Raw genomic sequence first — 72,089 nt, 5'->3', positions numbered from 1 at the left:
TGATAAATACACAGGAAATGAGATATGATGTAACAAAGTTGAGAACAGGCCTTGAGCAGAAATTAGGGCCTCTTTACTTTTTAACTCTTCTTTCTTAATATAGTTTGTATGCCAGGACTCACTCTGAATTGCCTCAAAAATGGTATCTTTATTCATAGGAGATCTACGACTGTTTGCATCCTTAATGTTTGGCAAGGATCTCAACCAATGGTGTTTAAAGTTCTCTGAAAAAAAAAAAAATACCTGACTGTGTAAAAGAAAAACTGAAAGCCTGTGTATCCACCCTAGATATTAGCTCTGTCAGTAGCCCCTGGCAGTACTTCTGTATCGGGAAGTGACTTGCTTTACCTGTGAGGGTTTGAAATACTCCAGGGAAAAGCATATGCCAGCTTCTGTCTAGTCTCACAAGAACTTCTTCACCTGGTAACAGACCTAACTTTTGAAACACAGCCTAATGATTGATTGATTGATTGACTGATTTAAATTCAAGTTAGTTAACATACAGTGTAGTATTGGTTTCAGGAGTGGAACCCAGTGATTCATCATTTCCATATGACACCCAGTGCTCATCCCAAGTGCCGTCCTTAATGCCCATCACCCATTTAGCCCATCCCCCCACCCATCGCCCCTCCAGCAACCCTCACTTTGTTCTCTGTATTTAAGAGTCTCTTATGGTTTGCCTGAATGGTGTAGTCCCAATTTCTATCCTGCTTCTTTTCCCTTTGGTTATTCTTTTCCCCTAATTCATTTTATATCAAACTCATATTCTGGTTTCTTATTCTATATGGTATTTACTCTCCAGGTCTAATTTTCTTGCTAGAATTTCTTTTTAGGTAACTTAAAATGTTGCCTTTTCTCAACTAAAAATATACTTTTTATTATTTTTATTTTTTTTAAGTTTATTTCTTTTGAGAGACAGCACACACAGGCAGGGGAAGGGGCAGAGAAAGAGGGAGAGGGAGAATCCCAAGCAGTCTCCACACTGTCAGTGCTGAGCCCAGTGTGGAGCTCAAACCCACAAACCATGAGATCATGACCTGAGCTGGGGACTTAACTGAGTGAGCCACCCAGATGCCCCCAAAATATACTTTTTAAAACTCAGAAATAATATTACTATATACCTTCTCAGAACCTTGTTGCTCACTATTTCATGAACGTTGAAGACAGCACCATTGTAAATTATAAAAAATATTTTTTAGCTATAAAATTACAAGAAATATTTCAAATAGGATTTTATTTTATAATAAGTCCAGAAAGAGTCAAAGAGGTTCCAGATTGCTATCAAAGGACATGATTCTTGGGGGGGGGGGGGAATGCATGGGGTTTTATGACCAGGGGTAGAAGCATGGTACACTTGTATCCATATTCCTTTAGCCAGTACCCAATCACATTGCCTTCTTTTACATCTCATTGGTCTCATTCGTCACATGATCACTTCTACATGCAAGAGAGTCCAGAAAACACTCTTTCAGTAAGGAAGAATGGGAATTTGTTAGGTAACTAGCAATATCTACCACAGGGATACAATGTTGAATAATGCATGGTATCAGCCTTTCATGTGTTTATATTACAATATGGGAGATATGCTACATCATGAGTGATAGAGCATTTCCGTAAAGTAACATGGGAATTCATAATAGAGCAGCTAACTCTTCTTAGAGGACTTGGAGAAGGCTTCACAGAGAATACAACACTTAAATTATATACTAAAGAAAGATTCAGAGTGTAGAATATGGTTGGAAGGGTAAGATGATGTCATTATAATTGGACTTAGGTTCTCGGCAAAAGAATTAAGTATTGGCATATCACCAGAAATTTTTCAGCAAGAGGGTGATGTGGCTTTATCACAGAGCACTGGTGCTACGTGTGAACTATAACCTTGCAGCTTCCAAGACCCAGGAGAGTCACATATTCTTCAATTATGGGAAAAGAGTGATGCAGAAAGAGGAAGAGAGGGGTATAGGGCAGGGATGCTGAGACCTGTCTCACCTCTAAGATCTCTGATAATGAGAGTCCATTTGGTTTCTCCTCCAAGTCTTAAGCTGCGTTCATTTAGCATTGGATGAAACAGTTCTTGGGACAGAGCTTCTGATGCTCCCCAGATCACCCACTGGGCTTTGACAATTAAAGTTCAAGAATAAGTCCTTTTGGGCACCTGGGTGGCTCAGTTGGTTACGCATCTGACTTAGGCTCAGGTCATGACCTTGTGGTTTGTGAGTTCAAGCCCCACATCAGGCTCTGTGCTGACAGCTCAGAGCCTGCCTGCTTTGGACTGTGTTTCCTTCTCTCCCTGCACCACTTTCTCAAAATAAATAAACATTAAAAAAAATTAAGAATAAGTCATTTCCTACAAGCAAAGTGAACCTCCCCAAAACTTTCACCCATTTTTGTTTTATTCTCAATGGTTAATCTTTTTGAAGGTCATGGTCATGGTATTTTTTGGAAATATAAAAATAGCTATAAACCTTCCCTCAAAAAAGTATGCATATATACAAAACTCACATGTAGGTTGTTCCATGGATCTCCAGTTAAGAACCCTTGACCTACAGCAACTTAAAGGTGTACTTACACTTCTATATTATAGCCCCTCTAACACTTGAATGCAGCTTTTATATCCTTTTCATTTATTTGTCAAATGTTGATAAAGCCTTTACTAGTTTCAAATCCTGTTCTAAGCACTTTTAATTCATTTAATGTTCAGAGAAACACTATAAAGTAGGCATTATTATTTGTCCCCTTTTACAGACGGCAAAACTACAGCAACTTAACCTGCTAAAGCTTGGACAGCTACTAACCAGAACAACCAAGATTTGCGAGTACCCTGTCTGGTTCCTGAGACTATGCTGTTAGCACTATGATGCCTGTTGATGTTTAGCTGGGAAAAGAGAAATCTAATTTCTTTTACTATATTTACATTTCCTAACTTCTAGACCCCTCAGTCTTCTCTAGGCAATGTAATTTGACAATCAATGTCCCTTTAAAATGTGCTGCCCAGTTCCAGACGCTATAAATGTACTGGTATAGCATCATACTGGGTCAGCTTTTTTTGACAGCCACAAAGGGGTCATTCATACTGGGGAAGGACAGGATGAAAGAGGAGGCCTATGGGTCTTCCTCAGCTTCACACTGTTCTGGGTCCTCCTGAGCAAGGGTTAGGAATAGCTTTGGGATGGATATATCTGTAAGACTTTATTATACAATATCCCAGGCAAAGTCATGCATGGATTCTTTTCCTTTCAGAATGAAACCTATCCCAGGCTCCAAGTAATCATCCCCAAGAGAATTAAGTAGTCCCTAATTAAGAACAATACTACTAAATCCTAGCCTGAACCACAAAATAGCCACACTTGAGGAATCCACACCTCTAAATAAAGAAGGACCGCTAATCTATGCTGACACCTTTAGCTTGATTTTATTTTATTAGAAGGATTTTAAAACGGTTATTATCTCCTGGTTTACATAATCCTACACTTCCCTTAAGGCAACATGAACTGAGATTCATAGCTTGAATTTACAATCCTCTGCAGCTGGCAGTGCTGGGACTCAAATTCAAGACCACAGAATGTCACTAGTAGATACATATTTGGAAAGTTGGGGGTTGGTGGGAGTTGCTGGGATGTGATCCATCAAATTGTCTGAGGTGAGGTGTTTGGGAATTTGTACTACAAGCAAATCTAAACTTCAACTAATTTGACTTAAAGGTTCCATGACCTCTCTTAAGTGGGAGACTCCCTTGCTCCAGCATACTTACCCTCTATCTTTGTCTGGTGCTAATAATTTAGCCAGCGACAAGCTATGCTTAAAGATCAACTTTTTTCTGCTACAAACATGACTTCAGTCCAAGTATTTAAGCACCTGAACTCAAGTGAGGATAATAAATGTCAGAGGAATATTTATAGCTTGGTATATGGAGACTTTCCAGGTCCCTGTTCTGCAATAACACAGATCCATCTGCTAAGAGCATTAGAGTTGTGTGTTGTTGCTTTTTTTCTTCTTTTTTTTTCCAAGATGATAGGTTCTGAAAATAGAAAAACTGTAGTATGCAAAGACCAACATTGACTTTAACCCTTTGCTACTCAAATAATTACTAAATTAGGACTTAATTACCAAGGGCAAAGTTTCCCTACAATCCCTGGCTATTGGATGAGAGCCCAGAAGGAATATTATCTCAGTCTTATATAAGCCCCTGTCATCATTGCCCTGATAGATCTGCCGGAGGATTTACTATATAGTTGTCAGACTTTAGGGACCTGGGGTTAGTCCACTCCCTAATCTATCGTTGGGATTATGATTGTTTTTACTGCTATATCATAAACATAGTTACCACCGGTACTATCATAAGTTAATGTATTTCTATTGTAAGGTCTGAGAAAGAGTACTTGTAAAAATCCACAAAGAAAAATATGCATTTGTACCAAGAAGTTATTTAATTTCCTTTCTATGATTGGCAAGGGCAAGAAGAACCTCTTTGGTCTTTTCCATCTGTGTGTCCCAACCTAGATGCTCAGAGTCAATGAGTTGCTAAGTGAGAAATTCTATGCATTTGTTGAGATTAATACAAGAGTACAAAAGCAACACAATGAAGCGGAAGAATGATACAATATCTCTTCTGTGACTAAAGAATGAATATTCTCTGCAACACAAAAGCACAGAAGACAGTACTTTGGTATGTCAGGAAGTTTGCCTCATGTTACATCTGGGCTTGTTTTGAAATGGTATGCAAATTAAATTTTGCACAATGTATTTTCCTTTACAGCACAGTTTCCAGTTCATTTCGTTTCTAGGTCATCAATTGACACTGACTTCCCTCTTTAAATTTGTTTATTTTTTAAAAGATGCTAACTGCAGACAGTTGAGTTAACCATATTCCTCAGGCTATGGCATATTATTATTTTGGTCTGCGCAAGGCACCCCTCTTAGCTATTTATTAAGTTATCCCTTTGTCATTCCCATTCTGTAGTCCCGTATCTTGCTCTCACCCTATGATCAGCTCCCCTCATAAGCTTGTTTTTAAATCTTTTCTTCATACACAGCCTCAAAAATGGAAGTGGTTGCTGTATACATGACATTTAATGTAAACTGCTAGTGCTGTGCTACAGATACTAACTTTCTTACTTTTTTTCCACTCAGCAATATATTTTTAAGATAAAGCCTTCCTGCTATACATCCATCCAGTTTGCACTTTCTGGTTTCTGCAAATATTCCATCATATATATTCACCTTGTGTTAATACTCCCCCAGGGTTGAAAAACAGATTGCTATCATCTTCCTGCTACCACAAATAATACTATGATAAACTGTGCTTTAAGCTTCTATTTGTTCTGTGCTCAATAATGAAAGCCTTTAAACAAATATTCAAGTGCAATGATAGATTCCCTAAGAAAATATGCAGACTTTTATTGCAAATTAGGTTACACGGCTATTTCCCTTATTATGCAAATAATTATCCTTAATATGTTTGTGGTATAAGTTTTCTGTCTGGACTTACATACATTTGACTTACATAAATATAAAACATATAAATGGAACAATCTGGACATTCTTCCAGCTCAGTGGCTTCATGCTTTGTTCCCTTATGTATACACTGTTTCAAGTAATCAGCTTTCTTCCTTGAGATATTGTATCCCAAGCCAATAGATATGATTGCTCAGAAGTCCTGACATTGGCCTTACATTTTCAATTTTTTTTAACTTATTACTTTTTAGATATTCTTACTTAAGTAAAAATGGTATAGGACACTATATAAGTTTCAGGTGTACAACATTATAATTTAACATCTGTAGGCACTACAAAGTGATCACCACTAAAAGACTAATTACCATCCATCATCATACAGTTGACCCCATTCACCCAATTCACCCACCCTCTCACCCCTTGCCTTGTTGTAACCACCTATCTGTTCTCTATGAGTTTTTGTTTTGTTTTACTTTTTACTTAGGCATACGACTGAAATCATATGATATTTGTCTTTTCTCCACATTATTTCAGACTTATTTCACTATGCATAATACCCTCAAGGTTCAACCACATTGTCACAAATGGCAAAAGTTCATTCTTTTTCATGGCTAAATAGTATTCCTTTTTAACCACATCTCCTTTAACCATTCATCCAACACACTTGTAGGTGTTTTCCATTTCTTATCTATTGTAGATAGTGCTGCAATGGAAACAGAGATTGAGAAATCTTCAACTTCTTTCATCAGTGTCTTAGAATTTTCAGTGTATTGGTCATTCACCTTCTTGGTTAAATTTATTACAGGTATTTTATTCTTTTTGATGCAATTACAGATGGGATATTTTCTTAACTTATCTTTATTATAACTCATTATGTGTGTATATATATGCCACAGATTCCTATATGCTGATTTTGTATCCTGCTACTTTACTGAATTCACTATTTAGTTCTAACTTTCTTTTAGTGGAGTCCTTTGGGTTTTCTCAATATAGTATCATTCTATCTGCAAATAGTGAGTTTTACTTCTTCCTTTCACATTTTGATGCTTTTTCTCCTTTTCCTTGCCTAACTGCCATGGCAAGGACATGTCAAATAAAATACTACGTTAACTAAATGTGGTGAGAGAGTACATCCTTATCTTGTTCCTGATCTTGGAGAAAAAGCTGAATGGAGGAAAACCTTTCAGCTTTTCACTATTGAGTATGGCACTAACTGTGGGTTTGTCATACATGGCCTTTATTAGGTTTAGGTACATTCACTCTGTACTCACTTTGTTGAGAGTCTTTTTCATAAATGGATATTGAATTTTGTCAAATGCTTTTTCTGCATATTGAGATGATCATATGATTTTTACCCTTTGCTTTGTTAATGGGGTGTACCATGTTGATTCATTTGCAGATGTTGAACCATCCTTGCATTCCTGACATAAATTCCACATGCTCATTGTATAAGATCCTCTTAATTCATTACTGAATTTGACTTGCTAATATTTTGTTGAGAATTTCTCCGCCATGCTCATCAATGATATCGGCCTATAATTTTCTTTTTGTGATGTTCCTCTCTGGTTTTGTAACAGAATGATGCTGACTTCGTAAAATAAGTTTAGAAGTGTTTCCTTCCTCTTCAATTTTTTGGAAGGGTTTGAGAAAGATAGATATTAAGCCTTTTTTGAACATTTAGAATTCATCAGTGAAGCCATCTGATCCAGGACTTCTGTTTGTTGAGAGGTTTTTGATGACTGATTCAATCTCCTTCCTAGTAGTTAATTGGTCTGTTCTGATTTTCTCATTCTTCATACTTAGAAGGTTGTATGTTTCTAGAAATGTATCCATTTCTTCCAGGATGTCTAATTTTTTGACATATGATTTTTCATAATAGTCTCCTATGATCCTTTGTATTTCTGAGGTGTCAGTTCTCTTCTTTTTTTTTTTTTTTAAATGTTTTTATTTATTTTTGCGACAGAGAGAGACAGACCATGAGCAGGGGAGGGGCAGAGAGAGAGGGAGACACAGAATCGGAAGCAGGCTCTAGGCTCTGAGCTGTCAGCACAGAGCCCAATGTGGGGCTCGAACCCGCAGACTGTGAGATCATGACCTGAGCTGAAGTCGGACGCTTAACCGACTCAGCCACCCAGGCGCCCCAGTTCTCTTCTTTTTCACTTCCGATTACAGCCCTCTTTCCTTTTCTTGGTTTAGTCTACCAAAGCTTTATGAATTTTATCTTTTCTAAAAAACAGCTCTTACTTTTTCACTGTTCTCCATTTTTCTAGTCCTCTTATTTCTACTCTGATGTGTATTATTTCTTTCCTTCTACTGACTTGGGGCTTCAGTTGTTCTTTTTCTAGCTCCTTTACATGTAAAGTTGGATCGCTTTTTTGAGATTTTTCTTATTTCTGGACATAAGCCTGTATTGCTATGATCTTCTCTCTCAAAATGGTGTTTGCCGCATCCCAAAGTTTTTTGGTATGTCATATTTCTGTTTTCATTTGTCTCTAGGTATTTTTTTTAGTTTATTCTTTGATTTCCTTGATGACCCAGAGGTTGTTCAGGAGCATATTGTTTAATCTCCACATTTCTGTTTTTTCCCAGTTTTCATCTTGTAATTGTTCTAGGTTCATACTATTGTGGTCAGAAAAGATACTTGATATGATCTCAATATTCTTGAATTTATTGAGACTTGTTTTGTGGCCTAACATGTGGTCTATCCTTGAGAATGTTCCACGCACTCAAGAAGAAAGTATATTCTGTTGTTTTTGGATTAAATAATCTGTATATACTTATTAAGTTCATTGGGTCTAGTGTGTCATTTAAGACCAATGTTTCTTCATCGATTTTCCATTTATTTTTTTTAATGTTTTTATTTTTGAGACAGAGAGAGACAGAGCATGAGCAAGGGAGGGGCAGAGAGAGAGGGAGACACAGAATCTGAACCAGGCTCCAGGCTCTGAGCTGTAAGCACAGAGCCCAACGTGGGGTTCAAACTCACAGAGTGTGAGATCATGACCTGAGCTGAAGTCGGATGCTTAACCGACTGAGCCACCCAGGCGTCCCATTAATTTTCCATTTAGATGATCTGTCCATTGATATAAGTGACCTGTTCAAGTTCCCTACTACTACTCTACTACTATCCACTTCTCTTTATAAATCCATTAGTATTTGCTTTATATATCTTTGTGTTTCTATGCTGGGTGCATATATAAATGGTATACCTTGCTTGGTTGACTTCTTTATCATTACCTAATAGTCTTTTGTGTCTATTATTATAGACTTTGTTTAAAGTCTATTTTGTGTGCTACAAGCACAGCTACATAGCTTTTTGCTTCCATTTACATAGAATATATCTCTCCATCCCTTCACTTTCACTCTGTGTTCTTACATATAAAGTGAGTCTTTTTAGAAATAGCACATAATTTTTTTTTTAATCTGTTCACTCAGTCTATGTCTTCTGATTGGAAAGTCTGGTCCACTTACATTTAAAGCAACTATTGATAGGTCTGTATTTTTGCCAATTTGTTGGTTGTTTTCTTTTTCATAGTTCTGCTCTATTCCTTTCATCATCTCTCTTGTCTCTTATGGCTTATGATTTTCTTTACTGTTATGTTTAGATTCCTTTGATTTTTTGTGTGTTTACTCTAAGCTTTTGTTTAATGGTTACACATATAATTTCCCATGTATATAAATGTTTTGAGTTAACAGAAACTTAATCCTGAATATATTCTAAAGCCTTATACATCTCTATCCCCATTTTATTTTTTTATTTAAAAAAATTTTTTAATGCTTATTTGTTTTTTTACAAAGACAGAGCATGAATGGAGGAGGAGCAGAGATGGAGACACAGAATCTGAAGCAGGCCTCCAGGCTCCAAGCTGTCAGCACAGAGCCGGATGTGGGGCTGGAATCCATGAACTATGAAATCATGACCTGAACTGAAGTCAGATGCTTAACTGACTGAGCCACCCAGGCACACCTCCCCATTTTATTTTTGATGCCGTGTTTTACATCTCTTTATTTTATGCATCCTTAAACTAATTATTACAATTTTAGTTAATTTTACTATTTTTGTTTTTTAGTCTCCATACGTGCTTGTAAGTGATTAATCCACTACTTTTATTATACATTTATCTCTAGCAGTGAGATTTTTATTTCATATGTTTCTTGCTCTTAATTAGTGCCACTTCTTCTCAGTTTAGAAAAGTCCCTTAACATTTCTTATAAGGTCAGAATAGTGGTGATGAATTTCCTTAGCCTTTGCTTATCTGGAACAGATAAGCAAACTGTTAAACTCCCCTTCAATTATGAATTATAACCACATCAAGCAGAGAATTCTTGGAAGTTTTTTCCTTTCAGCACTTTGAATATGTCATGCCACTCATAGCTTGCAAAGTTTCTGCTGAACAATACACTGGTAACCTCATGGGTTTCCCTTGTATGTAACAGTTTTGTTTTGCTGCTTTTAAGATTCTCTTTAAATTTTATCCTTTTAATTGTAACATGTCTTGATGTAGATCTCTTCAGGGTCATTTTATTTGGAACTCCTTGGACTTCTTGGACCTCTATGTCTGTTTCCTTCCCCAGATAAGGGAAGTTTTTGACCATTTTATTTTATTTCTTAAAATAAGTTTTCTGGCCCTTTCTCTCTCTTCTCCTTCTGGGACCCATATTATACAAATATTATTCCACTTAATGTTATCCCAAAGGTCTGTTATCCTCATTTATAAAAATTATTTGTTCTTTTTGCTATTGTATGTGAGTTCTATTGTTTTCTCTTCTACATCATTGATAAAATCTTTGGCCTTAAAAACTCTACTGCTGAACACCCCTAGAGCATTTTTCACGTAGATTTTATATTCTTCAGCTCTGTAACTTCTGTTTGAAAGCTTCTAATATTTTCTCTTTGTTGAGGGTTTTTTTCTTTTTTAGTTTCAAGTTTTTATTCAAATTCCAGTTACATACTGGAACCTTAGTTTCAAGAGAATTTAGTTATTCATCACTTACATATAACACCCATTGCCCATCCCAACAAGTGCCCTCCTTAATACCCATCACCCACTTAACCCATTCCCCTGCCCACCTCCCCTCCATCAACCCTCAATTTGTTCTCTATACTTAAGACTCTGTTTTATGGTTTGCCTCTTTTATTACCATGTTCATCCCTTTTGTTTCTTATATTCCACAAATGAGTGAAATTACATGGTTATTTGTCTTTCTCTGGCTGACTTATTTTGCTTAGAATAATACACTCTAGCTCTATGTACATCATTGCAAATGGCAAGATTTCATTATTTTTGATGGATGAAAAATATTCCATTGGGTATACACATCTTCTTTATCCATTCATCAGTCAGTGGACATTCAGCTCTTTCCATAATTTGGCTATTGTTGATAATGCTGCTGTAAACATCGGGATGCATATTTCCCTTCAATACAATATCTTTGTATCCTTTGTGTAAATACCTAGCAGTGCAACTGATGGACCATACAGCAGCTCTATCTTTTACTTTTTGAGGAACCTCTGTACTGTTTTCCAGAGCAGCTGCACTAGTTTGCATTCACACCAACAGCGTAAAAGGGTTACCCTTGCTTTGGGTGGTATAGACATTTTAACAATATTTGCTCTTCCAATCCCTGAATATTGAATGTTTTTCCATTTCTTTGTGTCCTCTTCAATTTCTTGACTTAAGTGCTCTACAGTTTTCATGTACAGATCTTTTACCTCTTTGGAAAGGTTTATTTCTAGGTATCTTATGGGTTTGGGTACAATTATAAATGGTATCAATTCCTTATTTTCTTTCTGCTACTTCATTATTGGTGAAAAGAAATGCAACAGATTTCTGTACATTGATTTTATATCCTGCGACTTTGCTGAATTCATATATCAGTTCTAACAATTTTTTGATGCAGTATTTTTGGTTTTCTACATAGAGTGTCATGTTGTCTGCAAAAAGTGAAAGTTTGACTTCTTCCTTACTGATTTAGATGCCTTTTATTTCTTTTTGTTGTTTGATTGCTGGAGGCTAAGACTTCCAGTACTATGTTAAATAGTAATGGTGAGAGTGGACATATCTGTCCATATTTTCACCGATTCCTGACCATAGGTGAAAAGCTCTGAGGTTTTCCCCATTGAGGATGATATTAGCTGTGGATCTTTTGTATATGACCTTTATAATGTTGAGATATGTTCCATCTACCCCTACTTTGTTGACGGTTTTTATCAAAAATGGATGCCATATTTTGTCAAATGCTTTTTCTGCAACTATTAAGAGGATCATATGGATCATTATCCTTTCTTTTACCAATGTGGTAGGTATATCATGTTGATACTGAACCACCCTCCAGACAAGGAATAAATCCCACTTGAACATAGTGAATAATTCTCTTAATGTACTGTTGGATTCTGTTTGATATCTTGTTGAGAAAATCTGCATCCATGTTCATCAGGGACATTGCTCTGTAATTCCCCTTTTTAGTGGGTCTTCCTCAGGTTTTGGAATCAAGGTAATGCTGGCCTCACAGAAGCAGTTTGGAAGTTTTCCTTCCATTTCTATTTTTTTGGAACATTTTGAGAAAAATAGGCATTAACTCTTTAAATGTATGGTAAAATTTCCCTGGGAAGTCATCTGGCACTGGAATTTTGTTTGTTAGAAGAAGTTCGATTACTGATTCAATTTCTTTGCTGGTAATGGGTCTGTTCAAATTTCCTATTTCTTCCTGTTTTAGTTTGGCAGATTGTATGTTTTGAGGAACTTGTTCATTTCTTCCAGATTGCCCAACTTGTTGGCATACAATTTCTCATAATATTCTCTTATAAAAATTTGTATTTCTGTGATGCTGGTTGTGATTGCTCCTCTTTTATTCATGCTTTTATTTATTGGGGTCCTTTCTCTTTTCTTTTTGGTAAGTCTGGTTATGGGTCTGTCAATCTTAAATCCTTTCAAAGAAACAGCTCTTAGTTTCATTGATCTGTTCTGGGGTTTTTTTTATTTGTTTATCATTAATTTCTGCTCTTTTTTTTATTTCCCTTCTTCTACTGGTTTTAGACTTTATTTACTATTCTTCTTCTAGGTCTTTTAGGTGTAAGATTATGTTGTGTATTTGAGACTCTTCTTGCTTCTTGGAATTAAGTCTGTATTGCAATATACTTCCCTCTTAGGACTGCCTTTGCTGCATCTCACAAGTTCTGGACTCTCGTGTTTGCATTTTCATTTGTTTCCTTATACTTTCTTATTTCTTCTTTAATTTCCTGGTTAACCCATTCATTCTTTAGTGGGATGTTCTTTAACCCCCATATATTTATGGTCTTTCCCAATTTTTTCTTGTGGTTGACTTCAAGTTTCATAGCATTGTGATTTGAAAATATGTATGGTATGATCTCAATCTTTCTGTACCTGTTAATGGCTGATTTGTTACTCCATATGCAATCTGTTCTGAGGAATGTTCCATGTGCACTCGAAAAGAATGTGTATTCTGTAGCTTTAGGATGAAATATTCTGAATAGATCTGTTAAGTCCATCTGCCCCAGTGTGTCATTCAAAGTCACTGTTTCCCTGTTGATTTTCTGCTTAGATTTTCTATTGCTGTAAGTGGGGTGTTAATGTTCCCTAATATTAATGTATTCTTATCAATGACTTTCATTAAGTTTGTTATCAGTTGATTTATATATTTGGGTGCTTTCAAGTTGGGGGCACAAACACTTGACAACAGTTAGATCTCCTTGATGGATAGACCCCCTTATGATATAATGCCCTTCTTCATCTCTTATTATAGTCATTGGTTAAAATCTACTTTGTCTGATATATGTATGGCTGCTCTGGCTTCCTTTTGATGTCCGTTAGTATGATAGTTGATACTCCATTCCCTAACTTTCAATCTGTAGGTGTTTTTAGGTCTAAAATGAGTCTCTTGTAGGCAGCATATAGATGGGTCTTATTTTTTTTTAATCCATTCTGATACCCTATGTTTTTCAATTGGAGCATTTAGTCCATTTACAGAGTGATTATTTTAAGATATGAATTTAGTGCCATTGTATTACCTGTAAGGTTGGTGTTTCCAGTGATGGTCCTTTCTAGTCTTAGTTGCTTTGGTATTTTTTCCCCCACTCAGAAATTCCTCTTTAATATTTTTAGTAGGGCTGGATTAGTGGTCACAAACTCCTTTCGTTTTTATTTGGGAAACTCTATCTCTCCTTCTATTCTGAATGACTCCCTTAGTGGATAAAGTATTCTTGGCTGCATAGTTTTCCCATTCAGCATGTTGAATATATATATCCTTCCATTCTTTTCTGGACCACCAAGTTTCTTTGGACAGATCGACTACAAATCTGATCTGTTTCCCCTTGTAGGATAAGGACTATACTTCCCTTGCCGCTTTCAAGATTCTTTCCTTGTCTCTGTCTTTTGTGAATTTGATTGTGATACGTCTAGGTAATTACCAGTTTTTGTCAAATTTAATGGGAGTTCTCTGTGCTTCCTGGATTTCAATGTCTGTGTCCTTACCCTGATTAGGGAAGTTTTCAGCTAAAATTTGCTCAAACAAACTTTCTGCCCCTTTTTCTCTCTCTTCATCTTCTGGGACTCCTAGGATCTGAATATTATTGTGTTTTAAGAAGTTGCTAATTTCCTTAAGTCTACATTCATGATCTACTACTATTCTTTCTGGCTTCATTATTTTCCATAATTTTATCTTCTATATCACTGATTCATTCCTCTGTATCTAGGTTATAGCATTTTTAATTTCAGCCCAATTAGATTTTAGTTCTTTTATCTCTGCAGCAAATGATTCTCTCATGTTTTCTCCACTTTTTTCAAGCCCAGCTAGTACTCTTATGATTAGTGTTTTAAATTCTAGTTAAGACATCTTTCTTATGTCTGTATTGATTAAATCCCTGTCCATAATTTATACTTCTTGTTCTTTCTTTTGGGGTGAATTCCTCCGTCTTGTCATTTTGTCCAGAAAAAAAAAAAAAAGAGAAAACAAACAACAACAAACTAGGCTTGTTTTAGTCTGCTTGTTAAAAGAAGATATATCCAAGGATGCCTGGGTGGCTCAGTTGCTTAAGTGTCTGACTTTGGCTCAGGTCATGATCTCATGGTTCATGAGTTCAAGCCCCACATCAGGCTCTGCACTGGCAGCACAAAGTATGTTTCAGATTCTCTATCCCCCACCCTCTCTGCCCCTCACCCACTCACACTTTGTCTCTCTCAAAAATAAACATTTGAAAAAAATGCTGGATTCAAAAACTATACACACACACACACACACACACACACACACACACTGATAAGCAAAAATTTAAAAATAAGAAATAAACTAAATTAAAAATAAAAAATAAAAAATGCCAGATCCTATTTCCCCTAGAGCTGAAGCTTTTCAGCACTCTATGATCAGTAGACTTGGTGCTTATGAGTGGTCTGTGCTGGCCTTCTGGGAGGGAGGCCTGTTGCACTAATTCTCAGGCTGACTTTCCCATACAGGAAATAAGCCTTTAGGGTGTAGGGGGTGGGGCTTGGTGTAACGACAGCAGTCTCCAATTGGTGGTTCTCCTTAGCTCACTAAGGTTGGTCACTGCTGGTGGGCCAGGGGTGAAAATGGCCTCACCCTGCTCTCTCATCTCTGGAATGGGGAGTTCATGCCCACCACTGCTCAGGAAACCTTCACAGATGAGCAAACAATTACCCCTCCTGTGTCCCCAGCTTCAGTCAGATCCTCACATGCACCCTATCTAAGTCTGAGCTGTCTACCCTCCTATGTTTTATCTCAGATGTGGCTGGGTTTCAAAACTAACTTCAAAGACTCCCCCATTGTACAGCCCTACATTGATATTCTGGGGGAGGGTGTCACTGTGGCTGTGTTAGCTTGTACCAAAAAATGGTTGTACAATTGAGCCGTGGTTCCTAGTTTATGATAAATCACAGCACAAAGCTGGTGCCAAGGTTTGCTGCCCTCAGCTGGTGTCTTTGTCCCTATGCTTGTGAAAGGAGCAGCTCAATCACAACCACAGGGTCTTTTGCCCTATCACCTCTACCAAATGCACTCCAAGACGGGGAACGGTTTCTCTCCATATGACTCAGGGGATCTTCAGATCATACTATCCACTACTGCATCTCTTTCCTCCTTCCCCAGCAAAGCACCACCAGGCATGACCTTGGCAATGGCACTGACCTATGAAACTTCAGACTCTGTGCTCCACTGTTTAAAAAACACTCTCCTTGGGGCACCTGGGTGGCTCAGTCGGTTAAGCGTCTGACTTCAGCTCAAGTTATGATCTCACAGTTCACGTGTTCAAGCCCCACGTCGGGCTCTGTGCTGACAGCTCAGAGCCTGGAGCCTGCTTTGGATTCTGTGTCTCCCTTGCTCTCTGCCCCTCCCCTGCTCATGCTCTGTCTCTGTCTCTCAAAAATAAATAAATATTAAAAAAAATTTTTTTTAAATGCTCTCCGTTTTCCAAGTCAATGGTTTGGGGGAAGTGGTTTACCTTTGAAATTCCCTACTCGTGTTTTCACTTTTTTCATTCTTTCTCTCTCTTTCTCTCTCTCCCTTCAGCTACCAGGACTCCCTCCCCTCCCCAACACCTGCAGCTCTTTTCTCCCCTAAATCAACTCTCTATACTTCCTACCTTCTACAAGGTGGTCATTTTTTCTGCTTGTAGATATGCAGCTTTGTTCTTTCAGGCTTCAGATCAATTTCTCAGGTGTTCAGAATGATTTGATATTTATCTAGGTGTGTTCAAGGGAGGAGGCAAGCTTAGGGTTGCTCTAGTCATTTGCCATCTTAACAATCCCCCTACAACTCTTTCCTAACTTAAGTAAGGTCCTAATAAGGATATTTTTAGGCTGAGGCCAAAGTAGAAGAGAAGACTTAAACCCAGATTATAGGGTGCATGTCTTTACATGTTGATAGTTCTTTTAGGACAAGAAACTAGGCATGTATATGGGCTAGGAAAATATCAATATTATCACCTTAGGACATTTGCATAAGTTTTCTCTCTGCCTGAAGAATGTTTTTTCCCAATTCTTCATCTGAATGATTCCACTTATCTCTCAAGTCTCAGTTTCAATGTATCTTTCTTGATGGGCATTCAGGAGGTCACTTGTTGGGATGAGCACTGAGTGTTATATGTAAGTGATGAACCACTGGGTTCTCCTCCCGAAACCAATAATACACTGTATGTTAACTAACTTGAATTTAAATAAATACATTTTTTTTAAGAAATCACTTCCTTAGGCCCCTTTTAGCCCACATGTTTGAACCTAAATTTGCCTTTCTATGCCATCCTTTCATCTTTTAGGTCCTTTACCATAAATTTTAATTCCATATTTGTGTATTTATTAGTGGTTATCAAACAACGTGTTTAAGAACCCTGGGGAGCTAATTAAAAACGTAGACTCTTGCATCTAACTTCAGGAATTTCTACACAGTAAATCTTAGTTGGGACCCAGAAATCTAGATTTTTAACAAGTTTGCCCAAGTAGTCCTGATGTAGGTAGATCTACAAACACACTTGTGGAAGTTCCCCGTGACGGTAGTAACCATGTTTCTTTATGTCTACACCTCTTGCATCTAGCAGAGTGATCAATAAATATTAGCTGCATTACAAATAGTAGGACAAAAAATGTCCAACATGCTTTGGCAAATGAGTCAGTGGACCGATACTGCAATGGGTCAAGGCTGCCTTCAGACCCAGGAAAACCTTCGATATCTAAAGAGTAGGTGGAAGAAGTTAGAAAATGAGAAATGGAAGAGTTCAGAGGGGGGTAAAAAAGGAAGCCAAGTATTAGGGTTTTGGCCAGAAGTCAAAGTTGATGAGCTGTCAGCAGCCAGTCTTTATTGTGATGAGTCAAAGACTATATACAAGACTCCCACGGGGTATCCAGTTCAAAATTTCAGCTGGATAAGGGCACTATCTTCCTTTCATCGCAGTGCTGCTTTCAACACATCAGGAAACACCATATCACTCCTTGACAGAGCCTGGCAATTTGAACTAGGAAGATAATCTGATGCCTTTAAAGCTGGCTGATATTTTCATTTGTGATTCTGCATGGCAGTATTGCCCCTCCTTTTCTGATCTGTCCCCTGTTGTGAGTGAGGTTTGGCAGCTAGCACTTATTTTAAGGCTGAGCCAGTGGTGGGATGTTACAAGGGAACTGTAATGCCAGCATTTCTGATAAAAAGTCCTCGAAGGGACAATGATGCATAGGAAAATGGCATCTAGGGAACTAAAAAATACTGAAATGAACCAGAGGGACTTCAGAGCTAAGGCCTAAGGTTACCTTCTGGAGCTACAGATAAGCATAGTAGAGTTGTTTGCTATTTTAGAGTGCAGAAAAGATTATTTAGGGTCTGTCTTTTCAACTTTGCCTTCCAAGCAGAAGTTCAGTTTGGGTATAGTGACTTTAAGGGAAGTCTCAACAAAATCAAGCGTTCAGGAAACCAGTTACTGAAAAAAGTTGACTCAGTAAGGAATGGTAAGAACAGGGCTGGAAAGAAAGTCAATTACTGCATGGCAGTCAGCATAGCTATGTGAATTCTACCTGTACCTTTAGGGAAAAACAAATGTTTGCCTTCTTACCTGCCATTCTGTCTTTATAAATTTCTGTCTTTAGATGTTCCTTTTTAAGGAGTTGGCATATAGACAGTCTCTGACAAGGCAAAATATCTTTAATGGGTTTTCTCTGAGTTAAGATCTTTGGCCTCTTCCAATCTTTCATCTCCTTTGAGCAGTAAATCCCTTTGCTCTTTTAGACAGCTCTTGAGACCAGGTTGACATAAACAGTAATATCTTCCAGGAAGCATGGCAGCTCTGCTTAGAAGAACCTGGAGTGCCTGGGGAATACTTGGCTGCAAAGTTTTGTGGTGAGAAATGTGGCAGCAGAGATCAGAGGGGATACATGTCCCTCTGGCTTTTAGTTTGCACTCAAGGGCTATGCTGTCAGTGACCAGAGGCCAAAGCTAGAACAAAGCCTCCTTAATCTGTGCATCTACCAACATCTTTCCCATCTGGCAGGAAGATTCTCCTCTTCTGTTTTCAGTTACTCCCAGTTAATATTTCAAACAGAATTTTTATTTCTGTGGTCCCGATTCTAATCAGACCCCTTCCAATCTCTAACAGGCTTATGTACCTACTATTGCTGGCCTATTCTCTTGACTTCATCTGAATTACTCAGGATACCACCATGCTGACATTTGGACTCTAATATGACTTTAATTTAATAAATATAAATTTCAGATGGTATTGTTTCTCTTATCTTAACTTTATCCCAGTATGACATTCTAATTACCTACATCAAAATTACCATGAAACGGGAGGACTACCAAATGAAATCTCTTGAGTCCTTGCACAAACATATTTAATCAGAGTCTCTGTAGGTAAGATCTGATAATTTGTATATGTTCAGCTTTTGTGAAAAAGGGACTTTGTCTTCCAGCTATGGCAGAAGAATTGGTTATCAGACCTCCACAATAAATAGCTATGAAAGTGCACAAAATACATAAGACAATTTTCACATATTAGAAAACATGAAGTATAGAACTGTGATCTCTGAGAAAAAGAAAATAAATGAGTTGAGTCTCAAATTATATCAGCTCTCTGCCCACAATCACTTTCCAGATGATGTCCCAGGGAAATATACCCCAAAGGGAGCACAGTGATCTTAATGAAATTAGGAGATAAAGATAAGAATTCAATGTTATTAGCACAGATGAAATTTGTAGGGCATATTATTAGAAGGGGAAGCCATGCAGAAAAGGAACTCCAGAAATCTACCTAGAGGTTCCATTGAATTTTTGGTTCAATTCTAAATTACACATGGAGTGATTTTGCAAGTCCTGGCAGAAAGTATCAGAGATCTCTCAATTAAATGGATATTCTAGAGATCATACAGAACTGGGAGATGAAGCTATGACCATCCAGAGTAGAGAGATATTGATAAACACTTCAGGCATTCAGTTGATATCCCCAGAAAGTCCACACTTTAGGTACAATATTACTCTAAGGCTACAGTGAGGACAAATCTAGACCCATAGAATCAAATTCAAAGCTCTTTAAAGAAAGATAGCACATATCTGCAATGCCCAACAATTTAAAATTTCTTGAAAAGCAAAGAAGTGGGAAAATGTGACCAATGGCCAGAAGTAAAATCAGTCAACAGAAGCAGCCCTAGGAATGAGAGATGTTACAATTAGCCAAAGAGAACTTTAAGAGCTTTCACAGCTCCATTTCTTTATCCACCCTCTGCAGATAAGTTTTTTTTTTCAATTTTTCTTAATGTTTATTTCTTTTCGAGAGAGACACAGACAGAATGCAAGTGGGTTAGGGGCAGAGAGAGAGGAAGACACAGAATCCAAAGCAGGCTCCAGGCTCCAAAGCTGTCAGCACAGAGCCTGACACAGGGCTCGAACTCATGAGCCATGAGATCATGACCTGAGCCGAAGTCGGACGCTCAACTGACTGAGCCACCCAGGTGCCCCAAGATAAGAATTATAAACTCAGGACAAATAGACCCAAAAGCACTTTAGAGTGAAAACATCAAGCAGATTCTAGATGGAGTTGACACTTTGAAGAATGAAGGACTGAGAACCAATTATATGGAGCTCTTAGCCTTAGTATAGACCATAGATGACATCTATCATAACAGCTAGAACTCACAATTCTTCTGGGATGAACTAGGGTGGAAAGTCTACTAAAACCACAGCCACTAGAAAGTGAGGAGGGTATCCCAGAAAGGGAAGAACCAGACAGAGGGAAACCCAAATTTAATGTATCGTCAGCCACTCTGGCTTACCCTGAAATAAGTAAGTGCCAAGTAGACTCCAAACAACTGTATCTGGTTATAGTATCAGGCTGGCCTTATAGAATGAAGCTTCCTTACTTTTCAATTATTTGGAATAGTTTAAGAAGAATAGGTATGAACTCTTCTTTTTTTAATGTTTATTTTTGAGAGAGAGAGCACATACACACACATGTGTAAGCAGTGGAGGAGCAGAGAAAGAGTGAGAGAGAGAGAATCCCAAGCAGGCTCCGTGCTGTCAGCACAGAGCCCAATGCAGGGATCAATCTCAAGAACTGTGAGATCATGACCTAAGCCAAAATCAAGAGTTGGACACTTAACCAACTGAGCCACCCAGGCACCCCAGTATTAACTCTTCTTTAAATGATTGGTAGAATTAACTTGTTAAGCCATTTGGTCCTGGTCTTTTGTTTGTTGGGAGTTTTTTTATTACTAATTTAATTTCTTTGCTGGTTTTCAGTCTTTTCAAGTTTTCTATTTCTTCCTGTTTCAGCTTTGGTAATTTATATGTTTCTAGGAATTTATCCATTTCTTCTAGCTAACCAAATTCATTGTTTCTCATAATATTTTTCTTATACTTGTTTGTATTTCTGTAGTGTTGGTTGTTATTTCTCCTCTCTCATTTGTGACTTTTCTTATTTGGGTCATTTCTCTTTTTTTAATAAGACTGGCTAAAGGTTTATCAACTTTATTGATTTTTTTCAAAAAACCAACTCCTGATTTCATTGATCTGTTCTATTGGGGTTTTTATAGTTTATATATAATTTATTTCTGCTCTAATATTTATTATTCCCTTCCTTCTGCTGGCTTTAAGCTTCATTTGTTGTTCTTTGCTCCTTTAGGTGTAAAGTTAGGTTGGTTATTTGATATTTTTTTTCTTGAGATAGATCTGTATCTTAGGACCACTTTGGGTGCATCCCAAAGGTTCTGGGCCATTGTGCTTTCATTTTCATTTGTTCAATGTATTTTTTTAAATTTCTTCTTTTATCTCATAGTTAACCCACTCATCATTTAGTAGCATGTTATTTAACCTCCACGCATTTGTGTTTTTTTCCAGATTTTTGCTTGTGGTTGACTTCTACTTTCATAGCATTGCAGTCGGAAAAGGTGCATGACAAAAACAAACACATAGACGAATGGAATAGAATAGAAAACCCAGAATTGGATCCACAAATGTATGGCCAACTAATCTTAGACAAATTAGGAAAGAGTATCCAATGGAAAAAAAGACAGTCTCTTTAGCAAATGGTGCTGGGAGAACTGGACAGCAACATGCAGAAGAATGAAACTAGACCACTTTCTTACACCATACACAAAAATAAACTCAAAATGGATGAAATACCTAAATGTGAAACAGGAAACCATTAAAACCCTAGAGGAGAAAACAGGCAACAACCTCTTTGACCTCAGCCGCAGCAATTTCTTGCTCCAAAGGCAAGGGAATGAAAAGCAAAAATGAACCATTGGGCCCTCATCAAGATAAAAAGCGTCTGCACTGCAAAGGAAACAATCAACAAAACTAAAAGGCAACCGACAGAATGGGAAAAGATATTTGCAAATGACATATCAGATAAAGGGTAAGTACCCAAAATCTATAAAGAACTTACCAAACTCAACACCTGAAAAACAAACAATCCACTGAAGAAATAGGCAGAAGACATGAATAGACACTTTTCCAAAGAAGACATCCAGATGGCCAACAGACACATGAAAAGATGCTCAATGTTACTCATTATCAGAAAAATACAAATCAAAACCACACTGAGATACCACCTCATACCGGTCAGAGTGGCTAGAATTAACAACTCAAGAAACAACAGGTGCTGGAGAGGATATGGAGAAACAGGGACCCTCTTACACAGTTGGTGGGAATGCAAACTTGTGCAATCACTCTGGAAAACAGTGTGGAGTTTCCTCAGAAAAATAAAAATAGCCAGCAATAGAACTACCAGGAATTTATCCGAAGGATACAGGAGTGCTGATTCATAGAGGCACTTGTACCCCAATGTTTATAGCAGCACTTTCAACAATAGCCAAATTATGGAAAGAGCCCAAATGTCCATCAACTGATGAATGGATAAAGAAGATATGGTTTATATATAAAATGGAATACTTGGCAACGAGAAAGAATGAAATCCTGTCATTTGCAACGACATGGATGGAAGTGGAGGGTATTATGCTAAGTCAAATAAGTCAGTCAGAGAAAAGACATATCATATGTTTTCACTCATATGCGGAACTTGAGAAACTTAACAGAAGACCATCACAGAAGAGAAGGAGAATAAAATAGAGAGGGTGGGAGGCAAACCATAAAAGACTCTCAAATAAAGAGAACTGAGGGTTGATGGGGGGGGGGGGCGGTGGGCGACAGGGGAGAGAGGAAAATATGTGATGGGCATTGAGGAGGGCACTTGGTGGGATGAGCACTGGGTGTTATATGTAAGCAATGAATCACAGGAATCTACCCCCAAAACCAAGAGTATACTGTATACACTGTATGTTAGCCAATTTGGCAATAAATTACATTTTTTTTAAAAAGGTGCATGGTATGACTTTGATGAGGCCTATTTTGTGGCCTAACATTGATCTATTCTGGAGAATATTCCATGTGCACTTGAAAAGAATGTATTCTGCTGTTTTAGGATGAAATGTTCTAAATATAACTGTTAAGTCCATCTGGCCCAGTGTGTCATTCAAAGCCATTGTCTCCTCGTTGGTTTTCTGTTTAGATGATCTGTCCATTGATGTAAGTGAGGTGTGAAAGTTTCCTATTACTGTATTATTAGCAATTAATTTATGTTTGTTATTAATTGTTTTACATATCTGGGTGCCATCATGTTGGGTGCATAAATATTTACAACTGTTATATCTTCTTGTTGGATTGTCCTCTTTATTATTATATAATGAACTTCTTTGTCTCATTAAAATCTTTGTTTTAAAATCTAGTTTATTCAATATAAGTATTGCTAGACCAGCTTTTGACATTGTTTGCATGATAAATGTTTCTCCAACCCCTCACTTTAAATCTGCAGGTGTCTTCAGGTCTAAAATGAGTCTCTTATAGGCAGCATATGGATGGGTTCGGGGTTTTTTAATTGATTCTGACACTATGTCTTTTTATTGGAGTGTCTAATCCATTTACATTCCCAGTAATTATTGATAGCTGTGTATTTATTGCCATTTTACTACTTGTTTTGTAGTTGTTTCTGGAGATTTTCTCTGATCTTTTCTTGTCTTTCATGTTTTGCTGATTTTCTTCAGTGATACATTTTTATTTCTTTCTCTTTATTCTTTGCATGTTATGAGTGGTTTTTTATATTTACACTTACCATTAGGTTTGTATATAACCTCTTCTGCAAATAGCAGTCTATATTAAGTTGATAATCATTTAAGATTGAACCCAATCTTTTCTCCTCTCCTCCCCATGTTTTAGGTATATGTATATATACATATGTGTGTGTGTGTGTGTGTGTGTGTATGTATGTTTTAGGTATATCCTTTTTTGTGAGTTCCTTGACTAATTTTTTGTAGAAATATTCATTTTTATTACTTTTGCATTTCTTGCCTTTATACTATCACTTTTAGACTCTCCTTTGCACTCAAAGAATCCCCTTTAATATTTCTTGCAGGGTTGGTTTAGTAGTCCTGAACTCCTTCAGTTTTCATTTATTTGGGGAACTCTCTCTCTCCTTCTATTCTGAATTATAGCCTTACAGGATTGAGTATTCTTGGCTACAATTTTTCCCATTCAATACTTTGAATATATCATGCCACTCCTTTCTGGCATGTTATGTTTCTGTTGAAAAATCTCTTGCTAGCCTTGTAAGTTTTCCCTAATATATATTGATGACTTCTTTTGTTGCTTTTAAGATTTTTTTCTGTATCACTATGTTTTCCAAATTTAATTACAATATGTCTTAGTGTGGTCCTGCATTTTTTTATTTTGAAGGGAGTCTTCTGTGTCTCCTAGAGCTGGATGCCTGTATCCTTCTCCAGATTAGGGAAATTTTGAGCTATTACTTCTTCAAGTAAATTTTCTGCCCCTTTTTCTCTCTTCTTCTTCTGGGATTCCTCTAATACAAATGTTATTACATTTGATGGACTCACTGAATTCCCTAAATTTATTCTCATTTTGCACAATTCTTTCTTTTGTTCAGCTTCACTGCTTTCCATTACTTTGTTTTCTATGTCACTAATTAATTCCTCTGCTTCTTCCAGGCTTCTGTTCATTGTATCCAGCATGTTCTTAATCTCATTTACTGCACTCTTCATGTTGCTCAGCATCAAGAAAATACAAATCAAAACCATGATGAGATACCACCTCACACCTGTCAGAATGGCTGAAATCAACAACACAAGAAACAACAGGTGTTGGCAAGGAAGGGGAACCCTCTTGCACTACTGATGGGAGTGACTGATTCTTTTTTAATTCTTTTATACCTGTGGTGCAGGTCTCACTGATGTCTTCCATTCTTTTCTCAAGTCCAATGAGTATCCTTATGATCATTGCTTTAAATTTTCCATCAGGCCATGCTACTTATATCTGTTTCTTTTATATCTTTGGGCAGGGCCTCATTTCGTTCTTTCACTTGGGATAAATTCCTCTGTCTTCTCATATTGCGTAAGTCTCTGCCTTCTTCTCTACCATTTATCTCTCAACAGGTCCTATAGCGCTCAGGGCCTGGCACTTCAGGGAGTGCCTCCAGTGTATGTTGCATGAACTCTGCTGTTGTATTCTGGCTACTCTGTCCTTTAGGCTAGGCATCTACAGAGGCTTTCCTTGCCTGCTGTGGGCAGTGTTTGGTCCCTGGCCTGAATATGTCAAGTTTTAATCAGGTGTGCTTTGGCCTTATCATGAAATGAGACCTGTCACCACCTCCACCAGAACTGAGCCCCTGCAAAACCCTCTGGTCAGGAGACATGGTTTGGGCAGGTATTTGTGCTGGACTTCTAGGGGAAGGGGCTCTGCTGTGCCGGGACTGAGGTAAGTGTGACTGAGAAGAGCAGTTCCATGAAAGCACAGGGTGGTAAGGCATGGTGTAAGCAAGTTAAGCAGCCAGTGTCCATGCTGCACTGTGTCCTGCATGTGTCTCTGTGTTTATTCTGAGGGGTAGGGGAGGGAAATGGGGCCAGCTAGCTCCTTTGTTTCTGGAGTGACATCTCCATGAATGATGCCTCTCAGGGACATGCTCTGAGAAGACCAAATAATCTCCCCGCTGTGTGCCCCAGGAACACATCAGATCACTGTTTCCATGCCATATGCCTCTGGGTTGTCTGCCTGCCTTCTCTCTAAGAGCAGTGCAGTGCCCTCTGGGTTCTATCCCAGCCAAGTGCACTGATCTTTAAAACTCCAGGCTTTAAGCCCTGCTGGTTGCAAGAACTCACGAAATTCAGCCCCTCTCATTTTCCAAGCCAATGGCTATGGGGAAACATTCTCCATGTGCATTCCTGTGTACTCCTCTGTAACACACCCTTCTCCGTGACCACAGCCCCCTCCCCTCCACAGCAGCTCAGATCCATTTCTTCCCTAATTCACATCTCTGCATTTCCTACCTTCTCCAATGTGGCCTTTTCTCTCACATTAGTTGTGGAGTTTGTTCTGTCAGTCTTCAGGTCATTTGATGATTTGATAGTTATCTAGTTGTATTCACAGGACAAGGCAAGCCTAGGGTCCTCCTACTCCCTCTGCCACCATCTTCCTCTATTCCCTCAATAAATAAATTTATGGATGTTTATTAAAATCCTTAGAGCAATCAATAAAAATTAATATAAATGGTATAACTAAAAAAAGAACAAAGTTAAATTGAATTCTAAAAACTAGTCAAAGTTGAAAGCAGGTAGAAAAGAAGGAAAACAATCACAAAAAGGTAGAAACAAAACACAAAGAGTAAAATAGTAGACCTAAATACAACCATATCAACAATTAAAAAACAGAAACTGTCAGGATACATAAAGAACTAAGACCCACTGGATACTATGTATACATAGTATAAAAATAAGTAAATGAATGTAAGACTTCTATTTAGCTCTGATATGTAAACAGCTTGGAAATCATCACTCAGATCTTTATAAGAAAAAAAGTTTGAAATATTAAATGTTAACAACTATTCTTGAGCTGATCAAAGAAATGAAATTGCAGAGCAAACCACCACCCCAAAATCTGGAGAGACAAATTCAAAGAGACACAGCCAAGATCTGATTACCTAGGGCAGAAGCTGCTGAAGCTATAAACTGGTAGGAACTCTGTGGGGTTTTTTTTGTTTTGTTTTGTTTTGTTTTTTTGACACTTTTCTGGAGACCAAATGTTGACTAGCCTGAGAGTAAGAAACTCCTGGACATGGCACATTTTCATGGGCTTTGCCTCCAGGAATTCCACAATGTTCTTATAAAGAAGATCCAAGAAAGATCACTTCTTCATTCTGGCAGGGTAGAGAAAATAATCAGTGTGAAGTATACCCATGGAATATTTCATAACAAAGGACTACTCTCCAGAAAAAATAACTTTGCCAGAGTCACATCTCAGTTAGGATAAGAGCATTTCTCCAACTCCAACCACCTCTAGACTTCCTATCTCATTTAACAACAACAAAAAGAACAGTCAACATAGGTCAAGACCTCTTGGAAATACATTGGGAACACTATAGCCAGGGAAGGGAATAAAAATGGGGTTTGGAGCATTATATCACTGGATAAACACATCTGAAGGTCACGGCCCCAAGACACAAGCTCACTAAAACACTAAGATATAACCAGATAATTAGAGAACACTCCCCCTTCCACACACTTTCCCACAATAATAGGGCTTTAGTACAATGACAGCCGGTTACAGGTGAAAAGCTACAAGACACATACACTGACTTTTTTTGAGGAGGAGTACTAAGGGAAGCTCAAAGTCAAGAGGGGAGACAAATACACGGACACTAGAGGAATCTGAAGCCTCTGCCACCTATAGCTACAGAAAACATTAAATATCCTAACTTCTAGATTACTGTAAATCCTCACAATGAAGGTCTGTTTACCATAGTTCTTATTATCTACAACAGATCCAGCTTTCAATAAAAAATTTATAAGTCATGCTACAATGCAAGAACAAACACAATGTGAAGAGATAAAGCAATCATAAGAATCAGACAGATATGACAGATACTGGAATTATCAAAAAGGGAATTTAAAGTAACTATGATCAATATATTAAGGGCTCTAATCAAAAATGTAGGCAACATACAATAGCAGATGGGTAATGTTAGCAGAGAGATGGAAACTCCAAACAAGTAAATGGATGAAAAAGACCATGCAAATAGTAAGCATAAGACTGGAGTCACTATATTAACATCAACAAAAAATAGACATCAAGATAAAGAGTATTGTCAGAAATACAAAGAAACATTTCATAATACTAAGAGGGTGAATTCAACCATATTAACACTCATAAACATGTACATGGCTAATACCAAGGTTTCAAAATACACGAAAAAATTTAGAGCTGAAGAGAAAGACAATTTCACAGTCATAGTTAACCATACTAACACCCCTCTCTCAACAATTTATAGATCAACAGACAGTCAATAAAAGCATAGATAATCAACAATACTATTATTCATCTTGACCTAATTGATATTTGTAAAACATTACTCCCAACAACCATAGAACACATATTATTTTCAATTACATACAGTATGTTCACCAAGATAGAGAGCATGTGCTGTGATCTAAAATAAGTGTCAATAAGTTTCAAAGGACTAAAATAATACAGGATATGTTCTCTGGCCACAAAAGAATTTAATTAGAAAGCAATTAACTGCTATGAACATTGGGGTGCATGTGCCCCAATCATATGTATCAATATACTGATCATATTTGAATCAATATTTTTGTATCTTTTGGGTAAATATTTAGTAGTGCAATTGCTGGGTCATAGGGTAGTCCTATTTTTATCTTTTTGAGGAGCCTCCATACTATTTTTCAGAGTGGCTGCACCAGTTTGCATTCCCACCAACAGTGTAAGAGGGTTTCTCTTTCTCCACATCCTCACCGACAACTGTTGTTTCCTGTGCTAAGTTTAGCCATTCTGACAGGTGTGAGGTGATATCTCACTGTAGTTTTGATTTGTATTTCCCTGATGATGAGTGATGTTGAGCATCTTTTCATGTGTCCATTAGCCATCTGAATATCTTCTTTGGAAAAGTGTCTATTCATGTCTTCTGCCCATTTCTTAACTGTATTATTTGTTTTGGGGGTGTTGCGTTTGATAAGTTCTTTATAGATTTTGGATACTAATCCTTTATCAGATATGTCATTTTCAAATATCTTCTTTCATTTTGTAGGTTGCCTTTTAATTTTGTTGATTGTTTCCTTTGCAGTGCAGAAGCTTTTTATTTTAATGAAGTCCCAATATTTATAGCAGGATTATCAACAATAGCCAAATTATGAAAAGAGCCCAAATGTCCACTGACTGAAGAATGGATGAAGAAAATGTGGTGTATGCATATGTATATACACACACGCACACACACACACACACACACACACACACACACACTAGAATATTATTTAGCCATCAAAAAGAATGAAATCTTGCCATTTGCAATGATGTGGATGGAGCTGGAGCAAAATGGAATAAGTCAGTCAGAGAAAGAAAAATACCACATGATTTCACTCATATGTGGAATTTATGAAACTAAACAGATGAACATAGGGGAAGAAAAAAAGAGAGGGAGACGAACCATAAAAGAGACTCTTAACTATACAGAACAATCTGAAGGTTGTTAGAGGGGAGCGGGGGGGATGGGCTAAATGGGTGATGGGTTTTAAGGAGGTTGCTTATTGTGATGAGCACTGGGTGTTACATGTAAGTGTTGAACCACTAAATTCTACTCCTGAAACCAATATTACACTACATGTTAACTAACTAGAAGTTAAATAATTTAAAACCAAGAAAGAAAGAAAGAAGCAAGCAAGCAATTAACTAAGCTATCTAGTAAAAAAAAAAAAAAAAAAAAAACCCACAATAGTTGGAAATAAACAACACATTTCTAAATAGTCTGTGGGTTAAAAAAGAAATCACAGGGAAAACAGAAAATAGTTCAAACTGAACAAAGAAAAATATATCAAAAATATGTATCAGTGCTCAATGGGAAATTTATTTTTAAACATTATGTTTAAAATATATATAAAGGTAAAGGGTGCCTAGGTGACTTAGTTAAGTGTCTGACTTCGGCTCAGGTCATGAACTCGCAGTTCATGAGTTCAAGCCCCATGTCAGGCTCTGTGCTGACAGCTCAGAGCCTGGAGCCTGCTTTGGATTCTGTGTCTCCCCCTCCATCTGTCCCTCCCCCACTCGCACTCTGTCTCTCTCTCACTCTCAAAAATAAGGAATTAAAATTTTTTTAAATAAAAAGAAATAAAAAGAAAAGTAGAAAATCAATGATCTAAGCTTCCAAGCTTCCACACAAGAATCTAGAAAAGAAGAAAAAAAATTTTAAAGGGAATATAGTAAAGGGCAGAAATCAACAAAATAGAAAATAACATGAAAATTGGCAAAGACAAATGTTGGTTCTTTCAAACAATAAGACTGAAAAACCCTTTGCTAGACTGATCAAGAAAATAAATTTGAGAGAAAACACAAATTACCAACATGAAGAATAAAAGAGGGATTATCACTATAAATCCTAAACACACTGAGAATATGTTAAGAGATTATTAATAACTTGTACCAACAAATATAATAAATAAAATCAACAAATTTCTTGAAAAAGTCAATATACTAAGACTGACACAAAAATTAGAAAATTGGAATAACCTTGTATTTATTATCAAAAACCTTCTCACAAAGAAAATTTCAGGCCCAATTATTTCATTGGTAAGTTCTACATTTAAGGACAAAATAACACCCATCTTACAAAACTCAGAGTATAGAAGAAACACTCTGATTTGTTTTATAAAGCCAGCATAATCCTAATACCAAGAGTTGACAATGTTTCTACAAAAATTATAAACATTTCTAATGATAGATGTACAAATACTTAAGTAATAGCAAATTGAATCTGGCAATATAAAAAGTTATGTTTACCATGAAATACCAGGTAGGGCTACCCCAGAAATGCAAGGTTTGAAAATGGGAGTAATTCATCACATTAACAGGAAAAAAAAAAAATGGTATCACTTCAAGGGAGGAAGAAAAAGCACTTGAAATAATTCAATATCCATTCGTGACTTTAAAAGCAAAACAAAAACATCTCAGCAAATTAAGAATGAAAGTCAGATTCCTCAAAGCAATGAAGAATATCTTCTAAAATGTACACCTAGAAGCACACTTAATGGTGAACTGTGAACGCTTTCACATAAGCTTGAGAAAAAGTCCAGATATTCAATCTCATCACTTCTATTCAACATGATTCTAGAGATCCCAGCTATTTCATTAAGGCAAAAAAGAAAATGTAGGCATAGTATCAGAATAAAACAGTAAAACTATCTCCACTTACAGATGACATGTTTGTTTACATAGAAAACCCTAAAGAATTCACAAAACAACTACCAGAATGAATATGTAAACTATGCAAGGTCATAGGCTACAAAATTAATTTACCAAAAAAAAAAAAAAAATGTAATTTTTATACAACAAAAAAATAAAAAATGTTATTATATAGAGCAAAACAATTGTTGATAATTTAATAAAAATTCCATTTAAATAGCATCAAAAAACCAAAATACTATTAAATGAATTTAACAAAAGATATGCAAGCCTTTTACATAGAAAACTGAAAGACTGCTGAAAGAAACTGAAGAACTAACGGAGTTCTTGGAGCGACAAACCACACGAATACTGTTCACTATCCTCTAATTTATATTAGGAGTCCACGCAATTGTCATCAAAAATCCCACCACCCTTCTGCAAAATTTGATGATCTACTTTTAAAATTCATTTGCGAAAGCAAAGAAGCTATCCAAAGCACTCTTACAAAAGAAAAAGTTAAAGGGCATTGCTACCTAAATTCAAGATATAACGTCGGTGTGACGTGAGTAAAATGACTGCAGAAATTTCTAGCACTCGTCCTCCCCCAGGAACATCAATATGAACAACGAACTACCTGCACACGAGAATACCTTCACAAAAGCCAAGGATTCCAGATAAAGGATGACACCATTGGGGTGAAACATCAAAATAAAGTGCCTTGAGGTGGGTAAGATACACACACTGTACACCCATCAGCCCTCCCCCTCCACTCCAGTGCAGGAGCCCAACGGAAGAGAGAAGCTTCCTGTGTAAGGAGAACAAGGTGACCTTCCGACTCACTGCAGGAGGCCCCAGCGCGACACCAACTACCCCCACCCTACGTGGCACCCTAACAGGCTGCTGCGAACCCAGGCCTATCCACCCCTAGCACGTGCCAGCAGCCATGGCCCCAGGCAGTTCCTGAGGCCCCAGGCTCCCAGCCCACCGACTGGCAGCAACTCCTGTAGAAACAGGCTACTAGCGGCTCCTGGGACCCAAACTCCCCAGCTCACCACAGTGCCCCCGTGGCTCTCGCAGCAGGGGTGGCTCTAAGGAGCACGAGGTTCCTAGCGTGCTCCTGCTAACGCAAGCTCCAGGGGCAGTCTAGCGCCCAGCCACTCCTGGCCCTGGCCGGCTCCCGTAGCCCCAGCTCCCATGAGCCCCCGCGAACCCTGATCCCCGTTGCAGGCGGGCACCCGCCAACCCATGCTTCCCGCCTGGCGCACAGCTGGGCCCGCTACCCGGAACCCAGGCTTTTCACTCACCCCAGCTCCACGGAAGGTGCCAGGACCCGAGGCCCCCAGCCCACTCAGTGGCAGGCCACCCCCTAGACCCAACCTCTGGGCTGGCACATTCACTCCCCCTACGTGTCTGCTTTCGCTAGCCTCTGCTTTTCTTCTTCACTCCACCTCCGGGTGGAGGTGAAACCAAAGCCGCACCTCCGCAGGGTGCTTTGGTAGCGGAAGAAGTTGGTGCTCAAGCCACTCGTCCTTTGTGTGTGCGATATACCCGAACAGTGGAATATTATTCAGCCTGATAACAGGAGGAAATTATCCCGTTTTGTGACAATACGTTGAGGAACCTGGAGGACATTGTGCCAAGTGAATAAGCCAATTACGGAAGGACAAATACTGCATGATTCCGCTTACATCAGGTATCTAAAATGATGAAACTCATAGAACCAGAAAATAGAATGGTGGTTGCCAGGGTGTGGGGTTGGTTAAATGAGGAATTGCTTTGTTGTTCATTAGGCATAAAATCACAGTTCGAGAGTACTGCTCTACAACATATTGCCTATACTTAATACTACATTGCCCACTTCCAAAGTTGGTAAGAGGGTCGATCTAATGTTAGGTGCTCCCAACAGAAACAAAACAAAACAAACACCAGAAGGGCACAAGGAACGCTTGGAGATGATGAATATGACTATTACTTTGTGGTGATGTTTTCTCAGGTGTATGCATGTTTTCAAATTCACCCGGTTGTATACATTGAATCAAAGTGTAGGGTTGTGGTTGTTTCAGTTTTGGTTGTTTGTTTGTTTGGTATATCAATTATAGCTCTGTGAAGATGTTTAAAATGAAGAAATAAAAATATTTAGAAATGTTATGGTAAAAAGTACTTTGGAAAAATAAAACAGAAGAGGCATGGGAAGTTCTAGACAGTGGGGAGAAGGACACTATTTAAATAGGATAGTAAGGGACAATTTCATTGAGAAGTTCATACCGAGTAAAGTTTTCTAGCTCACTTTTCTGGCTTTTGTAACATCTTGGTTTCCCTCCTTTAACGTGGTTTCACTCAAGTTTTCCATATTGTTCTTTCTTAGTTACACCTTGCAAGATCTTGTTCTTCTGTTTACCTTTAAAAGTTAATATTCCTCAGATTTTGCCTTTAGCTCTTTTTTCATTCTGCATGCTTTTCCTGGATGATCTCCTAAATTTTTATGATTTCAAATATAGACATATATTTCCTAAACAAGATGGTGTCCAGGATCTCCTGGCCCATTATCCACTGTGGCTTACAGACTCTTCAAACTAAAAATACATGAAAACAATTGCAACAATGTTCCTTCTAAGCCTTCTCCCTATTCTGTATTGCTTTTCTTATAATCACCAAAGGCCTGGAAGTCATTCTAAATTCTCCTCTGCTTCATTTCTAAAAATGAGACTGGAGGCAGGGAGAACAGCACAGGTAAGAGATGATAAGAACCTACCATGGACCAGCAGTAGTAGGGATGAAGAGGAAGGGACAGAGTTGAAAAAATATTATCAAGGTAGAGTTAACAGGTTTGTGACAGAATGGCCTTGAGCAAGTTTGGGTTTGGGTAACTTGGTGGGTGGAGAATTGAGCATAGAAGAGGAAGAACAGATTGACACTAGAATACAAAATTGTTTTGAATGAATTATTCTTGAGATATCTGTCAGTGAAATAGACAGGTTAAAAAGTCTTCTAGTTTGCGAAGTACCTGGGTGACTCAGTTGGTTAAGCATCTGACTTTAACTCAGGTCATGATCTCGAGGTTCATGGGTTGGGGCCCCACGTTGGGCTCTGTGTTGTCAGCTTGGAGCCCGCTTTGAATCCTCTGTGTCTCTCTCTGCCCCTCCCCTGTGCACGCTCTCTTTCTCTCTCTCTCTCTCTCTCTCTCTTTCTGAAAAATAAACATTTTTTAAAAACTATTTTAAAAAAAGTCCTGTAGTTTGCTAGATGCCTGACTTTGGGTTAGCACATAAATAGACTCTTGAGATAAGAATTCAAATGCAAGTAGTATATTTTGGAAGTGGTCCTGGAAAACACCAATAGGTTAATGGGAAAGTGATGAAGGAAAAGTAAGGAAACCTATAAAATGTGCTTTGTTGAGTCAGTTACAACCACCAAAGTCAGGGGATTTAAAGTTTAGCACCACTGGTAAAACTTTAGAAGATGGTATAGAATATACCTTGGAGTTACCACAACCTACTGGTTAGACGCTGGGATTGTTAGCCACCAAATCTCCACCAGTACTGTTTGAGAGCCATTTCTGGAGCTGTTAACTCTCCCAGCTCTGCAGCACTGCTAGCTTACCCTAGGATGCACATTCTCTTGCAGACCTTCCCCCCACCAAAAAAAAGGTGTGGAGAGTAGTAGGTGTTTCTTACTACTAAGTAGCCTTCACCATATAGAGGATAAATGTCAAGGTGATATGAGTGAGACAGTGATAGCATCTGCTATATAAAATATATGAACCTGGAGTACTGGGAGAGATTTAGCTAGAGAAATAGATTGGGAAATCTTTAGTACAGAGTTGGTCAAATTTATATCTCCAAAACAAGAAATTTACTGAACAGGTCAAATAACATCTCCAAATGTCAACTGAGGAGAGAGAAAGAAGATATGAGCTACTTACATCAGTGATCTGGAGGTCAAGGCAATATCCCTTAGAGGATGGAAAACTGAGTTTAGGGGACAGTATCTAAAGTGGACAACAGTGGGAGAGGGGAGGGCACTTGGGTGACTTAGTCAGTTTAAACATCTGACTTTGGCTCAGGTCATGATCTCACAGGTCGTGAGTTCAAGCCCCACATAAGGCTCAATGCTGTCAGCTCAGAGCCTGGAGCTTGCTTCCGATTCTGTGTCTCCCTCTTTCTCTGCCCCTCCCCTGCTCATGCGCTCTCTCTCTCTCTCTCTCTCTCTCTCTCTCAAAAATAAACAAACATTAAAAAATTTAAAAAAAATAAAGAGGATATTAGGTCTATAGAGATAGGCAACATTAAAAAAGGAAAGAGAAAAGGAATTGCTAACAACTCGAGGAAACGGGAAATTTCCATGGTGAGCTTCAGAGTGTCCAGGGAGAGTTATTTACCCTCCTAATAGGGAATGCATGCTTCTTGGGGGAGAGCACTGGATTCACCCCTTGGTGGAGCCCTGAGACACTGCATACTGCATAAATATGCAGTAGAGCTGGCATCATCAGAAATTCCAGTAGGAGCCCTCACAGCAGAAGAATTCCATCAAAAACCATGAAGTTGAGAGCAAGGCTAAACCAGTGATCTGATCCGAAAATATGAGAATTTATCCTCTAGTGACTGTAGTTAAGGGAAGAAATAATACTTCCTACGGATCACCCAGCAATTGGGGATGCTATAGGACATTGTAACTTCTGTTTACTGGATATCTCATGGTATGTGTTGATTTTTATTCTCTTTAGAATTGATTTCTTTCTACACCATTCAGTGTTCCCTAATAGGGTACACCCAATAGGGCGCATTTTTGGAGGTTTTTTTTTACCATTTCTGAGTAGGAGTTTGAGCCAAAATATTAAGACCTGAAAATATATTTGAGTCAGCCCCAAATATAACCCGATCCCAGATTCTGTAGCCATCTTTGATGAAAATGTCCCATTAGCAAACATTTTGATCTGCTTAGAACTGGACGTGGAAAGCCAACGGAGAATGTATTTAACCTGGGTTTTCGACGTGGAGGTCTCCAAGAAATCCCTGATACCATTTCACATATCCAGGTAGTTCACCAGGTTCAGACATCATCCCAACTCCAGAACAAGCCCCTGGTAATTTCAAATACTATGAGCCCCAGTGTGCAAATAGGGTGTATCAAAAAGCCAGCCACTACTATGGTAGTGAGAGTTACACAGTTGGAAGGAAATTGATCTTTATCCCATTTAAATTTTAAACATCTTAAGCTTCAGTCTTTGCAACTTTTACTCCTTCCATCCAGTTCTTTAAAAGAAAATGTCTAAGATTAGTGTCAATTGGAAAGTATTTGTATATCCTGGCTGTTAAGATGGAAAGTGTGAATTTACAGAAACTCTAATATGTAGAGAGATGGTGGTAAGTTTAGTAGAGTGATGGAGGGGCAGTAGATGAGAGTGGGGTGCCTATGGGACAGAGCCAAGAAAATGAGACTCACAGACTGAGAGTCAATTATGCTCAAATTTCACAGTCTCTCCACCTATGTGCCAAAGGCAACGTGTTAGATGCTGGGTGAAGTCTCAGCCAGGAAAAGAGAGCCTAGTAACGTGTTGCTGTGTTTAGTAATGAGGCTGGTGAGCATTTGGCCTTCATTTAGTTTTGCTGGCACATGCAGATAACGCTATACCAAACCTAAACATAGTTCTAAAGTTAAATAATCTCCTGTTGAATTTTTAATAATCACTTTTTAGGGAGGATATAGATAGAAAAAAGCAACTGAAAATATAGACTTCTTTTTTCCATACCCCATCCCCACTGTCCAAAATATGGTCCATTAACCTGGGAGAAGTGGAGATGAGGAAATTAAGTCACCCTCTTGATCTTAGACTGAAGTTTGGGGACAAAATTCATAAACAAGTACTTAGTGAACAGTACTTAAGTTTTCTTTTCTCTGTTGCCCTACCTTTTTCAGAAAAACTATTAGATCTTTTAAGAGCTGGGAAAAGAGAAGCAGTTAATTAGAGCTACTGGGAACTGCTTGAGGTCTAGGCCAACTGCCTCAAATTGACCTGTTTGTGACTGGAAAGTTAGTTTGGCTCCTCCATGGTTTTGGTGCTTTTATAGACTTTGTTTTGTTTTTCATTCCGATGATTTCATAAGCTCCAGAAAGTTAGTGCTGCTGGAAAAGACACGTGGCTATTTACTGCTTCCATTTTTCTAGAAGTGAGCTATTCCTCCTCCCCACCCTACCCCAGCCACAGGCATTAGTCTGCATCTCCATTGTCATCCCGCACAGCTCAGGAGCCACCTGCCAGCCAATTCTGTGAGCTCACCTCTTGGTTCTCACACTGAGGTCTTGCAGTAAACTGTGCCAAGTCTAGAATAATCAGAGCTGCTTTGGGGAGCTACTTCACTGGGGTCACTGCTTTTCTAAAAATCAAAGTCTGCCGTGAAATACAGTGCGCAGTTAAGAAATAATATCCTACGGTCCCCAAACACATACCAGTGCCATTACACAACACTTATTTATGAAGCCCCTTTTGAACAATTATGGGATGGAGCCAGGGCAGGAGCTGTTGGAGAGAGCAAGCTGAGAACAAATGTTGGCAGTTTTATTTTAAAGTCACAAAACTATCGAAAGCAGCAACCGCTGTGTCAATCATTGAATATATCCCTCAAGCCAAATTGTTCTTTTTTCTTTGTTTTTATATTAAATAATGGTATGCTCATTCTCACTAGTATCTAGCTATAATATTAATAAGTCACAAGCTATCGAAAGCAGCAACCGCTGTGTCAATCATTGAATATATCCCTCAAGGCAAATTGTTCTTTTTTTCTCTGTTTTTATATTAAATAACGGTGTGCTCATTCTCACTACTATCTAGCTATAATATTATACAATAACAAGAATGATATTAATTCTCAGGAGTATTTTAGTATGTCTGAGCAGTGGGAACTAAGAAGATAACGAAAACCTTTAAAGTTTACCAATGGATTATTCCTTTTATATAAAATTACCAAAAAAGAATTTTCTAAAGGCTACCTATAAAGCAGTGCATATATGGATAATAGAGAGCCTTCCAGAAACCCATATTATAATTATAATTAAAGTAAACAGTGTATGACCTCAGGATCCAGACTATCATGTCTAAATTACAGCCTCATCAACTGTATTGTATCTTGTATCATGAAAAATGAAGGTGCTAACATCCAGGAGTTGGTCAGCAGGGAGGTTAGTGTAAAGGTAGTATAAAGTAAGAGTTTGTTCTGTGTATTTCCAGCTCTGTCCAGAAAAGAGAAATCCTGGACAAAGGACCCATATCCATTATTCTTGGTAGGTCTTATATAAGTGCATAGGCTGATGGCACCAGATATTAAGATCTTCCAAAGAACTCACTTTTTAAAAATTCCATGCTTACCTGATTCCACTCCTTTTGCCAGAAAGCAGGGGGAGATATGAAGTAGGCAGGAGGAGCGGGGGAAGAGGATTTGCTGTGGAGAGAATTATTGGAAATGCTGAATGAAAGCAAGACAAAGAAACAAGTCCAATACTCAGGATCAAGCAGAGGAGCAAGGTTCATAAGCCAGAGAAGGGAATCTAAACTAGTCTGTAGGGACATCTGGGTGGCTCAGCCGGTTAAGCATCTGACTTCGACTCAGGTCATAATCCCGAGGTTTGTGAGTTCGAGCCCTGCATTGGGTTCTCTGCTGTCAGCGCAGAGCCCTCTTCAGATCCTCTGTCTCCCTCTCTCTCTGCCCCTCCCCCAAGTGCTCTCTCTCAAAAATAAACATTTAAATAAATAAACTAGCCTTTAAAAAATAACAGAACAGCTATAAGTAGACACTAGGCCCAATTACAGAGCCAAAGATAGGGAGCCCTGGGCAATAATGACCTGTGGAAAAAAGGGAGCCAATAAAAACAAAAAACAAAACAACCTGAGCAGGTGAGTAAGAGGAAGGACATGGAAAAAGATAACTTCTGAGGCATTTGATGCTGTCTGAACTGGTTTTGAAATACTCCCTCTAGCTGGATGTGAGGAAAATATGCAGGATCTGATCAGGAAGGGCCAAGAGTGCCTAAATTAAGAAGTTTTCATTTTATTTTAAAAGATATGAGGCACTTCTGAAGGATTTTAATTTTTGAAGTGGCACTATCAGTTGAGTAGAATGTCAACAAGCAGAAATGAAATAAAAGCTACATATCTGAATAAATGGTACATTTAAAGTTATTATCATTTAGTAATAAACCAAATGCGAAGGAAAAAAGCAATAGAAGAAATACGTACTTACTCTAGTTACTTAGCTAGATTTTTAACTTACTCAGGATGTAATGTAATGAGAACTGACCCAGGTCACCTCTGTTCCATCTTAAAGCAAAAAGTTTGTTGGCAAAAGTGATACCAGAATTTTATTATTCATCACTTGTCTACTTCTTGCTCTTCTCTTTCAGTCACAGCCATCACAGGTTAGCGAGGCCAAATCCTTTCACTGGTTGTCCTCATATTCCAATAGCATATTGTGGTTTAGGGCCTGTCCTTTATAATCAAGGAAGAAAAACAATGAGGAAAAGTGATTCATCTAAATTGTTTCTTAAAATGTATAATTTGGAAGAGACTCTGACTTTATGGTGGGATTTGATGCCTAAATCCTGTCACTCCTGTCTACCTCCAAGCTGCTAGCTGAGAGACATCTGCAAGAACCAGATTACATTGTAATTGCCAGCTCTTATTGACTGTTCCATGAAGCAGGCATTGGAAAGAAAGGGTGGAACTGGTTTCTAGATTTTGGGTTTTTCATGTGGTCCAATGAATGCCAGTATCTGAACAATCAGATCAGCTCTTCCTCTCCTGGAGGGAGGAGACAGTGGGGGGAGGTGGAGAAGAAGCAGAAGTCCTCACTCCTATACCTCCCCCTGCAGGCATGGGAAGTAGAGAGAACCCCTTCTCTGTAGAAATAGGAAGAGGAGGAAGACAGAGCCCTCCTTTCCCAATAGTGATCAGCATTAGCAAGTCACAGTTTTACCTTAGAGGAGAAATAATAACTGGCAAAACAATACTTGTCTAGGAGTATTGAGTTACGTCTAAGCAGGGAGTTGTAAAATATCTTAACTTTTATAAAAAAAAGTTTTATAAAAAAAACTTTTTATATAAAAAGTTTTATATAAAAACTTTTTTTATTAAAAAAAAGTTAAAACAATTAACTTAAAAAAAAAAAAAACTAGCAGGAAAGATGGGATACACTTAACTAGATTTGTAAGTGGTGTGAAAAAATTCTAAGAGTCTCTTTTCCACTCACATGTTTTCACAAATCATCAGAAAATATACTTTATGCTGAAATATTTATTTTGGAAAATGAGAAACATGGGAAAAATAATTTACAACCATTTTATCTTTTTACAAGGTAGACATCTACTTTACAAAGTAGATGATCTTCTGTAAAAAAGGATAAAGGGCATATACATGTACACATAACTGTCCAAATAAGTCATGCTTCAAACTACTTTTTACCTAAAAAATTTTAGATTAGTAAATCCTGATTATAATTACTTCAGTTTTTCAGTTGACTTTATAAAAATGGTTCTATTGGTAAATGACTTTCTCCTTAGGCAGATTATTCATGAGTTGCCACTGAACTATATCCCACCTCCTTGTAACTAATAGCACATATTTATAAAGCTGACTAGAAAGGAAAACACAGCCTATGGTATTAGGACATTTTCCTCTGCATGAGAAAAATTGTCCTACTAACGGAATCAAACCAGACTGAATGAAGATTAGACCTAGACTCATTAACACCATATTTTAACCTAGTAGAGTAAATAGTTTAATACATATTTAAGAATTGTACCTGTTTAAGAGGATTCATAACAGAACTTTGTCACTGTATTCGATATCTATGTGGTTATGGTACATGAAATAGCTCAAATGTTTTGGTCTCATCCTGTTTAGTTTACTCAAATTGATTTGGCCATAACTTAAACATGATTATATCTCTTGGTGATCTAATCCAGTCTCATTATTTTAAATATTTCCTGTATGCTGTCAACTCCCAAACATGCCTCTCCAACCTAGACCTCTCCCCCCGAACTCCAAACTCATACATGACAAGCACCTACTTAACATCTCTTCTTGAATGACTAATAGACACTCCAGACTCAATACACCTTCTCCCCAAACTTCTTCTATCTTTAGCCATACCCAAATCTGTTGATAGAACATTATTTGCCTAGTGGCTGAGGCCAAAAAACAAGGGGTCATCTTCGCCTCTTCTTTTTCATTTACATCCTGCTTTCCACTAACCAAATCCTGTTGGTTCCACCTCCAAAATATTCCAGGATCTGACCACTTCTCATCGTTGTAATTGCCATCACCTAGTTGAAACCACCATACTCGCTTGCCTAAATTATTCCAGGAGCCTTTACTTGGTGTTCCTTCAGGCAACATTTCCCTCAAACTCTGCATTAGCTTCCCATTTAACTCAGAGTAAAAGCCAAATTTATCATTGAGTTTAATTGGGGGAAAGAAATTACTTTACTTTCTTCCACTAACTAAACTAAAACATTATCACCTTCGTATTTGGTACCTGACAAAGTTTTTAATTCCCTTCAGCACTATGTGCATTTTTACAAAGTCATGGTCATAATAAAGGAAAGTTGGTGGGCAAGAAGAAAGCCTTTTCCCTCATTCTAAGAGAATTCATGAAGCATTCTGTGTATGTAAGTATCATTGTACTTTACAGACAAAGAAGTATAATTTTTATTTGTATATCATTCTCACTGATGTGACAGCTCCTCCAGAGCAGAACCTATTTTCTTTGTCCTTTCTATCTCTAGTATATGGCACCTAATCTAACAGTAATGACACTCAGTAAAAGCTTAAGAAATAATAGAAAAATTAATAAATGGTTAATTGGAGGCAGAGTGACAGGGAGAAGAGATCATAACATTTGAAGTTTCAGTGAGTTTCTGTTCTACTAACAATATAAACTTGGCCATGATATATAAAAATATATATGTGTGTGTGTGTGTGTGTGTAGATATAAATATAGATATAGATAGATATAAATATACATATAGATATATCATGCCAGCTCCTTGCTCAAGACGAAGTACTTTGATTTGGATTTGACATCAAAAATAAAGACAACAAAAACAAAAATAAACAAGTGGGACCACATCAAACTAAAACTAAAACATTTCTGCAGAGCAAAGGAAACCATCAGCAAAATGAAAAGGCAACCTACCAAATGGGAGAAAACATACATATCTGATAATATATATCCAAAACGTGTATCCAAAATATATAAGGAATCCATACAACTGAACAGCAAAAAGAATAAATAACCCAATTAAAAATTGGCAAAGTACCTGAAAAGACATTTTTCCGAAGAGGACAACAGATGGTCAACAAGCACATGGAAAGGTACTCAATATCACTAATCATCAAGGGAATGCAAATCAAAACCACAGTGAGAGATCAATGCACACCTATTAGGATGTCTGTTATCAGAAAGACAAGAGATAAAAAATACTGGCAAGAATGTGGAGAAAAGGGAATGAACCCTTGTGCACTGTTGGTAGGAATGTAAATTGGTACAGCCACTATGGAAAATAGCATGAAGGTTCCTCAAGAAATTAAAACTAGAACTAACATATGATCCAGCAATCCCAGTTTTGGACCTATAGCCAAAGGACACAAAATCATTTTCTTGAAGAGATATTTGGATTTCCATGTTCACTGCAGCATCATTCACATTAGCCATCGTGTGGAAACAACCTAAGGTATCCATCGATGGATGAAGAGATACATACGTATATAATAGAATACTATTCGGCCTTCAGAAGAAGAAGGAAATCCTGTCATTGGTAACAACATAGATGAACCTGGAGAGCTTTGTGCTAAGCTAAATTAAGCCAGAGAGACAAAGACAAATACTGCATGGTATTATTTATATGTGGAATCTAAAATAGTTAAACTCGTAGAAACTAAGTAGAAAACTGGTTGCAAGGGCTGGGGGTCAGGAGAAATAAGGAGAGGACAATTAAAGGGCACAAACTTTCAGTTAAATTATCCACTAGTTCACATTTCACCAATTCGCTTTTAAAAGAGCCCTACATTACTATCTGTTCTTTGCTAACTGGAAGAAATTTGAAGGGGATTTTTGCTTTTACCAAAAAAAGGCAAAAAGTGAAATAGCATTCATTTGTTTTGGTCAAAAACATGGTTGAAAAAATCCTTGTTGAAAGAAAAATAACCCAATATTCTGGTGGCTGATTGGAGAATGGATAGAGTTAATCCTTGTATGTTTTCTTACCCTTTCATATGGATGTAAAAGAAAATATACAGTGGATGATTCGGAGGATTCTGGATATGTATACAACACAATCCAGTTGAATTATCAGATACAGTAGAGAGAATTCTTGGGATGGGAAAATCAGAGATTACTGAATTTGGTTAAAATACTTTTTCGGACCAGAGTCTTATGGGAAATGAGTATAGATGAAATGAAAATTAGTTGATGGAGAACTTTAAAGACAACAGAGCAGTAGCGGTCCCTAAAGGGCTGTGTTACTGTCAAAGCTTCTAGTATGAAAAATGTAAGTAGCATGGTCACCAGCAGTTAAGAGTAAATACCCATTTGGGAATTGACAGAACATCCTTATGGCTCTGGTTTACATGAGACCTTTATGGTGTACCTAAACCTTTAAAGAAAAGCTGAATTGATGAATGGAGGATCAACATGGTTCTAGAAAACTGAACCTGGCAGCACCACACACAGTCTGTGGTCCTAAATCCTAGACCTAGATACTGCTATATGTGGACTATCAAATTGATTTACAGAATAAACAATTTTTAAGATATAACCCTCAAGAACTATTAATGTCCTGTAAGCTATTGAACTTGTTTTCTAAAGTTCTGATTAGCAAAGCTCTAGAGGAAAATAGTCTTCTAGAAACTTCTGACTGGAGATCTTACAGCCTTCACAATCAAGATGCAGTGAGAGTAGAGGTAGGGGAGGAAGCGCAGGATTATTTTTTAATCACAAGAATGATGAACTTGAAATTACAAGCAACAAATCAGCAGTTGAATGATATGTATCAAAGACTTGTTAGAGCAAAACGTTGAGTAATTTCCCAGGAGGAGCATGAAGCTAAACTCAGAGCACAGAATTTTGCCAAGGGAGACTACAATTAGAACTGAAATTACAAATAGAAAAAAATAGAAAAATGGACAAAAAGACCAACAGCACAAACTTGAGATGGTGCACAAATTACAAATTAAAAAAAAAAAATAGTATTAAGAACTCAGAAATAGAAAAGGTGGGAAAAAACATAGAGCTAAGAATAAATCACAAAACCAAGCAAAAAAATATTATTTTTGTGTAAATACATCAACACTTTTGAACTTATTTTACTACAGAATGGTTAAAACAGGAGTTAGCTAGTTCCTACACTGATATGAATATCATTTATATGATATAAATATATCATACTGGCTATTTGGCCACTATGGTTACTTGTAGATAACTCATATATATAAATAAATACAGCATATGTCAGATGTGATCATGGATTCTGAGAACACAATTGGTTTCATAGTTCTTAAATAATTAGCTATAAATGAAGGCCAGTTAGAATAAGTAGGAAAGTATTGAGGTAAAGTATATATGTATGTGCATGAAGAGATGAAATGATACATGTACAAAAATACTTAGTCATATAAAACACTTTACCATGATAAGAGTAATGACCTACAGTAAGGGACAGAGCTAGCCTAGGATGACTTCACCTAGAAGAAAACAGGGGAACAAATACTCTGACTTGATTCTCTTTCCAATCTCAGATCTAGGGTTCCCCACTGGCTGATAGCAATAAAACCAGTGAGCAAGGGAGCACATGGATGTAAATTCTAGGCTCCTGGGGCACAGAGTTAAGTAGAAAAGGGTGGAGAGGGGATCCAGAGGTACAAGCAGAAGTAGCACACTGACTTTAATGGAAATGTTTCAAATGTTTATTTTTTAAGTAAAGTATTTGCTGAAGTTTGGAGTAGATTACTTTTATCAGGTTAGGAATGTTCCCTCCCATCCCCAATTATCATCACAAAGTTGAATTTTTAATCCTTTTTCCTACCTCTGTTGAGATAATTGTATGGTTTCCCCCTTTCATCTGTTATTGTATTGATCTAAATTGGTATGTTTTCTGATGTGAACCATCTTTGCATTTCATAGATTTAATACTACTTGGTATCAATGTATTTTCTGTCAAGACTTTATCTACTGAAACAAGTTATATAGATAAAAATTGTGAATTTCCTAAAGGTTTGGTGAAATGTGTTTATAAAATCCTCTGAATTTAATGCTTTATTTCAGGAAGGGGGGCTTAAATTAAAATTGATTCAGTTTTTCTTTAATGATTGCTCTATAATTAAGGTTTTGTACTTCTTCATGAATCAATTTTGTTAAATCATATTTTCTATAAATTGGTTTAATCCACATTTTACAAATTATGAACATATAGTGCTTATAGCATTATATATTTTTAAAATTATTAACATTATCTACTTTATGTGTGATCATGTTATCCTACTCATTCTTTTTTTTCTTTTTCTTTTTCTTTTTTTTATTTTTTTTCTTTTCTTAACCATGAAAATCATCTATGAATTTTTTTTGGTAAACAATTCCACTGGAAAAGTTGTCAGAATAATAAAAGAAGTTCTCTATATCCTTCTCCCAGGGATCACACTCATGTTTTCCCAACTATTTCAGTAGCTCCTTTTAGCAAACAAGTCAATCCAGGAACACATGTTGTTCCATTTGTCATGTTTTTATAGTATTGTTCAATCTGGAACATTCTTCATTTTTTTCTTGAAGGTCTGTTATGACTTTTATAACCTTTGCATTTAAAATTTTTTTTTTATTTTTTCAATTTTTAATTTAAATTCTAGTTAGTTAGCATATAGTGTAATATTAGTTTTAGGAGCAGTATTTAGTGATTCATCACTTACATAAAATACCCAGTGCTCATCACAAGTGCCCCTCTTAATACCCACCACCCATTTAGCCTATCCCCACCCCCACCCCCCTCCCCTCCAGCAACCCTCAGTGTGTTCTCTGTATTTAAGAGTCTCTTTTATGGTGTGTCTCCCTCTTTTGTTTTCCTTCTCCTATGTTTCTGTTTTGTTTCTTAAATTCCACATATGAGTGAAATCGTGGTATTTATCTTTCTCTGACTGACTTATTTTGCTTAGCATAATACACTGTAGCCCTACTCATTCTTTTTTTTTTTTTTTTTGATGGTTATTTATTTATTTTAAGAGAGTGTGAGCAGGAAATGAATAAAGAGAGAGAGAGAAAGAGAGAGAGTCCCAAACAGGCTCCGTGCTGTCAGCTCAGAGCCCAACTCGGCTCCATCTCATGAACTGTGAGATCGTGACCTGAGCCAAAATCAAGAGTTGACTGCTTAACAAACTGAGCCACCAGGCGCCCCTAGCCCTACTCATTCTTAATATTATGTTTGTCTTTTGAGGCTTGTCTCTTCTGTTTGTTTCAAGTATCAGCTTTTATTTTTCTGAATCACCTCTACTGTTTATTTGTTGGCTCTTGCGTTACTATTTTCTTTTATCCTTATCATTTTCTCCTTTCCACTGCTTTAAATTTGTAATTCTTTTGGTTACTTCATGAGTTAAGCAGTTTATTAGTTTTCAGTGTTTTTTGTTTTGTTTTGTTTTCTAATATGTCCTTTTAAGGCTATACATTCTGCCTGCCAATACTATTTTAAGTATGTCCCGCAAGCTCTGGTAAGTAATGCTCTGTCATTTAGCTTCCAAATATTTTTAATTCACTATGACTTTTTATTCTTAATGTATTAAATATATAGAATTGTGGTTCTCTTAAGTTTTCCATGTGATTTTTTAACACACCAATTTGGGGGGGTATCTTTTCTTTGGTTTCTAATTTTATTACATACTGGTCAAAGAACATGTGAAATTTCAAGACATGTCCTTTCTGGATTGGTGTGTTTTATAAATAATCAATGTAATTTTGAAAGAAATATGTAATTTCTATTCCTTGGGTTATGAGATTATATCCAGCTTGTAAATTGTGTTATGTAAAGTTGATCAATCAGAAAGGCATATGATAATTTCCCTCTATTAATTTTATGATTTTGGTAATTTAATCAGTTCTTACCTATGTGTGTCAATGCTTTTTTAGATACACATATGCTCATAATTGTAGTTGGGGGATATTTCATTTTATCATTATGTAATGTTGTAATGTCCCCTTTATCCATATGAGTACGTGTTGTCTCAAGTTCCTTTTTTCTGATTTTAATAAACCAGTATTGAGCAGCTTTATAGTGGTGGAGAATTAATATGGAATGATTTTTATCTTTTCCATTTTCTGTCTTTTAGTAACATATTGGGCAGAACCCACAGCTTTTCAGTCACTTTCAGCCATTAAAAATTCAGTCCAGTCTAGTCCAAAACTCCAGTCTCCTATATAATTCAAGGCTATCTCATCCTTATCCCCTAGTTGCATACTACCTTTCCATTTCAGATCCCATAGCACAGCCTAGGAGTTCCTCCAATTAATGAATTTCTCATCCAAATTAGTGTTGAAATTTATTTTAAAGTAAAAATTGAAACAAATAAAAATTACTATATCTTTGCACAGAAATGAATAACAAAATGAGAAAGAAAATAAGAAAACATTAAAATTACTGTTCTGACTCTCAAACAACTTTACCTTAAAATATCTAGAGCTAGGAATCCTGGAAGGAGAAGAAAGAGAGGGGGAGAAAAAAGAAATATTTGAAGAAATAATGGCTAAGACCAAAAATGCTCAACAAAATATTAGCAAACTGGATTAAGCAATACATTAAAAGTAACATTCACCATGATCAAGGGAGATTTATTCTGGGGATGCAAAGATGGTGTAATATTTTCAAATCAATCATGATATGCTATATCAACAAAGTGAAGGATAAAAATTATATGATAATAGATGCAGAAAAACCATTTGACAGAATTCAACACCAATTCACAATAAAAACACTCTCAATGAAGTGGCTTTATTTTTTTTTTCATGTTTATTTTTTGAGAGAGAGAGAGAAAGACCAGCGGAGAGGCAGAGAGAGAGAATCCCAACAGGCTCCATGCTGTCAGCACAGAGCCTGACACAAGGATCGATCCCATGAACCATGAGATCATGACCTGAACTGAAGTCAAGAGTCAGATGCTTAACCAACTGAGCCCCAACAAAGGGCACCCCAACAAAGTGGGTTTAGAGGGAACATGCCTCAATACAATAAAGGCCATATATGAAAAACCAACAGCTAACATCTTAATGGTGAAAAACTGAGAGCTTTTATTCTAAAACGAGAAATAAGACAAGGATGGCCATTCTTGACACTTTTATTCAACATAATACTGGAAATTCTAGCCAAAACAGTCAAGAAAAAGAAATTATAGGCATCTGTATTGGTAAAGAAGAAGTTAAACTGTCACTGTTCACAGATGACGTATACTATGTGTAGAAAACCCTAGAGTCCACCAAAACACTACTAGAAGTAATAAATAATTTCAATAAAGTTACATCATACAAAATGAATATCCAGAAGTTGGTGGTATTTCTATACACCAAAAACAAAGTAGCAGAAAGAGAAATTAAGAAAACAACTCCATTTACAATTTCACCAAAAAGAGTAAAATACTTAGGAATAAAATTAACCAAAGAGGTGAAAGACCTGTACTCTGAAAACTGTAGAACATTGATGAAAGAAATTGAAGATGATGCAAACAAATGTAAATATAGTCCATGCTTCTGAATTGGAACAACTAATATTGTTCAAATGTCCATATTACCCAAAACAATCTACAGATTCAATGCAATCTCTATCAAAATACCAGCAGCATTTTTCACAAAACTAGAACAAATAATACCAAAATTTGCATGGAACCACAAAAGATGCTGAATAGCCAATGAAATCTTGAGAAGGAAAAACAAAGCTGTATGTATCACAATTCCAGATCTCAAGATATACTACAAACGTGTAGTAAGCAAAACGGTATGGTACTGGCACAGAAATAGACACATAGATCAGTGGAGCAAAATACAGAGTCCAGAAATAAATGCATGATTCTGTGGTCAATTAATCTATGACAAAAGAGACAAGAATATACAATGGGGAAAAGACAGTCTCTTCAATAAATAGTGCTGGGAAAACTGGACAGCTACACGTAAAAGAGTGAAACTGTACTACTTTCTCACACCATACAGAAAAATTAACTCAAAATGGATTAAAGTCTCAAATTTGAGACCTGAAAGCATAGAAATCCTAGAAGAGAACACAGGCAGTAATCTCTCTGACATCAACCATAGCCACATTTTTCTAGATACACCTCCTAATGCAAGGGAAACAAAAGCAAAAATAAACTATTGGGACTACATCAAAATAAATTTTTGCACAATGAAGGAAACCATCAATGAAACAAAAAGGCAACCTACTAAATGGGAGAAGATATTTGCAAATGATATATCTGTTAAAGGGTTAATAACTAAAATGTAGAAAGAACTTACACAACTCAATATCAAACAATCAATTTGATTTTCTAATGGGCAGAGGACTTGAATAAATATTTTTCCAGAGAAGGAAGACAGGTGGCCAGCAGAACATTAGAGGATGTTCAATGTCAGTAATCATCAGGGAAATAGAAAATCAAAATGAGATATATCATCACCTTACTCCTTTCAGAATAGCTACAATCAAAAAAGGACAGAAGTAACAAGTACTGGCAAAGATATGGAACAAAAAGGAGCATCTGTACACTGCTGGTGAGAATATAAGTTGGTACAGCCACTATGAAAAATAATATAGAGCTTTCTCATAAAATTAAAAACATAAATACCATATGATCCAATAATACCACTACTGGGTATTTACCCAGAGAAAACAAAAACACTAATTTGAAAAAATATGTGCACCCCTACGTTTATTATAACATTATTTTTTTTTAATTTAATGTTTTATTTTTAAGACAGAGCATGAGGGGCAGAGAGAGAGAGAGCGGGAGACACAGAATCCGAAGTAGGCTCCAGGCTCTGAGCTGTCAGCACAGAGCCCAACGCGGGGCTCGAACTCATGAACTGTGAGATCATGACCTGAGCTGAAGTTGGACACTCAACCGACTGAGCCACCCAGGAGCCCCTATTATAACATTATTTATAATAGCCATGATATGGGAGCAACCATCAATAGATGAATGGATAAAGAAGTGATAGACACGCACACGCACATACACACACACAGTGGAAAAATATTCAGCCATAAAAAAAGGATGAGAGCATACCATTTGAGACAACATGAATGGACCTAGACAATATTAAGCTAAGTGAAATAAGTCCTGTAAGAAAGACAAATACCATTATGATTTCCCTCATACCTGGAATCTAAAAAACAATGAATAATCAAAAAGGAGAATCAAATGTGTAAATACACAGAACAAAGCAATGGTTGCCGGGGGTGGGGGGGGAGTGAGTGAAAGGGAGCAGGAGATACAGGCTTCCAATTATGGAATGAGTAAGTCATAGAAATAAAAGGCACAGAATAAGGAATACAGTCAATAATACAGCATTGGTGACCGATGGAAGCTGTACTTGTGGGGAGCATAGCATAATGTATAAACTCATTGAATAGCTATGTTGTACACCCACAACTAATATGGTGTATCAAATACACTCAAATAAATTTTATTTCAAAAGAAAAAAAAAAGAATGGCTGTGGTGCCTGGGTGGTTCAGTTGGTTAAGTGTCCGACTTCGGCTCAGGTCATGATCTCATGGTTTGTGAGTTCAAGCCCTGAGTCGGGCTCTGTGCTGACAGCTCAGAGCCTGGAACCTGCTTCGGATTCCGTGTCTCTCCTCTGCCCCTCACACTCTCTCTCTCTCAAAAATAAATAAACATTAAAAAACTTTTAATAAAAAATTTAAAAATGGCCAAATTTCTAAAATTTTGTAATACACACCAAATCACAGATACAGAAGATTTAGAGGACACCAAGCAGGATAAATACCAAAAAAAAAAAAAAAAATCTATAACTAGGCATGTCATATTCAAATGGCAGAAAATCAAAGACAAACATCTTAAAAGAAGCAAGACAAAGAAAGCTACTTATAAAGGAATAAGAATTATATTGGACACAGCTTTAGGAAATAATGCAAACAAGAAAAGAGCAGGGTGAAATATGTAAAGTGTTGAAAAGAAAAAAAACTGCCCAGAAGTTTTTTAGGTTTCCAGCAAAATTCTTCAACAGTGAGGGAGAAATACTTTCTCAGACAAACAAAAACTGAGGGACTCTCTTGCCAACAGAGCTGCATTGGCAAGAAATGTTCAAAGAAATTCTTTAGATAGAATGAATTATATAACATTCTGGAAAAGACAAAACTCTGGAGACAATAAATGATCAGTTTTGTGGGTGTTTTGGTTTGGTTTGGGTTTTTTGCCAGAGTTTCAGGTGAAAGGAGTATGTGGAACACAGACGACTTTTAGAGCAGTGCAACTATTCTATATGTTATTATCATGAGGGATACATGACTCTATTTTTGCCAAAATGCATAGAACTACACAACATAGAATATACCCTCATGTGAACTATAGACTTTAGTCAAAAATAAAGTATCAATATTGTTTCATTAGTTGTAGCACACTATTTGTAGCACACTAATGCAAGATGTTAATAATAGAGGGAAACTGTGCAGGGACAAAAAAAGGATATACAGGAATTCTCTGTACTTCTGCACAATTTTTTTGTAAACTGAAAGCTCCCCTTAAAAAAATGAAATCTAGGGGCACCTGGGTGGCTCAGTTGGTTAAGTGTCTGATCAGCTCAGGTCATGATCTCAACAGTTTGTGCTGCATGTCAGGCCCAAGTCAGGCTCTGTGCTGACAGCTCGGAGCCTGGATCCTGCTTCGGATTCTGTGTCTCCCTCTCTCTCTACCCCTCCCCTGCTCATGCTCTGTCTCTCTCGGTCTCTCAAAAATAAATAAATGTTGAAAAAAATTGTTTTTAATGAAATCTAGTAATTTAAAATTTTTTACAGTTTTGGGGCGCCTGAGTGGTTCCATCAGTTAAGCATCCGACGTCGGCTCAGGTCATGATCTCACGGTCTGAGTTCGAGCCCCACATCAGGCTCTGCGCTGACAGCTCAGAGCCTGGAGCTTGCTTTGGATTCTGTGTCTCCTTCTCTTTCTGTCCCTCCCCCACTCATGCTCTGTCTCTCTCCCTCTCTCAAAAATAAATAAACATTAAAAAAATTTTTTTTAATTTTTACAGCTTTAAAAATAGCTATGTATATACTGCTTGTGTGTGTGTGTGTGTGTGTGTGTGTGTGTGGAGAGAGAGAGAGAGAGGGAAAGAGAGAGAAAGGGAGGGAGCGGGGAGAATATTAAAGAGATTCTTAGGGCATGGCAGGGATAAGAGTAAAGTATTAATTATCTGAATAATGTTTTTAATGTCCCACTTCAGCTTCTGCCAGAAGCCAAGAAATTGTTACGAAGAATAGTTTTTAAGACCTTAGTTATTTTTCTTACTACATCTTAGCTTCATCACCTGGGTGAAGTCAGCATGCGTTGGGAACTTTTCTGTGGGTCACTGGGTTCCCACACAGATGATGCAATGGAAAAACAACACACAAGCAAGGGAAATGATTTGACTTTGTTATTGCAAAGAGAATTTTTGGTTGGCCATATAATATGCTGGAAATCAGACCTTGCACCCCAGGATCTCACAGCTGTCCTTCTGCCATCTAATTTTTCTCTGTCAGAATGTTAGAGCCACTGTAGAATACCTTGAAGAATTTTGTTGTTGTTTTTCACAACATTCGTGTACGAATCCCTGAATTAGGAGTCCCATGCTGTGCTGATGTGATTCAGAAAAGCAAACGCAGAACAAATGATTAAACCAAAGGTCTCAGACTCGGCAAAACCATTAAGTGGTTTTACTGTTTTTTTTCCTCACCTTTCTTCATCCTTCCACTCCCTCATGATATTTATATTGTGGCCTTTGTCTTCAGAGCAATAGGGAGATGATAAAATATTTTAATCGGAGTGGGCGATAGAGATCATACTTATACGCCAATAAATCATTCTGGTAAAAAAAGATCAGGAGGCAAAAACTGGACATTCCCTATTAGCAGGCAGTTCTAGTCTCCTAGAGGAGAGAAGGCTCTTCCTTTACAAGGATATCTGCATTTTAACAGTTAATCCCTTCACTTAAAAGAAGGGAGTAAAACTTCAGATGTTCTTAAATTATGAAGGAAGAAATTTTGAGTAGTCCCAGAGCCCCTGAAATTATTCTAATTATCTTTCGGTAATAATGTACTTTTTGAAATTAAAGAAAAAAATAATGCAGTCAAGCTGAATATTTCTTGCTCACTTACCCAATGGCATTTGGACTGCAAGGCAACATCTCATACTCTGATTACTGAAAAAATTTAGACCCACTGGAGTCATTTGAAGGTTTGATTTCAGTCTCAGTAAAGTGACATGATTTTGCTATTCTCAACTGATCTTTATTGGCAAATAGATGATTAAGCCTGCTGGTATTACACAAAATGCATGGGTTAGTCGGTGAGGGCAATAAGGCTTGGTTACTCATGTACTAAAGTATATATTTAAACAGCAGCTGAGCCCCTAGAACCATTCTTGGCATTGTGGGGGATATAAAAATTCGTAAGACACATTACGTACCCTTGAAGGAACATATAGAAGAGGTAAGACATGTACACAAATAAACCAAAGAAGAATATACCTGTTATTTAAAATTACCTAGGAATATTCAGAAAAGGAAGAAATCTAAGAAACTTTTAAGAGGTTGTATTTGAATAATGTCTTAGCAGCTTAGGTAGATGGAAGCAGAGGACATTCCAGTTGGGGGCTTGGCATGAACAAAGGCAATATTCACATAACGGTGAGATGTCCAATTAGGGTGGAGCGTAGAGAACCAAAAAAAAAGTTTCAGTTCTGAGACTGAAATGGAATGTGGAGCCAGATTGCAAACAGCCATGAGTAGCAGGCTGAGGATCCCAAGCTCATACTTTCTTAGTCATAGAGAGACTAATTAAGATTTTACAATGGGGAATAGAGAGCAGTGGTATATGGAATTGTAGGAATTTTTCTATCTAAGACAGTGTTTCTCAAAAATGCCCAGGGTTGTACCTCATCTCTGGAGATCCTGAATTAATTGGTCTGGTCATCTGTGTTTTAAATTTTTTTTTAATGTTCTTATTTTTGAAAGAGAAAGAGAGACAGAGTGCAAGTAGGGAGGGGCAGAGAGAGAGAGGGAGACACAGAATCTGAAGCAGGCTCCAAGCTCAGAGCTGTCAGCACAGAGCCCTACGCGGGGCTCGAACTCACGAACCACGAGATCATGACCTGAACCCGAAGTCGGATGCCCAACCGACTGAGCCACCCAGGCGCCCCTGGTCATCCGTTTTTTAGAAGCTCCCAGGGTATTATGTTCAGTCAGTGCTGAAAAACAAAAAACAAAAAAATGCTACTTTAGGATGTATCTGCTCCACTCACAATAACCTCTCCTCCTACTATATAATTTGCAAGGCCTAGTGCAAAATGAAAATGCAGAGGTGGTCCTTCGTTCAAAAATTATTAAGAATTTCAAGATGGCAACATTAAACCAAGGGTGGGGCCCTTCTGAGCCTAAGACCCTGCATGGCTGCAAGAGTCACACAACCATGAAGCTGGCCCCGCCTCCCTCCTTTTTTTTCTGTGAACTGGCATTACCCAAACCTAGGTGAGGGCTATCCACAGCCATGTTGAAGTTTCTTCACTCCATTCCCCCAGCCATAGCTGATTAGTGCAGCCCAAGCTGTGTAATGTAATCTACTCAACAACATAATGCAGTAACTGAGACTGAGGGAGTGTACGTAAATTGCCCAAGATCATACATTTAGACCATAGCAGATCTGAGGTATAAATCTAGACAGCTGGACTCAGAAACAGAGCTTTGCCGCCCAATGTGCTTCATGTCAGATAATGGTGTGATCTTAAATACGGTATATGACAAAGCTAAGTCTCAGTTCCTTCCAGCCAATATAATAAATAACAATGTATTCGTAATTTTTTTTTACATGTGCCACCTATAAAATACTTTCTTGAATGATTACTTAAATAACAGTTTGGTTGGTATTTAACAACCCCTTTTCTTTCTTTTTTTTTTTAATTTAATGTTTATTTTTTTATTATTTTTTCATGTTTATTTTTGAGAGAGAGAGACCCAGTGTGAGCGGGGGAGGGGCAGAGAGAGAGAGGGAGACACAGAATCCGAAGCAGGCTCCAGGCCCCAAGCTGTCAGCACAGAGCCCAACACAGGGCTCAAATTCACTAACTGCAAGATAGTGACCTGAGCTGAAGTCAGACACTCAACTAACTGAGCCACCCAGGCACCCCAACAACCTTTTTTAAGATTTTTTTTTTTAAGAAAAAAAAAAAAAAACTGGCTTCAGGATAGCAAACACAATACTTTGTCTCAAACTGCAGTCCTTTCCTTCCATTTCCACTGCCTTCTTTTTAATCTAGGACTTTATTACTCGTTCTGAGACTATTCCAATAGCCTACATCTAAGCTTTCACTGTTCCGCATTGCCCCAAATCACTTTGCTTAAAGCACTGCAGTAAATACCACCCACCCTGCTTAAAATCCCACATACTGGTTGCCACTAGCAGGACCCATTGATTCACCCCATCAATAACTTAAATGAAACTCTAGCTTTCCCATCAGTTCAATTCCTAACTGAGGCAGGAAATGTACCAGTGCCTCCCACCCCCACTTCTCAATCTAGCGAGCCTAAATATTTAGTCATTCCCTGTTGCCCAAAGGACTGTCACAACAGCAGCATCTTCACAGAACCTGTGTTCCCAGTGGTGACTCCCGGGCATGTGTGTCACAAGAGTATTTTGCCTCATCCTGTGCCCTCCCCTACCACACATTCCTACCCCCTTTGCTCAGGGAGTATAATATGGCCCTGCCTTGGTTGTTTTTAATTCCATCTGTTTTTCTAACTCAACAAGCCCCGTTAGACTTGGAATCCTTTCCTCTGTTAAATGCAAACAAAATACTATACTTGAGGGGATACTGAGACAAAAATGATATGGTCCCTGCCTTCAAGAAGGCATGAGGATTGACTAATAAGTTAGATTATAAATCAATAACTATAAGGCACAGTAAAATGAACACCATAGTAAATGGGTAAACAAACTTCTTGGGAATTCAAAGAGGGAAAGCTCTAAATTTTGGCTTCAAGGACTGGAAAAAACTAAACAAAAGAGTGGTATTTGATCTGGCTCTTGGAGAATAAGCAAGAGTTTGACGGACAGAGAAGAGAATTCCAGAGTAAGCAAAGGCATAGACAAAGTCACCGAGTATAATGTGTTTAGAAAATAACAGTCTAATGTGACTGAATTTAAGGGTCACATTAAATTAACTGACATTACAAAGCATACTGGTTTCATGTTACAAAGCTGAATAACTATCAGTGCAAATAATACTGCGATTACAAATTAAAGGTCAGGGGTGCCTGAGTGATTCAGTCAGTTAAGTGTCCAACTTTGTCTCATGGTCTGTGAGTTCAAGCCCCACGTCGGATTCTGTGCTGACAGCTCAGAGCCTGGAGCCTGCTTCAGATTCTGTGTCTCCCTCTCTCTGCCCCTCCCCACTCATGCTCTGTCTCTCTCTCAAAAATAAATAAACATAAAAAAATAAAAAATAGATTTTAAAAAAGGTGAAAATTAATACTAATCTGATTTATCAAACAAAAGAACTTCAGCATCATGATCCATGCCAATTTACATGTGAAATACATTTGTGTTTAAAATCTTATGTTTTAATCTAGATCACTAGAGTGAATTTAGTATACTAATTAGACACCTTTTGGAATTATACATTTCTAGTGAAATGGCATCAATGTTGTAATTCTCTATTTGAATTCTCTGTTAGAATTCTCTATTCTCCCACTTGACTGGGAATCCCTTAAAGGCAGGGACCTTGCATAAGTCATCATGTATTCCTTCCTATTACCTGACACATGGTAAGTATGCCTTAAGTATTTATGAAGGGAAAGAATGAATTGCAACTTAAGTGCCTTACCACCAGAAATTTTGAATTTCCACAATCAGTAATTCCACAGATTAATAAAATACCACCACAGCACTAACCCTTACTTAGTCAGGATTCAAATATTGGTATCTTTCAATTATAGTAATTCTCAAAAGAAGTTGATTTCCAGGACAGTCCCCTATACCTTCTTATCAATAGCTACAGAGTGTAAAGCTAAAAATAATGAGCATAGCACCAAAAGAATAGTAACAATACTTAATGATTATTTCGTGTTTTCAGTATACAAATTGCTTGGTGTGTACCAATGTATTTGAGCTACAACCCTGAGAGGTATGAGTTATTGAAATCACCATTTGCCAATGAAGAAAGTTAACGTCAGATGAGGTCATAAATTGCTCAATATCACATGTGTGTGAACTGTAGAGCTAAGTTTTGAACATTAAATTATCTTACCATACTTATTAGAGTAGAAAACGCCCTGATATTTCAGAAACACTTACCATATCAACTTACAAATCAACCACAAAAATCTCACTAACCATATTCCTCAAACAATAAAATAGTACACTTCTTTCTACCCTGTATGTGAACTTCCTTTCTGTTTGAGGAAGTTTATACCATAGAAGTTTTGGGGGCAGTCAGAACTACCTCCTACTTATAGAGGCTGAAAAGCCAAATACTTGATTTCCCAGCCTCTGATTTGGCATGGATGTAAGCACTTGACCTGTATTTAGTGACCAGATGTCTCCACCCCAGACTCTGGATCTGGGTGCTGGTGCCACAGAGAAGAAGGATAAAGGAGACCCCATAAGCAGTTCTTGAACATGGCTTTGACTGCCTGGCCTCCCTCATTTCCTGCTTAATTCCCCAGTCTTATTCTCTAGCTTTCCGGGGATTCTAATAGGTTTTCAATAAATTGCTTTTCTACTTAAATCAGCTGGAATGCATTTATTTGCTCACAATTATGAATCCTAAATAACAGATGCAGTGATGTGCCTCATTAATAGCCAGGTGGTACAGGCCCAGTTTGTCTGTCAGTAAGTGTTGGGCTTTTTTCGCACCAAATTGGGATATAATCAAGTCAGAAAAAGACACATTGTGGAACGAAAAGGTTTAGGAACCAATGCAGTAGACTAATTTATTCATTTACTGCTGTCATGTTCACAGTATTTTGCATATACCTTTACATTCCACAGTGAAAACTTGCCAGTGTTCTGTGTTCTGACCTGAAAGTTGTGCTGCTGCTTCTCACAGTGTTGTCACTCGCTAATCTTCAGTGCTGGTCCAGTGTGCAGGAAATACACAACAAAGCCCAGTAGTTCCCAAGAAGGGGTGCCCATCAGAATCTCCTATGGAACTTTTTTTTTAAACATAGACTTCCAGGTCTGTTAAATTAGAATGTCCAGAGATGGTACCAACACAGGGAAACCTACTCCTCTGAGGACTCTATAGCATACTTGTGGTTAAGAACCTCTTGGCTTGTTCACTATTTCTATTTGAATATTTCATGTGTTTCACTTAAAGGAATCCCACTGTGGTGGTCTCTTAATACAAATAATCTAAAGAGAAATTATTAAGTTTAATTTTACCTATCAACACCACAATTTTCTTCCTGGTTTCTTTAGGAAACTCAAATATTAATGCATTGACTCACATAGCCTTCGTAATATCAATAGAGTCCCTATGACTCTATACCAAGGTTTTTCGTCTATAAGATATTTTAATAATAGGTTTTCTACAGAGCTTTTGAGTAATCATGGCAATTAGAAGAATTAAAGAAGAGTTATTTTTTTAAGCCAAAGTGATTAAAGTCCTATTATATTATCATCACTGAAGAGTGAAAATGAAAACAGGAGGATGACGTCATCAGCACTGTGTGAGGTCAGGAAATTAATCATGACTTTCACAGCTCAAACATTGTCAAGTAAACATTGTCCAAGACTTCAACACCTTCTATGCTCTAAATTTAAAACTCTGGTAGGTTCTCAGTATTTTCTCAGACATGCCTTTGAAGAATCTTCACATTCCTTTTTATTTTTTATCCCAGGATTCTGACCAATTTGAAGTGACTTCACTCATCCAAGACAAGGCAACTTGATCTGTCCTGTGAGTAAACTTCATAAAGTCAAGTCTGGTAGATTCCACTGCATTTCATATTATGATGAGAACTGTCTCTCCTTACTTTAAAATTTTTTTCAGGTTTCACACTGTCTTAAGCCTGTATCGTATGTCCCAGGGGAAAACAGTTTCCTTACAAAAGTTGGAGCTGATGACCTGGTACTTGTTTTTATGGCTTCCTCCTGAGTGTGAACTTCCCCAATCCCATGTGCCAAGTGCAGTAAAAAATAATGTGATAAATATTTTCATCTGTCTGGTCTTAGTTGTACTTTGGTATATTATGCAATGTAATAAGATTTGTTTTGAATGGCATACATTTTTTTGTGAGATACAAATCTACCACGTTAATTTGTAGGGTTGAGTGTAATGCGTGCAGAGGAAGGATGGAGGGAGCTTCTGAGATAAGATTTCTGAAAGGAGGAGAGAATTTTAATTCTCCTCAATCCATAGTATTCCACCCAAAGCTTATTTAGGACAGTAGCTAAAATTGAGAGACCTGCATGCAAAGATGCCAACTCTAACAGTGAATGAGGAGGAGAGGGTAGAATCTGAGGAATGACATCTGAGAAAAATTCAAAAAGAAAAGTCAAATAGGATAAAGTAAACCAAGCAAATACGGTGTTCCAGAAGCCATGAAGGAGAGGGTTTTGAGAAAGAAGAAATGAGAGGATGAGAATCAAGGGAACTTTTGGAGGAGCAAAAGAGTCTTGAGCTTCTTTACAGGCTAAACAGAAGAAACTGGTAGGGATAGAGGCATGGAAGGTACAAGAGCAAAAAGAGGGAGTCCCAAAGGTGGGGGGCAGGGGGAGGCTCACAGGACAGCAAGTGGGATGGCTACTGCTTCTCTAACTTTCAGCAATGATCTTGTCTCCTGCCACACAGAAAGCATAGAAGACACCAGGTTGGCACTCTGCCTCCTGGCCCCTCACAAAGACACTTAGAAATGTATCTTTGTCTATTCCTCTCCCTTCTTCCTTCCCTTCCATCTGTGTAGAAGATGTGTCTCTCCTCATGAACAAGGTTAATCTCTATATGGGTACATAAAAATGGGATTGATGTAAGCGCCTTGGGCGGCTCAGTCGGTTAATCCTCCAGCTCTTGATTTCAGCTCAGGTCAGGATCTAATGGTTCCTGAGTTCAAGCCCCATGTCTGGCTCCACACTGACATTGCAGAGCCTGCTCGGGATTCTCTCTTTCTTCCTCTATCTCTGCCCCTCCCTTGCTCGCATGCATGCATGCTTTCTCTCTCTCAAAATATGTAAATAAACTTAAAAAAAATATGACTGGCTAATGTTTGCCACATATATTACTATATGCCTAAGGAACATAAGAAGTATGAATTGACCTCTGGTATGTTTAGATCTGTGCAGTAGCATATACTTTATTTGTTTATTTTTTTAGCTTTAAAGACCTCTTTATTATTTTTTTTTAATTCTTTTAGTTTATTTTTTTAATTTACATCCAAGTAAGTTAGCATATAGCGCAACAATGATTTCAGGAGTAAATTCCTTAATGCCCCTTCGCCATTTAACCCATCCCCCCTCCCACAACCCCTCCAGCAACCCACTGTTTGTTCTCCATATTTAAGAGTCTCTTATGTTTTTGTCCCCCTCCCTGGCTATACAATGGATCACTCTTTCATTCAAATGAAATTTGACCACTCATTAATATAGCCATTGGTAAGACTCTTCTTTTTAGGATATCATGAACAAATATTAAACAGTTGATCTTGATTGACCATATAATCCACCCAATTATTTGAATAATCTAAGTACTCAAATAATCTAAAACACATTCCTTTTAATATTACATCATATAGATACAGTCTTTAGCTTTACTGAACATAAAAAACGATACAGCCAAAGCTCAAGTCAGAGCAATGGTAACAGTGGGAAGAATGAACTGTCTCATTTGTAATTTCCAATATGCTCTCACCCAAGCCCTGAATGTCTACTAGTCAAAGCATTAGCCTTAAGCTGCTTTTGGAAGAGAAAAAAAAAGTGCTGTAGTAAGCTTCTAGAGATAGAATTTCTCCCTTACCAATGCCCAGATCGTAAGAATGACTACAGCACAGCTATCATGTAACAATCCATATCCACTCCTTCATGTATTGCAGGTGCTTCCCTCATGCTACTATGTGAAAGACCTGTGCTAGGGACTAGACATTACAAAAGTTGATGAAAGAGTGACTCTGCCTTTGAGGAACTTGCAATCTCCTAGGAGTAAGAGACCCGGTCATAGTTAGTTATTACTTAAATATAATATGGAAATATGTGAGACAAGTATGATATAAATAGGCTACAAATAAGTGTTAAAGTTTATATCCTATGTCAAAAATTTTACCTCTAGAAATCTATCTAAAGGGAATACTCAGAAATAGAAGAGAAAAAATCCAACGCAAAAGATAATCATCATATTGTGATTTATAGTAGCAAAAAAAAAAAAAAATTAAAACAATTACCCCAAATAGTCATATGTGTAAGGATAGGCCAAGTTATGCCATATTAATAGATAACTTTCACATTTCAATGGCTTAATACAACAAATGGCACAGTCCAGTGTGGTTAAGAGGCTCCCCGTGTCAGCTTTTCTCTAAGCAGTGACTCAGAACTCCAGACCCTCTCTGTCATGAATGAATGCTAGCAGAGGCTTGCATCATTTTGCCTGCTTCTCGTCAGCTCTGACTCAGTCACATAGGCCACACTCAGCTGTAAACGGAAGCTGTAAATATAATCTTACTGTGTGTCAGGAAGACAAAACAGTGTCTTGAACGCAGAGCTATATTTCTGTAACATAGCATTCATCAACTGCACAATGTAGGCATGCTTTGATCAGGAGTTCATAAAAGTGCCAAAAATATATATTTTGTGTTAAATATAACAAAAACATGTAAAGATGTATCATGATTGAAAAAATGTGTTTATAAAAACGACTGGCAGGGAATATACTAATATGGGATGAAAGAATGACCATTAAAATTTTTTTCTGCTTGAATTTCCACATTTCTATAAAAATTTCCACATTTCTATGATGGAAAAATTTAACAACTTGTTGAATTTCTTTAAGAATGGGTTATAGCAATTACCATACTATTAGGGATAACTGGAAATCAGATACTCTGGGGAGGTGGCAAAGAGGGAAAACAGAATGAGATGGGTAGTAAATTAGGAGTAAGTAGCTTTTGAAGATAAAAGCAATGGACAGTGGGCATTTTAACCTAAGAACCACAAGGGAACATCAAGAATCATTCATGGAAGGAGACTGGGGCCCTGAGAGACATGAAAACCTGGCATTTGTACACGAACAGAGGGCTGGGTGCAGAGTGGCGCTGGGGTGAGGTCACCGTGTGATGGAAGACATAGGGATCATTTGCCTCCACGAATGTAGCATTGAGTAGAGGAGTGACATGTTTCCTTCTGGACAGATGTCCAAGTCACACCGTACCTCATAAGCCACAGCAAATATCAACACGTGCATATGGACATGTGACTTCGGATTTACTGTTCTGTGAGTTGTTTACATCTTGTGTACAGATTACACCAGGCATGTGTGATTTCAGTTCTGCCCAGAGAACTGTGGAGTCCTGTGTACTTGCAGTCTAAAATCAGCATAAATCTTCAGTGAAATTGCATGCTGACTCTGGGCACATGAGTGTAGAAAACTCTTTTCACTGACATTTAAATACACTGCAGGTCGCTTGAACTTTTTGTTCATCCAGTCTTCTACTTTCTTCCATGGGAGTTAGACAATCTCCTATTGGTTTGCTAGGTTTATTCTTTAAGTACCATTTGGAAGGTAGAGTGAAGGCTCATGCTCTTAGCTCCTCTGCTAAACCCCAACCAGGCCCAGGTTTTATCATCATGCTGTCTCCCTCAGGGCCTGACTCAGTGTCTAGTACCTAGTTTCTTTAAAAAAAAAAAAATAATAATTATCTATTAAAGGAATGATTCCTTATAGCTTCCATGTGTCGTATAAGTTTATGCATTCTAAATCTAATTTTTACTTTGAAACAAACTTACTGAATATCACTTCTAATATAATTTTTCCCAATCCAGTTTGCTCTGAATCTTTGCAATCCTCTTTCAAATAATAGGTTAGTTTGTGGAACTGCCCAACAAGAGTTTGTGGTGTGCCATCTAGTGACCAATGTCACCAAGATGTGTACCACACTAAAGACATTTGTTATTTTAAATGTACGCATTAATATTCTATTAATACTTGAAGGGAAAAGCATTGTTTTCCAAATAACTAGGTGCATACTAATATAACTGATGTGTAACACTCAAATAATAGGGAAAGAAGGAAAAGAAATGTCAGCTGATGTTGACCTGCTACTATTCAGCATTCCTATAGTGTATACAAAATGACTGACCACACTGCGGACCCTTGTTGTCACTAGTTACTTAACACACACCTAGAGTATGCGAGGTACTGTGAAGAATGCCAAAAATCGCTGGCATGCTTGGTGCTTCTCCACAAGCATGTCATGCACACATTTCTTAAAAACACCAAAATGCGAGGCAGTTCGTGACAGATGACAAATATTTGGTGTATACCACCACAAACAGGTGATAAATAGGTTAAGTATGAAGGCTTCCAAGGGTGGAAAAGGCAACATGTAGAGAGGAGTGTCCTGAAAAGAACGTAGAGGCAATACTCATAAAGAAGTAAGATAAAGAGCCTTGATGCCATGCTAATAAATTCAGACTTTACCCTGCATCCTGTAAGTTATGAGAACCCCTGAATGGTTTTAAGGAAGATGATAACATGACTTAAATGTCATTTGGAGCAGGCATGTAATGTAGTTAAATGATAGGCACAAGTTCTGTCATACAAGAAGAAATAGGATATAGATTAAAATTACAATTATTTAATCCTAGATCAGGATAACAATCTACATAGTGCAATTTATCTAGAGGATACCTAATATTTGTTATTTTATAGATGATCCTGAAATAATACTGGTAAAGAAGATAGCATATTTTTAAAAATTTTTCAAAATATTTTTACACCTATTGCCCTTGCTAGGTGAGCAGAGTAGGGGATGGGTCTGGTTTACATAGAGTTATGGGCCGGGGGAGGGTGTCTTCTCTGTTTTTCTTTACATGAACTATCACAGAACCAGGGGAGAGTTTAAGATGTTTACTGGATCTCAGTCCTAATGGTGAGGCTGTAAGGTGCTGCCCGATGATTGATGGGTTCATGTAGGGCCACCTTCATACTAGCAACACAACTTTGGTTGCTAGATAAACACAAGCAGAGGGATTCCGCTTCAGTGATTTGCAGCAGTGATGGATGGCAAAGGTATTTGCAATTCCCCTTTCACCAAGTAGGACACATCAAAATGATTTGGCAAGATGGAGAGAAAATATTAGATTCGAATGACAAATGATTACCTGACACCAGCTGAGTTTCCTTTGGAGGGTTATTATGAGGCTACAAATAGCCAGCACGTATAGGACTTTAATTCTGATAAGTTAGTGAGGAAAGTAGTAGAAAGGAAGGTGGCATCTCCTATGTGCACATTCAGAAAGAAGGCCCTTTGCCTTCCCATAATTTATGTTGCCATTCCTTTCAATTAGCTCGACTTGTAACATTGGTTACATTAAGAAATACACACAAAATTTATTTCCGAAAGTTCTCTCTAATATGGGAATAATTGTTTTTAAAAGACTGCATCTACGGAAACCCAATTGTATCCACATAAATGATGATCAGGAGCTTGACAGTTCTGAATCCTGAATAAGACGTTTTTCCCTCATATTTTGTCTGGGTTCATAAACACATTGTTTTAGACTCACATTTTATACCCAAATCGAAGTGACTCTTTAGGTTCCAATCGTATGTGATCCAAAGAAGCTAAGAAATATTTTCAATTATGATTTTAAAAAATCGAAGTAACAAGAATAAAGACAGCAAAGGAGCTATTCCAATCTTCTGAAAATAATAAAACAATTATGTGTGTGTATCAAGTAGACCAACTCCTTACTGATTAGCATGAAGGTGTTTTCTGCTCTCTAGCCGATTTCAGTGTCTCTAATGTGCCCTCTTCCTTTAGGCTTCAGGCCCTTGCTGGAGATCTTCCGTTTTAGCCCCTGGAGCTCTCTATTCTTAGAGCTCAGCTCCAGCATTATCTCCTCAGGACTGCCTCCCTAATTACCATCCAGCCCTTTCCTTACTGTGTTAAATACCCTCCACATGAATGCTTCCAGCACCTCATGATTCTTCTTGGCTGTAATAAAAAGAGTAACTTTAGTTCATCTCTCCCTCCTCCTGCAGAACGAGAGCATCATGAGAGACAGGCTCTGGCCTTTCTCCTCAGCTGTAACTATAGAGAGTCAGTGGCAACTGAAATCTGGCACCTTCCCAACTCTTCTGCTGAAGCACCTCCCAGGCTCTGCCCAGAGGAATGCCCCTCTGACTACCACCCCTATTTTGGGGCAGACCCTGCATGGCTACCTCTCCCCAGCTGCTTACCTCCACCTCACCCACCATGGAGCACCTTCCTTGAACCAGACAAGGATAGCCTCAAAAGTCAGCAACTTGCTCCTGGCAAGTAATTGTATCTTGAAGGGATCCTCAAACTTCGAGGTTCTCAGGGGCAGATTCTAAGATCCCTACCATTCTGCCTTTGACCTAAGAAGGGGCCCAACTTATAATGATGCTAGTGGTTTAACTGATAAGGATATAGACGGCCAGACTTGAAAGTTCTGTGAAGAAATTAAGGACACACTCCTAATTTTAAGAAGACACATATTATAAAAAGTATTTAGGACTGGGGGTAGGAATAGACAGTAAAGTACAAATACAGTAAAGTACAAATACAGTACATCTGAGTGTGAGAGAAACATTGATTATTACTAACTTTTTGGATATATTACATGAGCCTCTCAAAGCTGTTAACCCTGTTGGCTGCTGTGGAAATACAGACAGAATCAAATCCAATAAATGTGGACACAAAAGAATTAATTTTCATAGCATTCCAAGACCGGCAAATAAAACACTAGTTTCCTAAGCCTCGTTATGACCTGGCACATTTTTTTGCATATCACGTTTATGAGCATTCTTTGGCATTAGCCAATATGGACTCTGAGGGTGAAATCTTTTTTAACAACTGCAACTTCTCGGTGGGTACTGAACATGGTCATAGAGGCTGTTTTGATTGCTCATGAAATAGGTCATTTCATTGGTATGATGCATAATAAGCGATACCATACATGTCGTCTACAGAAGTGTATTAAAGGTAGATCAGACTCGTCTGATTGTTCTGATGATGATTTTGATTGGGTATCCAGTGGTTTGGAATGTTTCAATGACATGTCCATGGTTAGTGCTATACAAGAGCCAGGTGATAACAAATTGGTGGGAAAAAAAGGGAAGGGATGGCTCAGCAAAAGAAAAATGAAGAGAACGCATACTGTCAGTTAGATTTTAAAAGAAAGCATGATGTAAATTGTCCTGGGCACCTGGGTGGCTCATTCGGTTAAGCATCCGACTTTAGCTCAGGTCATGATCTCGCAGTTCGTGAGTTCGAGTCCCAGGTCGGGCTCTGTGCTGACAGCTCGGAGCCTAGAGCCTGCTTCAGATTCCGTGTCTCCCTCTCTCTCTGCCCCTCCCCTGCTCATGCTCTGTCTCTCTCCCTCTCAAAAATAAATAAACATTTAAAAATAAATAAATAAAATAAAAATAAATTGTACTTTGGGACTTTACTGTAAGGGGTGCAGTTCTCTCCCTGCTGAATACATTTGTAGAAAGAAGAAAAATGAATGTAATCTAGAGGAATTTTATACAGAAATTTCAGAACAGTGCCCAATAGATATATATGTACAAGATGGAACCTGTGTGTAATGATTCCCACTGCTAACATGGTATTTGCAATTCTCACCTTCAGTAGTGCAGATACATTTTTGCTCAAAAAGCAAAGAATGGTCCACTCAAGGATTACCATGATAAAGGAGACAGGTTTTCACCTGTGGTATTTTAGGCATTAATTACAGAAAAAGTGTTAATCAAATGGCCAGTTGTGCCAAGGAATACAATGTGTCAATGCTAAGAGCATCGCTGTTATGACAGAACAGTTTCCTAATTCAGACTTGAATGGAAAGCAACAGTACCACTTAGCAGTGATGCCATCAGGCTTGCATGATATTGAAAGAATGAAAGTGCCTCATGTGGCAAGAATGAAATATGTATTCAAAGGATCTGTCAGTGTATCAGTACTTAATATGACCGTCTTCAAGCAAAGCACAGCCAACAGAGATATGGAACAATATGAAATATTGGCACTGAATTGGCCCTGTCTTTCTGTGAATATCCTAGAAATGAAGTAATCTTTAACATCGACCACCTGGGAATCCCTTGGTCCCTCTTCTCAGGGCAGCCATTGAGGTCACCTTTCACAAAATAACTTCTAAAAGACATGAATAAAAAGATATGTGTCATATGTGTGGGATACAACTATAAAGAAAATTATTTTATTTTCTTTTTTTTCAATATGGAATCTTTCTTATTATATTGTGATCACACCTTATATAACTGACAAACCATATATAATATTTTTCTTAAACCTTAAATAGAACCTGAACTTGCTTATAAGTTTCTGTATTGTATGTTTGAAAATGGCAGGGGAAATCAGGACCATTAATTGATTAGAAATTAATATCAATTTTCATAGGCTTGGCTTCTTCAGATTAGACAAGGAAATGTCACTTCATATTAGAGCCAAGTGAAATTTTATTTTCTTTCTACACCTAACGTTTACAATAAAGAGATCTTGTCTAAAACCATGAAGTAATATATGCTAGATGACCTGTGTCAGCCATCTGACCACCTGCATAAAAATCATCTGTGGAGCTTGTTGTAAATACGTATCTAAACAAACACTGACTAAGGAAGAAATGTACTTATGCATATTTTAATCTACTAAGATAATCCTAACACTATGTTATGCAGCAGTCATAAAATTTTTAAATTCTAATTTTTTAGTACTAGTTTGGCACATAGTGAGATTCCAATCATATTATGAGTTTTAGAGGGAAATAGTAGATGAACTTGAGTGAACGTCTAACCGTGGCCATGGTAACACTGTGTATGGTAACAGCTATGTAGTTATATAAACTTCCAAAGTTATTTCATCATCCCTTAGCCAATCAGCTTCTTTCAAAGTTTATAGTTATCCATTCAACTCTGTAGAGTTAGAAAGTACATTAACAATATCCTGATTAGACTCTGTCATATGCTTTTATCTCCCCAAAATTTGGCCATTTAATTTTAGCAAAAGAAGTTCTGCAGGAAAGGATGCATATTACTAACCTTTCCTAAGCCTCTTTCCTTATCTGCAGAGTTACAGAAAGGATAAGCAATACCATATGCTGAGTTATTGGCACAAAGCATCCACTCAATAATTGATAACTAAAATCATAGATATTGTTACTATTCAGTGGTCAAAATCTGTGTTTGGTCTTCTAAATGTTGCTGTACCTGCTAATACTTGGTTGTTTATAAAGCTTATACTATGATGTAACTGTTAAAGGTCAAACTTGATATTGTAAGGTCACAAAGGAAGCTAGACAATTTTGTAGTTGTAGATCTTCAGTCTACATTTAGCCACTTACCGATCAAGTTAGCACGTTCATTTGATTCTAGACTTCCTCGTCAATATGCGGTACTTGGTGTTCATGTCATTCAGATTGCATCTTCAAGTCTCATGTAAAGTTGGGCCTTGAGAAATCATTGCTAAATTTGCAAATTGCAACAAAAATAACTTATCCCACTACGCATACAAACTAGACTAGTTGTTACCAGTCATCAAATTTGCAGCTTGAATGCAACAGGAACCACAGATCCTCCAGATTTCTAATCAAATTTAAGCTTTGGCAAACTGAAAAAGAAAAGCATACATGACTTAGTTTATAAAAATATCTTTGTTTTTAAAATTTTGCAGTTCAGACTTTGGTAACATTCCAACATTACTCATTGGGAAAAATAAAATTTGTATCACAGCTTAAGTGGTGGTGCTAAAATGTAAATTCCTACCCACATTAGGAATATGTAAAGATCTTTTCATAATTGAACAAGTACATATACAAACTCTTGTTTGGTTAAATGCATAGGAAAGATTGGCAGGATGCACCAAATCTGTTTTCTCAAAGATCCTGCAGCTGTGGCTAGAGTAGAAGAGTTTAAAGGATGTAAACTCTTACAGGGAAGAGGTAGCCAGGGAAAAGGTAGCATAAAGATGAGAAGCACTGATACCCTTCCAATTAAAAAAAACAAAAACAAAAACAAAAACTGGTAGCAATTCCATTTCCAGCAATGTATGAGCAGATAAGGTATCCTAAAAAAAACACTTTTTACCTCAAAATACCCGGAAAAGTGGTGAGTAAAATCTGTCACAGGTCATTTTAAGTTTATAGCTGAACTTTAAATAAGAAAATGTCCAGGGACCAAAAAACAAAGAGAAAGCTGAAAATTAGAATAGACCTTTATGACCTTGGAAGCATTTGCCAAACACATAGGGATTTGGATTTTAGCAGCCAAACAGGGACAGCAAAGAAGACATTGGGCCAAAATGAGAAAACAAGAACTAAATAACATACATAATGCTTATATTCCTTAAAAGGCAGATGCTTAACGAAAGGATAGGTTGGTCCAGTTGGGTGGGGCTTGGCAACCGACAGAATGGGAGAAGATATTTGCAAATGACATATCAGATAAAGGGTTAGTATCCAAAATCTATAAAGAACTTATCAAACTCAACACACAAAAAACAAATAATCCAGTGAAGAAATGACATGAATAGACACCTCTCCAAAGACATGAATAGACACTTCTCCAGAGAAGACATCCAGCTGGCCAACCAACACATGAAAAAATGCTCCACATCATTCATCATCAGGGAAATACAAATCAAAACCACAATGAGATATCACCTCACACCTGTCAGAATGGCTAACATTAACAACTCAGGCAACAACAGATGTTGGTGAGGATGCGGAGAAAGAGGATCTCTTTTGCACTGCTGGTGGGAATGCAAACTGGTGCAGCCACTCTGGAAAACAGTATGGAGGTTCCTCAAAAAATTGAAAATAGAACTACCCTACGACCCAGCAGTTGCACTACTAGGTATTTATCCAAGGGATACAGGTATGCGGTTTCGAAGGGGCAGATGCACCTGATAGCGGTTATAGCAGCACTATTGACAATAGCCAAAGTATGGAAAGAGCCTAACGTCTATCAATGGATGAATGGATAAAGAAGATGTGATATATATGCATATATATATATATATATATATATATATATACACATACATACAATGGAGTATTACTCGGCAAAAAGAATGAAATCTTGCCATTTGCAACTATGTGGATGGAACTAGAGGGCATTATGCTAAGCGAAATTAGTCAGAGAAAGACAAATATCATATGACTTCACTCATATGAGGACTTTAAGACACAAAACAGAAGGGAAGCAAAAATAATATAAAAACAGGCAAAGGGGTCAAAACATGAGAGACTCTTAAATATGGAGAACAAACAGAGGGTTACTGGAGGGGTTGTGGGGGGGGGGGGATGGACTAAATGGGTAAGGGGCATTAAGGAATCTACTCCTGAAATCATTGTTGCACTGTATGCTAATTTGGATGTAAATTTAAATAATAAATAAATAAATAAATAAATAGATAAAAAAGGATAGGTTGGAAGGAAAATCTGCATATTGACAAAGAAGATGAAAAGTAAGACAGTATATTTTAGCCCAGGTGATTTCTCATAATCATCAATTTACCATCACACAGATTTGGATTCTAATTTACTCTACCTCCAATAAACAAACAAATAAAATAATACAAAGTTAACTAGTTGAAAAAAATCAAATGTGTCAACAGTTACAAGAAATGTAAGTGGACTAAATCAATTAAACTGAAAGATAGAAATCTTCAGCTTGAATACGAAAACAAAATCCAGCTCCAAAAAAAGCCGTAAAACATTTCATAACACACAAAAAATTGTAAATGATGAAAAATACGTCCCACAGAGTGTTAAGTAAAATAACACTGGAGAAGCTATATTAATATTAGACAAAATTTATTTTAAGTCAAAGAACATTATCAGAGGAAAGAGAGTCACTACCTAATGACAAAAAGTACAGTTTGCAAAGGAACTACAACAATCCTAAGTTTATATGCAAGTTATAGCACAGATGCAAAGTACGTTTTTTAAAGTAACAATTATTTGTTTTATTGTTTATTTATTTATTTTGAGAGGGAGAGAGAGAGGAAGGAGCAGAGAGAGAGAGGGAGAGAGAGAGAATCCAAAGTTCAAAGCCCCGTGCGAGGCTTGATCTCACGACCAGGAGATCATGACCTAAGCTGAAATCAAGAGTTGGACACTTAACCAACTGAGCCACCCAGGCACCCTTAAAAATGAAAATTGTGAAGAGAAAACCACAAGTCCAGATTCACAGTGAGTGATTTGAATATATTTCTATTGGAAATGATAGATTTACAGACAAAAAATAATTAAAAGTATAGAATATGTAAAGAACACAATTAACAATGTTGAATAAAGATGGATTTAAAATACCAAATTTAGCAATTATAGAATGTCCACTCTCCTTACCAAAATTGACCTTGTATCAGACCGTAAAGCAAGAGTACACACATATTAAAATTAAGTGTAATAATATAATAATCAAATGAAATAAATTTAATTTAGAAGTTAAATCAAGTTAGAAAACAACAAAAGTGACCATCTGTTCAGAAATTTTAAAAACATGTTTTCACACCCAAAGATAAAAGAAGTCAAATGAAAATTATAAAAGATTTAGAACTGAGTAATAGTAAAACTATTACATCCAGAAATTTGTGAGAGACAGCAAATAAGGGAAATATAATGCTAAATGCTTACATAGGGGAAAGTGAAAATTGAATAGTTACATATTGACTTAAGGAATTAGAAAAAGTCTAAGTAGACTAAGCTAAAACAATAAAGAAAAGGGCAACTTAATGTGTACAATAGAAATCAGAAGTATTAAGGTGGGCGGGGGGTGGGGGAACCACAAAACCCTTTAGTTTGAAAAGCCAGTAGGTAAAATCCTGGAAAAATTAATCATAGGAAAAACAGAAGACACAAATAAAATAGTAGGGGGAACATAGTAGATATACAGTCAAAATTTAAGATAAAATAAGAGAATAGTGTGAAAATCTTTATT

The sequence above is a fragment of the Panthera uncia genome, assembly GCF_023721935.1.
Source record: "Panthera uncia isolate 11264 chromosome C1 unlocalized genomic scaffold, Puncia_PCG_1.0 HiC_scaffold_4, whole genome shotgun sequence".
Lineage (NCBI taxonomy): Eukaryota > Metazoa > Chordata > Mammalia > Carnivora > Felidae > Panthera > Panthera uncia.
This window is presented reverse-complemented; position numbering follows the sequence as displayed.